Source organism: Spinacia oleracea, chromosome 6 (assembly GCF_020520425.1).
Source record: "Spinacia oleracea cultivar Varoflay chromosome 6, BTI_SOV_V1, whole genome shotgun sequence".
Lineage (NCBI taxonomy): Eukaryota > Viridiplantae > Streptophyta > Magnoliopsida > Caryophyllales > Amaranthaceae > Spinacia > Spinacia oleracea.
Genome location: NC_079492.1, coordinates 70,528,379 through 70,600,467, shown reverse-complemented (window position 1 = coordinate 70,600,467; position 72,089 = coordinate 70,528,379). Strand labels below are relative to the sequence as shown.

The 72,089-nt window shown below is 40.4% G+C and overlaps 1 protein-coding gene across 5 annotated transcripts; it reads left to right on the top strand.

Annotated features, from left to right (window-relative positions):
* The first annotated feature begins 54,072 nt into the window (after positions 1 to 54,072).
* On the top strand, positions 54,073 to 59,687 carry LOC110774870 (transcription termination factor MTERF5, chloroplastic). Of its 5 annotated transcripts, none has more exons than XR_008922984.1 (5): positions 54,075 to 54,366; positions 54,636 to 54,845; positions 56,316 to 56,531; positions 56,640 to 58,305; positions 59,291 to 59,687. XR_008922984.1 is itself a non-coding variant. In XM_021979464.2 (4 exons), the coding sequence occupies exons 2-4, from the start codon at positions 54,641 to 54,643 to the stop codon at positions 57,761 to 57,763; spliced, it is 1,545 nt and encodes a 514-aa protein (XP_021835156.1). In that variant the 5' UTR covers positions 54,073 to 54,366; positions 54,625 to 54,640; the 3' UTR covers positions 57,764 to 58,776. The 5 variants fall into 5 exon arrangements, 3 of the variants coding, with proteins under 3 accessions (XP_021835156.1, XP_021835155.1, XP_021835154.1); XR_008922983.1 differs by having other exon boundaries at positions 56,640 to 58,657; XM_021979464.2 differs by lacking the exon at positions 59,291 to 59,687 and having other exon boundaries at positions 54,073 to 54,366; positions 54,625 to 54,845; positions 56,640 to 58,776.
* Positions 59,688 to 72,089: the final 12,402 nt, after the last annotated feature.

The window sequence follows — 72,089 nt, the reverse complement described above, 5'->3', positions numbered from 1 at the left end:
GAGGCGCCATTTTCTTCAAATAGGATATGCTATAATTAAAACTAATTACAACTATTTGATGGTGTGCATACCATATTTAAAATAAAAACTTTGGTGCAGTAGACCAAATTTACATTCAAATTAATGGTACGCAGACCATATTTACTATCCTATTTGGGCCATACTAGTCACTTTCCATAACATGAAAAACAGTACATTTACAATATATCATTCACCCATTCATTTATCAATGAATGGCCCACATAGCAAGTTAGTAGAAAAAAATCATGCATCAAATAAACATTTGCAGCAACTAATCAAAGGTTCCAACAATCTACAAATTATTCAACCTTATTAGTTCTAATCGAGTTGTTTTAACCTTAAAGGAATGTAGACCTAATCAAGAGTTCAATGACTAAAGCTCCCACTAAAACCAAGAATTTACATGCTTTACAAATTTTAAACATAAAACTGTATTTCCTTGTCCAACTGGAAACTTACAAATTTAATTAAAATTTAAAGCTCATATAAAAATAATATTTAAATCCCTTAATTTTATTTTGAGTTGATTAAAAATAATTAATTTAAATTTTATCAAGGTTTTAATTTTAGTAAAATAATTAGTATAAATAATTTATAATAATTAAATTAATCAAAATTAAATTCCGAGAAAAAATTAAATTACGAAATTAAATTTAATTAAAATCGTTTTCAGCCGAAACATAAACAAAACAGCCCAAGCGTGCCAAGGCAAGGCCATAGGCCGAAGCCCATGCCTCGCTCAAGCACAAGGCAGCGCCCAGGGCCTACATTGCGCTGGCCGAGTGATGCACCACAGCAGGGCAACAGCCTCGTGCTGTGCCTGCTGCCTGAGCGCTGGGCAGGGGCTTGCGCAGCGGCACGCGAGCTCCCTTGCTCGTTGTGCTGCTGCCTTGCCTCGTGCCTTGCACTACGATGCATCGACGCCTTTTTGTCGATCATCCGCACAATACATGCCGCACAGGCCCATGTATTGTCGCGCATGATCGTGCTTGCTCATTGCTTCGTACCGCATGGGCGACGAGCTCCCTTGCTCGTCGTCGCATGCACGCACTATGCAACACCCCTTAAGGGTAACACTTAGCTTCCATTGCTTCGTGCGTACAAGATTGGTAATCATTTTTTAAAATATTATTAACTTTTATATTTAACGACAAATTAATAATTCATATTAATTACACTAAATTTAGGTGAAAAATCGAAAATTTATTATTCAAATTAATTTCCGATTATATTTATTTTTAGGGATTAAAATCTAAGTCATAAAATTTTAAAATTCTTCAATTTTAACAAATTTTATGGTGGGTTTTAATCATAGGATCCGAATTAAATCATCAATTAATTATGAAATTCAAAACAAATTCTAAATTATTTGAAATTCAACAAATTAATTACAATTACAAATTAGGTTGTATAATTAACAAGATTAAGCCTTAAAATTGTTAAACATATACAGTAGGTCAATCGTAGATTCAAGATTTACATACAAGATTCGCAAATATTTAATTTAACATCATAAAATTACAAATTTTGCATTCGAAAAACTAAAACCTCCAAAAAGTCATAGTTAGGTTTCGAATTTGGAAATTGGGTTCGGCGTCAAATCTGTGACTTTTGTCAAAATTTTAAAACGTCGTTTGCATGCGAAATTCAGTACAAAAACATAAGATTCCGACCATTATTGACAAAACTGCCGAAAAATCCTGCGAACATATAATCAAATAATCGCACAAATTTGCAATTAATTACATACACGAAATTATTCACCCCTTTAATTCATTGCAAATTTATAAAATTTAATCCATGTTAACTATAATTGATACCACTGGAGGGTTATGAATAAAAGGGAGAAGGCTCATCCATAAGCCCTAAGACTTACCGGATGAAGGATTCTTTTGATAAGTATGTGACAGATCAAAACAAAAATGTATTCATGTACTTCTAACCTAACCATAATATTAGAAAAGATAGAAATACAGATAAAAAGGATAACAAAAGGGAAGAAAAAAAGAACCTGAATTATCTTGATTCTTGCTTAGCAGTGAGATAAGAAACAAAGCTAAGCGGGAAATGTTTAATATCCTGGTGCATTGGCAGTGCCAAATAATCCCCCACGTCTCTAGCGGCTAGCCTCTACACATAGGAAATGCTGCAAATACAAAGCCAAATAGTGGATATAAGAAAATGCAAAATATAACTACTCTATAGAAGTTAATGAATTTTTTTTATTCTTTATAAACTGAATTTTGACAAGAGAAAATAACTAAGAATATTAAGAAGTTCAGATTTTAAAAATCCAACTACTTACATACCATTGAAGACATGCATATATTAACCAATTAATTTCTCTTGTATTAACTAGTTTTTAGTCACTCATAATATTTTATTTAAAAATAAATTCAGCATAACCAAGCCAAAAGGAAGAAAGTCTATTCATCTCTTGACAACAACATATTCGATCAGGATACATCCGGTACTCACCTTTCCCTCCTTGGATAAAATGTCAGCAGTCAAGCAAAAAGTGAACAACAAATGTGCCTTTTAAGCTTTAAGCTAACCTGCCACGGCTCACAAACCTTGACCTGGGATGAGAATGGGACCGGTATCTAGGAGGACACATAGATATGGACCTCGAGTGAGACCTAGATCTTTCTTTCATAGGTGATGGGCACCTAGAATACCTACAGTGTCTAACAAGTAGAATAAGTTTTAAGTGAAATGAACAAAAAAACCATACAGCATTGGACTACAGTCAAGAAACATAATACAGAATTAAATATCATATGCAATAGTCTCTTATAAAAAAGTAAGAAAATCCTCTACAAACTTAAGAGAACACAGGTTCACAATGAACAAGAATCTCAATTAGCCAGATTCACATGATAACTAAGCAGCTCAGCTATAGCTACAAAACCTCGAAAATGACAACAGTATAAAACGGTGCCAAATAACATACTTGCATGCACAAACATATACTGCGAGGCTCTAGTACCCTCCCTCACAATCTTTCAGCACCGGAACCACTTACATTTCGCAACAACAAACAAGGTTCAACATTAGTATGAAGAGGGAATGAGCAGCCATATCATCTAAAACCAGAAAACAAAAGTGTCTATTAACATGTTGTCTCTGCTTGCAATGTTTTTGTGCTCTTTATCAGAACTAAGATCTAACCGACGAGATAAAGTTGTAGATGGTTTGGCAGAGTGAACTCTGAATCCAATAATACTCCTTTGCATAAAAAAATACTCTGGATAAAAGAGATTCATGACAGTTTCACATAACAACTACAAGTTTTTGGACTATTTCCTGACAAGGAAAAAGAAGAATAATGCTTGCTAGTCTACATAGAAACAAATGCTAACTAAATCAATTTGGAAACAAGTGCTTATGATAGTACCAAGGAGAAAATTATTATGCACTATCATATCTAATTTGTATCGGTAACTACCATGTAAACATACCATCAAGCTTATAGATCAAGTTCTTTCTCTAATTTGTATCAGTAATTCACGTCACGGAAATTTCAGAGAGCATACAAGAGTGAGAAAGTAGCATAATCCAAAACAAGCAGTATAAAATAATAGCAAATGAAGAAAGCTTGAAACTCCTTGTTCTACATATGCATGGAAAAAAAATAAAATAAGAGACCACATAGCATATCAAGGTTAAGGTATCTTTGATGAAATTGTAGAAGTCCTCATCTTGGAGATGTTTGAACAACGGATGCAGTGAAAGGAATAAATCCCCCTCTGTATCATCTCTATAAAACAACCCAATCATCTTTATTGGGAAGACAATATTCCAAAAACTAACCTCCGTACAGCCTCACCTATTGATTTCATCAAGAAATTTAAGCATTAGCTACAAGATTCCAGAAAATAACAACGAAAATTCCAATACCAAGTGATTAACAAAGAGTAATTCGGAAAAGCGGTATTACATGTGATCCAAAAAGGATACAAACTAAATCACTATTCTGGAACCCCAATATAAAACTAAACATCAATAAAATAGAAATCGGTGATAAATTCTATCAAAATTGGCAAAAGATAAGTACAACACAAAATGCATTGATGTGCATCGAGTGTAATAACGAAAAGAACAAACTCCAGAACCAGAAATTGAAAAAACACACAATCCATAATATGGGTTTCGATTGCAATTAGGAAAATGCTCGAACTTCATAAAAACCCACCTCAATAATATACATTTGATGTAGAATCGAATCAGAGAAACCCAAATCGGGTATCATAATTTATTTTATTAACTAGAACCCTAGAAATTGCAATTCTACAAAAAAAAAAAAAAAAAACAAACAAACCTTGTTCTAGAAATTGCAATTCTAACACCTTCTGATGTTGATCTCAAATCTTGTAAAGATTCGCTAGAGATCGAGATCGAGAAATAGAATGAAGGCGTATTGCAGAGGGGGCTTTCAATCTCTCCTTTAATATGGAGATTAGGGTGAAACCGAGGAAATTTCTGAAATCATTTTTCTTCTCTCAGCTTTAACGACGAACCAAATATTGAAAACTCCGCTTATTTTCTTTTCAGTAAGTTAATTATAAGCTAACCGCGCTTGTTTTTCACTTTTTGCAATTTAACTCTTTTTGACGACGATATTTTTGATTGGTCGTTATAAAATTGTCTTTAAAAGTCTCATTTCTAGTGTATGTTAATATAGAATTAAATAGGTAGATAAGATTGAGAATTATGATCATCTCGAATTAAACCTGATGAATATCACCCATGAAATGTGATAGAAATAGCAATGCCTCTGTCAAATTATCTGCATTTTTAATAAAAAGGCTTTAGGATATATCTGAGATCAGTATAAAATTACTATCGGAGTAAAAGTAAACAGATCTTACAGCGCCGATCAGCTAATCCTTCGCGACGCCTAGATGATTCGCCAATCTATTCAAGTATCCGACCATCGCGGCCACCTGAAACCTCGCAAAATCCTTCGCGAAAGTGATGTCTGGGCCGAATTCTTTGTCAGATTCGGATTCCTGAAATCCGTAGAGTTTGAGATGAATTCGAGTCTTTTAGCGCGTATCAATTTCATGACGGAATGCGTCTTGGCCCGTTATGAACTCTAGGTTCGTTAGGATTTTAATTAATACGTAACTCTTATTTCCGAATCCTATTAGGAATAGGATTCTCGCAGATTTCTATCTCATTTAGGATTTATGTTGGAATGCAACACCTAATTCTGACAGGTTTCTATCTTTTATGATTTGCCACTTTTAGAAACTACCTTTTACGGCAGTTACTATTTTTAGCAGGTTTCCATAAATAGCAGGTTTCAGGTGAAATGAAAAGGGGAATTGAGATTCGTTTATTTTATAGGAGATGCGTTGTCAAGTGGAGATTTATGCTTTCATCATCGAACCTTTCCCTTGCGGGAATGGGGACAAAAGTAGGTGTCTACAGTTAGCCCCCACTTTGACTGGGTCTTGGAGTAAGACGATGGTCAAAGTATTAGACGGAGTGCGTCACACAAGCCATGGTGTATGTGACCTGTTTTGCGAGGGTCTCACGAGCCCCCGAGTGATAACATTTGACTTAAGGGTCATCACTTGAAGTGTCGACATATCCCTCACGTGTCATTGAGATTTGTCAACGGATAGTATAGAAACTTCCTCACTTTGTCATTGGAAGGATCTAAAGGTGCGCAGAAACTCCCTCACTTTGTCATTCGGAGTAGCTACAGATGTTTTCGAAATCAATGCTATAAAGTGTAATTGGGCCTGGCCAAGCCCAATCACGAGGTAAAAATGTTTTTAAAGATTCTCATTTTCAGGGCTAGCTAAACGAGAAAACCCCCTTGTTTTTATGGGACGTAAAACGAAGGAAAATCCAGCACATCGCTCTTTTTTGGAAAAAACGGAAAACCAATCCTTTTAATTTTTGGAAAAGGGAAAACCAGAAAAAGTTATCGCTGCAGCGACTAAGGACCTGCGCGGTTAGTGACGCAGACCCCGCCGGCTAAAGATGGCGAGCCTGTCCGCTAAGGGTGGACACCCCGTCCAATAGAAGTGGACGAATCTGTTTTTGAAATTTGAAAATAAGGACCTACGCGGTTTGTGACGTAGACCCCGCCGGCTAAAGATGGCGAGCCTGTCTGCTAAGGGTGATCACCCCGTCCGATAGAAGTGGACGAATCTATTTTGAAATTTGCTTTGTGTTTATTTTTTTGAAAATAAGGACCTACGTGGTTTGTGACGTAGACCCCTCCGGATGAAGATGGCGAGCCTGTTTCATTTTGTTTTTGAAGATTCTATTTTTCGAAAATTGAGGACCTGCCCGGCTAGTGACGCAGGCCCCGCCCGCTGAGGGTGGGCGAGCCCTGTCCGCTGAGGGTGGACGTCCCTGAATTCGTTTTTTCGATTTGGGATTCGCGTGCCGCGATCTTGCCCGATTGAGGTGGGCAAGTCCTTATTTCATTTTTTTCTTGTGATTTCTTTTGAGAATTTCTTTTTATTTATTCTTGTAGGAGCGAATTCTTTCGAGGGATGCTCGGATTCAGTTGCAACCTGAATGTGGGTTGACAACGTGCTTAGACGGACCATTGTCTTGTGGTCATCTTCTTTCATGGTTTGAGCTAGTCTTTACGGCTCAATTTTGCCACTACCTAGGTCCTTGATTAGGGGACCATGTGCAAGTATCAACGGCGACCTTTATTTTGAGGTCGTAATCCGGTTTTATTTTTTGAGATTATCCAAACACGGGACTTCGTACAGCGTAGTCTGGGAATATTATTTTAACTTTGCATACTTTCTTTTAAGATATATTTTTTCTTTCGAGCTCCCAAGCACTCGTGCTTGACGGTCAGTTCTTGTCAAGGAGATTCCTTAGGGATACGCATTTTGTGATGTCCTTGATTATGTTTGGGATTATGCTCGTAAGTGCGAGCGACCTTTGTAGTGGTGTGCTACTCTTAACAAAGCCGTGAGGTGCGACTTTCAGAAATCGGTAATTTTCGAGTCGAACAGATACGGCAGGGCCCTATAGAAGTCAGGGGCCTTTTTGGGTCTGGGATCATTTTCGGCGCCCATGCCCGGGCGTTAAAGATTTCGGCGCCCAGCGCTGGGCGCTGACAATAATTTCTGGCGAGGTTTTTTTTTGATGACACAGTTGGCCTCTTGTTCGTTCGTTTTCTTTTTTTCTTTGGAACGCGTTCGTAAATGTTCGGTACTTAGAAAAGATGATATTTGTGTGCGAACGAGCGTTCATAGAATGGCCGTTGTGTGCGGTCCATCAATCAGTTTGTTTGAATCAATTTTTTTAAAGCAATGACTGATTTTGAATAGTTTGCTTAGAAGCTTGATAGGGCTCAGGCCCTTTCACGAGGTGGGTTCAAACATCGTGCCCTTTTGATTGTTCAAACATTTGAATTTGAGCGATAAGTAGTCTTTGCCTCTTTTACACGTACTCTTAGTCGTGCCCGTGTTAGTGCAATATGCCTTACTCTCTCTCTTTAGACTTGTACCGTGGGATGGTTGAACTAATGGTGCGACGTAGGCTTGTGTGGCCTAACAACATGTATTAGAACATTTCTCCAGGTGTTGGGATATCATTATTTTTTGCATTGGAGTACTTTCATCACGCCTCGTTCAGGTGCTCGAACAAGTGTAGCACCTTCCGCGTGGGTTTGCACGGCTTATCACTTCGTTTGATGCGAGGATTCATATGTGTTTTTTTTTCTTATTTTTATATCTGGGCAAAACTTGGCTAGCAGAAAGATTCAGCGCCCAGGCTGGGGCGTTAAAGATATAGGCGCCCAGCTCTGGGCGTTGAAAATGATTTCTGGGTATATTTTGACAGTTCTTATCCTTGATTTTTTTTCTTTCGCTTTTGCTTTGGAACGAGGTAGACTGTGTAACGGGCGCTTGTAGGGCGAGCGTTATGTGCAGTAGTTTGATCGGAGTTTTGGTGACTCGCGATTTTCAGTTACCCTTGTTAGTGGGGTGACTTTATATATTCTAAGTAGCGCTTAGAATTTGGGAGGGGTTGTAGCCATTCTAAGGTTTGTTTTACACGATCAAACCTTAGGATTGTGCCCCTATGACGTATGTATAGCATTAGCGTCGAGAATTTGTGGTAAAATCGTCATTTCGAGCATTTTTAGAGTGTTTTTCTCAAGCCCCCAATTATAGCTACGGGATTGGCTTGGTGCTATAATACTTGGCATACGTTTTTATGCATTCATGGTGACATGGATCATGAATAGTTTGAACCAGACTCGTTTAGTGCGAGGTATGTTCGAGTAGTGATTTGCTACTTCTCTTGTAAATGTCGTATTGTGCGACATTGCCATGGTCAAGGTAGTCACATGTTGGAGTGTGCCTTGACCAAAAGCTAGGTGCCTTTCTTTACCCATAATTAGAAATATCTTTGACTCACTTGCAAAACGGGATAAACGCATACTTAGATTAAACCAACGACTCTTTATTATGTTCGAAGAAGTCTTTGAAAATTATTTGGAAATTATTTAAAATCCGAATCCTACTGTGTACAATCCAAGGTGTCCTAAGTAGGTTGACTTATAGAAGGGTTCGTACAGGATTACATGAGTGAATCAAAATACTGTTACGATTTTAGAATGCTGTCTAAGGATTTGCTGGAAGCCAGGGTGCAGGTATCAAGATATTACTTGTGCCCGTTTGGCATATGCTTTTAGGCTTTTAGGGCCATCTTTCCCAGAATTGCGGGAATATAAACCGTTTTCAAATTGACTTAGATTTACTTGGTGTATGTCCCTAGCTCTTTCACTTTAATTGTTTAGCCCCCAGTTGCTATTATGTCTTCCCATTAATGATGCTTTTAGATTTCGATTTTAGATGCCCGTGTCATATGTCTGAGTAGGGTGAGCCTTGGTTAAGTGCCAAGTCCTATTGACAATGTCTATTTTTTTTTTCAAAGGGGATTCACAAGCATTTGAATTACCATGGACGGGTGCCCTGAGTTCGAAGGAATGATGGGGCGACGCCGTAGAACAATCCTCTTTATTGCAAGCTTACTGCCTTTATTACTTGTTGGCGATTATGACTGTGTCTATTGGTGAAAGAAGGTCTTTAAGCGAACGACTATGTCTAGTGGTGAAAGAAAGTCTTTAAGTGAGTTAGATCGCTTTAGGGAGGGTCAAGTCGAATACTTTAGAGGTCATGGACGCTTGCGCTAGCCCCCACTTAATTGAGGCAAAGCGATCTTTTGAGTCTTGGCTAGGTGCCTAGGAGTGTGAGTGCTCTTTCTGGCAAGGGTACGTGCCCTTATTATTTTTCGATGTGTGCTTATTTTGGCATCTTGATGACTTGGATTCTTCCTTTGATTTAAATTTTTCTTTCGACTTGGATTGCAAGTAATTAAATTTCAATAAGGGACTCTATTTCTTATTCTTGTTATTCTATAGGCTCTAACATTTTGCAAATTGGTTGGACCGAATCATGGATTGCCTACGTATCCGCCTTAAATAGATTTAATTTGGAATCGGGTCTTGCGTAGTTCTTAGCCTAGAAAATGGTTTCTTAGAATGCCGAATTCGATAAGTATGTTCTGAGATGGAAACATATTTTTTGAAACGGTAGAATAAGTGAAGTTTATTATTATTTTAATCTGCTACCTTGCCGTAAGCCAAAAATTTGTTTTATATTTTTTTTTGAGTACATGTATTTTTTGGTGGTACGTATATCTGAATACGTGCTGTACCCCTCCAAGTGTTCGTTATTTTTCCGTGCATGTGCGGATAAAATGACGATCACTTCTGGACAAAATTTTAGCAAACAGAGAGATTCGGCGCCCAGGCAAAGGCGCTAAAGATTTCGGCGCCCAGCCCTGGGCGCTGAAAATGACTTCTGGGCGGATCTTTTTTGGTGCGCTAGATGTTTCTTTTTCTTTTTAGACCAACTTTAGAGGCGCTTTGCAAAGTTTCTTTTTCACATTTTTTTTTATATTTTTTTTATTTTTACGTTGAACGTAGAATGTACTTTTCATTTGTCTTCTTTTTTATCCGTGACTCAAGACGGTTTGAAGGATGGGTTGAATGAGATAGGGTAATTTGTATAGGTATTGGTCAAGCATGAGGATTATATCTGCTAGGACTCACAATTTGCAGCCTCAAGCTAGTGTCATGAGTTTAAATCAACCAAGGTCAATGAGTAGCATGGGGACGGCTCAAGGGTATATCAACAGGATGTATCCATACAAGTTATATGGTCATTATGCTAATGGTTGTGCAAGAGCAGGTTTGTGCTTTGGAAATAACGGGTATGACGCACGTGTCGATGGCCGTGCGTGGTTTGCGGTTGACAACAAGTTCAGGAACAAGAGTCGAGGTAATGGTTTCTTGGTTTATGGCAATGAGAACATGGATGGGTTAAATAAGCTGAACAGGGACCCCAGAGCGAAGGCGTCTAAGAACATAAGGATTGGAAAGGGTAGACATCGTAGAATCTTATGTTTTGGATTGGTTGACTCAATTATTTTCCTTCGTTTACTTGGGTAAATTTCGCACTTTGGGAGGTACAGGCTAAGCATTTCATGGCTCGCTCTTTTCGCTTCCCTTTTCTCTTTCTATTTTTCTTCTTTTTGCGTGGGATTTCTCCTTAACATAAATACTTCAATTTTTTTTTATTTGGGCTAAAAGGTAGGTGGTTGTGGTTTTTGAGTCACGAGGCGAGACTGAGTGAGCCTCGTTTGGTAGGCCTATAGTGGACCTTTAACTTTAGTAGGTCTAGGGTGGACCTTTTAATTGTCTTACTTTGCAAGCGTATTTAGTCGTTTCTTAAAATGTGCAAATAGCGTAGATTCAAAATGTTGTTTTTACCTTATTGAAATTTAACGAAAGAATTGCATCGAAAATAACTTTTTTTTGCTTCTTTTCAAATTCCAGTTTCTGGGATTTAATTGGAAGTTGTGATTTAGACTCGAACTTTCATTAATCTTTCTGATTATAACCCGTGTATGGATACAAGGAGGTGGCCTAGACTCAAAATAATGACGTGGCGTAAGCCTATAACACTTGACCAAGCGACTCTCAGACTTAGGCTAATTGGACCATAACTTTCGTTGGTTGACACTTCAGATTTTAACCCTTGGGTGTTCATTTGTCATGCGCCATTTTGCTTAATGTTGGGAAGGTAGTTAATTGGGGAGATCGAATTTTTATTTTTGCAAGGCTAGAATCATTAGTGCGGCTTCTCTCTTAGTGTGTATTGCTTTACCCCAATGGTAGCCTTATGGCATGCCGATTTGGGTATTTTCATGGTTTGTCATGTTGCATTCATGGAAAATCTTTTAGTCCGTACTTAGGAATACTTTAAGGAGCGAGTGACTCGAGAGGACTATGATAGTCGTGACCCAATGTGATTATAAGCCTTGGGGGTTGTGCGACTACGGGGGGATGATTTTCAGAATGTGACTGTTTCCATTTTGCAAATACTATAATATATTATTTTTATTGGTGAGAGAGAGTATTGAGGCCGTGGATTCTTAGCAAGGGATGACAATCACATATGGGTGCTTATTGATTTAAATGTTAGGAGGGGAGACTCAATATGGTTTAACCTTTTAACTTGCAGAACGACACCAAGCATTAGGACCGATTCTATGGATAAGACAACTAAGACTTAGGATTTGGATTGTACTTTTGGCATAGCCTAGTCTAGACTCGGATTTATTTGAACATTTATTTTTTCTTGAAGACTTTATTCGAACATTTATTTTTTGAATACTTTGCCCATGTGACATTCAAGGTTGTTTAATTAGCATGCTCGGTTTTGGTGCCGAGCATTGTCGTCGTAGGAGGCCTAACAACGACACAGAGTTATTTATTTTTATTTTTTAGTCGCTTTTAGAGTCGAGTGCCTTTTCATACGCCCTTGCAGCATTTTTTACGAAAAGTTTTTTTTTGCTACGTGTTTTTTGCGCGGGCACCGAGGCTGCTGTGCTTGACCAAAAAAGGCCAGGCAGCAACTTCAGCGCCCAGTGATGGGCGTGAGAAATTTTAGCGCCCAGCCAGGGGCGTTGAAAATGCGTCCCTGGCTGGTTCTCGTTTTCTGTTTACGTCTACTTTTTGTTTATGCGACTTTGATTTTGCGTGCTTGCCTAATAACGTCCTTTACGCGTTGTGCAGCGTTTGTGGGATTCGTTACAGGCCATCCCGAGTGTCGCTTATTTTTGTGGCGATCGTTCGGGTTTGCGGAACACGTATTTCGGTATAACTCTTACGCAAATTGGTTTATGAATGTTTGGGCAATTTTTAAGGTCGTTGGTTTCTCTAGGATAGTTTGTCACACACAATCATGTATTTCGCTACACATAACTAACATTCCATCATGAGGCAATAATAATATGTCATGTAGTTTATGATAGGCTTCTATGGGTAGTTATTTGCGCCTGGCTTGGTACCGCTTCTATCGTAGATCCAACACATGCCCCGGTCGAGGTAGTGTCTTCAACAGACGAATTTCGCTCAAGAGGCCAACCCGCAAGTGCAAGCCAAGGGGGCATCCAGGTGAGAGGGACCTAATGAGCGAGCGATTGGGTTTGGGATAGGTGTACTACCTACACAAGTACCGAGTGGGAAACATGCGCGGCGTATGCACCCCCTATTGGCGAAAAAAGGTATCCTTAGTCCCAACTCCCGAGGGAGCCGAGATTCGTTATGCGGTTCTGCCCGTTCACATTAATATGCTGATTTTCAGGTCGTCCCAACTTGATGGGGAAATAAATGCGGGGTAGGATCGTTTCACCCTTCGGCTATTTTGATTACCTACAAGCACGAGTATTTCCTTCACTATCCCCAGCGGAGTCGCCACTGTTAGGGGGTCGAAAAAGCGCGAGGCTAATGCGTGACCTCGTCCCTCGTGGGTGTGACGATTCTTTTATTCAATCAAGTGTAATTGGATTTCCTGTGAGTATACACCCAATTGACTAGTAATGTAGGAGTCGCCATTCAGTTTTTAACAACAATGAGAAAAACTGACAAAACCCGGTTATCGTGACATAAAGGGAGTGCAATTATGTTTGACCACGACGGCCGTAGGTTCCCTTGTGATCCCTGGTGTGGGGATCTCTCAACATACACCCGCAAGGTAGAGATTGAGGGTTCGGGGGACTGTAACTACCGAGAGGAGTACTCGCTCGTCGATAACTCCAGAGGCAGGATATCCTTACTAGCTCAGCATAAATAATTGAAGGGACATGCGTTAACTATTAAACTAATCTGAGTTGATTTTAGCAATATGCAACATATAATACTAGATCGATCGCAATTATCTGATTTAAATAGCATTAAGGGACCTAGCATGATAATCCAATTTCCCAAAAATATTATATTTGTTAGGCGTGATAGAACAATCAGATTTAGTTAGTTTAACAGTTCATGAAAAGGGCGAGGAAAGCAATTAAATCATCGAAGAGGGACACATTACGACGCACCCTTGAGAGGTGCGTCACGGTTCTCAGAAAACTGACCACTTTGACTTTGCTATTTCTCCTTTTTATTTAACGAATCTCAAATTATGGGACAGGATATGTTCTGTTCGATTTATGGATCGATTGCGACAGAACGCGTGAACAGTTTCGCAGCGTGAGGCTTAGGCTAAGGGTTGGAGTCAATACTCAGAATATAATTATGTTGTTGTGTGTCCTTTTCACGTCGAATTTGGGGCTGTATTTATAGGGAAGAGTTCGTGGAAAGAAAGAATTTCAGAGTTCTAATCCACAAAGAATTAGGAAAAAAACACGTACCCAGGTATTTTCAGCGCCCAGGGCTGGGCGTCAAAGATTTCGGCGCCCAGCTCTGGGCGTTGAAACTATGATCCAGGCAATTTCAGCACCCAGGGCTGGGCGTTGAAATTGCTGTTTAGGCCGTTTTCTTAGTCAGATTCGGATTCCTGAAATCCGTAGTGTTTGAGACTTAATCGAGTCTTTTAGTGTGTATCAATTTCATGACGGAATGCGTCTGGGCCCGTTACGAACTCTAGGCTCGTTAGGATTTTAATTAATACGTAACTCTTATTTCCGAATCATATTAGGAATAGGATTCTTGCAGTTTTCTATCTCATTTAGGATTTATGTTGGAATGCAACACCTAATTCTGACAGGTTTCTATCCTTTATGATTTGCCACTTTTAGAAACTACCTTTTACGGCAGTTACTATTTTTAGCAGGTTTCCATAAATAGCAGGTTTCGGGTGAAATGAAAAGGGGAATTGAGGTTCGTTTATTTTATAGGAGATGCGTTGTCAAGTGTAGATTTATGCTTTCATCATAGAACCTTTCCCTTGCGGGAATGGGGACAAAAGTAGGTGTCTACAAACGGAAAGTTTCAAAGCCTTGGACAATTTTCCTATCTAAGGTAATCTCCCCTGTCTCTCTATCTTGGACTCCACTAAACTTACACTCCATATATTCCGTCTTGTTTCTACTTAGCCTAAAACCCCGAGATTCCAATGTTTGTCTCCATAACTCCAACTTACTTTCCACTCCTTCTTTTGTTTCATCAATCAACACAATATCATCTGCAAACATCATGCACCAGGGAATACCATCTTGGATTGACCTCGTCAATTCGTCCATGACTATAGCAAAAAGAAACGGGCTAAGTGCGGAACCTTGATGCACTCCAATCGTAATGGGGAATTCTTCGGTCTTACCAACACTAGTTCTCACACTCGTGCTAACTCCCTCATACATGTCCTTGATGATATCAATATACTTCCTCGGAATTCCTTTCTTACTTAATGCCCACCAAAGGATTTCCCTTGGTACCTTGTCATACGCCTTCTTCAAATCTATGAAAACCATATGTAAGTCCTTCTTCTTATCCCGATAATTCTCCATTAGTTGCCTTATAAGATGAATGGCCTCCACAGTCGATCTCCCAGGCATAAATCCAAACTGGTTCTCCGAAAATTTCACAGTTTTCCTCAGTCTTTGCTCAATAACACGCTCCCAAAGTTTCATAGTATGACTCATTAGTTTGATTCCTCGATAGTTGGCACAATCCTGGACATCACCCTTATTCTTGTACACGGGGATGATAGTACTCTTCCTCTACTCTAATGGCATCCTATTACTTCCCCAAATCTTGTTGAAAAGAGTTGTTAACCATACAACCCCTCTCTCTCCCAAGCATCTCCAGACTTCGATAGGTATACCATCGGGCCCCACTGCCTTCTTCCGTCCCATCTTTTTCAGTGTCATTTCGACTTCTCTCTTTTGAATTCTTCGCATAAAGTCTAGGTTAACCATATCCCTAGGGATATTTGTATCCCCAATATCGCGCCCTTGATCCCCGATGAACAAGCTATCAAAGTAGAACCTCCATCTATCCTTAATTTCCTTATCTCCCACCAAAACTTTTTGATCAACATCTTTCACACATTTAATCCTCCCGATGTCTCGCGTCTTTCTATCTCTCATTCGAGCAAGTCTATAGATGTCTTTTTCACCTTCCTTTGTATCCAATCTTGCGTAAAGATCCTGATTCACCTTTTCTCTAGCCTCTCTTACGGCCTTCTTTGTTTCCCTTTTAGCCTCCTTGTACTTCTCGTAGTTCTCATCACTTCTACATTTTCCCAACTCTTTATAGCATTATCGTTTGCTCTTTATAGCTTGTTGCACAACTTCGTTCCACCAAGATGTGTCCTTACTTGGTGGCATGATTCCTTTAGATTCCCCTAGGACCTCTTTCGCCACTCCCTTTATGGTGTGCTCCATTCTTGTCCATAATGAGTCTATATCCAAATCCATATCCCCGACCCAAATACCTTCACTTGCCACCTTTTCCACGAATTTTAGTTGTTGCTCCCCTTGAAGTTTCCACCAATTGATCCTAGGCTCCACTAGTGGTCTTCTCTATCTTATATAACTTCTACCTCGAAAATCAAGTACCACAAGTCTATGTTGGGTTGCTGTACTCTCACCCGGAATCACCTTACAATTGGTGTAGCACTGTCTCAAAGCATCCTAACTAAACAGAAGTCAATTTGACTCGCATTATCTCCACTCCTATAGGTTACTAGGTGAGATTCTCTTTTCTTAAACCAAGTGTTCATTATACCCAAGTCATATGCCAATGCAAAATCCAAAATAGCATTTCCCGCTTCATTCCGCTCCCCATACCCAAAACCACCATAAATGCTTTCAAATCCATCGCGACTCGAGCCTACATGACCGTTGAGATCACCACCAATGATCAGTTTCTCGCTTCTAGGGACACGTTGCACCACTTCCTATAAATCCTCCCAAAATTCTTGTCTAGTTGACGCATCTAGTCCTGCTTGTGGTGCATAGGCACTCACAATAGTTACAACCTCATCCCCTATCACAAGCTTAATACTCATAATTCGATCACTCTTTCAGGACACGTCCACTACATCATCATATAATCTCTGTTAATAAGGATACCTACCCCATTCCTACCCCTAGTTTTTCCCGAATACCAAAGCTTATAACCCCATGGAGCTATTTCTCTTGCCTTGTTTCCAACCCACTGTGAGGGGGTCGAAAAAGTGCGAGGCTAATGCGTGACCTGTCCCTCGTGGGTGTGACGATTCTTTTTATTCAATCAAGTGTAATTGGATTTCCTGTGAGTATACACTCAATTGACTAGTAATATAGGAGTCGCCATTCAGTTTTTAACGACAATGAGAAAAACTGACAAAACCCGGTTATCGTGACATAAAGGGAGTGCAATTATGTTTGACCACGACGGCCGTAGGTTCCCTTGTGATCCCTGGTGTGGGGATCTCTCAATATACATCCGCAAGGTAGAGATTGAGGGTTCGGGGGACTGTAACTACCGAGAGGAGTAATTTGCTCGTCGATAACTCCAGAGGCAGGATATCCTTACTAGCTCAGCATAAATAATTGAAGGGACATGCGTTAACTATTAAACTAATCTGAGTTGATTTTAGCAATATGCATCATATAATACTAATTCGATCATGATTATCTGATTTAAATAGCATTAAGGGACCTAGCATGATAATCCGATTTCCCAAAAATATTATATTTGTTAGGCGTGATAGAACAATCATATTAGGTTAGTTTAACAGTTCATAAAAAGGGCGAGGAAAGCGGTTAAATCATCGAAAAGGGACACATTACGACGCACCCTTGAGAGGTGCGTCACGGTTCTCAGAAAACTAACCACTTTGACTTTGCTATTTCTCCTTTTTATTTAACGAATCTCGATTATAGGACAGGATACGTTCTGTTCGATTTATGGATCGATTGCGACAGAACGCGTGAACAGTTTCGCAGCGATAGGCTTAGGCTAAGGGGTTTAGAGTCAATACTCAGAATATATTATGTGTTGTTGTGTGTTGTTTCACGTCGAAACTAGGGGCCTATTTATAGGGAAGAGTTCGTGGAAAGATAGAATTGCAGAGTTCTAATCCGCGAAGAGTTAGGAAAAGAGACGTACCCAGGTGCTTTCAGCGCCCAGGCCTGGGCGCCGAAGATTTCGGCGCCAAGAGCCAGGCGTTGAAAATAGGGTCTGGGCAGCTTTGTTTAGTCAGATTCGAATTCCTGAAATCCATAGAGTTTGAGATTAATTCGAGTCTTTTAGCGCGTATCAATTTAATGACGGAATGCGTCTGGGCCCGTTACGAACTCTAGGCTCGTTAGGTTTTTGATTAATACGTAACTCTTATTTCTGAATCCTATCAGGAATAGGATTCTCGCGGTTTTCTATCTCATTTAGGATTTATGTTGGAGTGCAACACCTAATTCTGACAGGTTTCTATCTTTTATGATTTGCCACTTTTAGACACTACCTTTTACGGCAGTTACTATTTTTAGCAGGTTTCCATAAATAGCAGGTTTCGGGTGAAATGAAATAGGGAATCGAGATTCATTTATTTTATAGGAGATGCGTTGTCAAGTGGAGTATTTATGCTTTCATCATCGAACCTTTCCCTTGCGGGAATAGGGACAAAAGTAGGTGTCTACAGTTAGCCCCCACTTTGACTGAGTCTTGGAGTAAGACTATGGTCAAAGTATTAGACGGAGTGCGTCACACAAGCCATGGTGTATGTGACCTGTTTTGCGAGGGTCTCACGAGCCCCCGAGTGATAACATTTGTCTTAAGGGTCATCACTTGAAGTGTCGACATATCCCTCACGTGTCATTGGGATTTGTCAACTGATAGTATAGAAACTTCCTCACTTTATCATTGGAAGGATCTAAAGACGCGTAGAAACTTCCTCACTTTGTCATTGGGAGTAACTACAGATGTTTTCGAAATTAAAGCTGTAAAGTGTAATTGGGCCTGGCCAAGCCCAATCACAAGGTAAAACGTTTTTAAAGATTCTCATTTTCAGGGCTAGCTAAACGAGAAAACCCTCTTGTTTTTATAGGATGTAAAACGAAGGAAAATCCAACAAACCAATCCTTTAATTTTTGGAAAAAGGGAAAACCAATAAAAGTTATCGCTACAGCGACTAAGGACCTGCGCTGTTAGTGGCGCAGACCCCTCCCGCTGAAGGTGGGCGAGCCTGTCCTCTGAGGGTGGACCCCCCGTCCGATAGAAGTGGACGAATCTGTTTGATGTTTTTGAAAATAAGGACCTACGCGGTTTGTGATGTAGACCCCGCCGGCTGAAGATGGCGAGCCTGTCCGCTGAGGGTGGACCCCCCGTCCGATAGAAATGGACGAATCTGTTTTTTGAAAATAAGGACCTACGCGGTTTGTGACGTAGACCCCGCCGGCTGAAGATGGCGAGCCTGTCCGCTGAGGGTGGACCCCCCGTCCGATAGAAGTGGACGAATCTGTTTTGAAATTTTTTTTTGTTTTTTTTTGAAAATAAGGACCTACGTGGTTTGCGCCGTAGACCCCGCCGACTGAAGATGGCAAGCCTATTTTAAATTTTTAGACTTTATTCTTTGAAAAACTGAGGACCTGCGCGGCTAGTGACGCAGACCCCGCCCGCTGAGGGTGGGCGAGTCCATTTTGAATTTCTTATTTTGCCTATGTAGAAGGGCTTTTGTGATTACATACTGTTGGTGGGTCGTAATATTTCCTGATTAGATGTGTCCTATAAGTGGGTCCACATTGTGTATATTTTTGTTTAACGATATTTTATTTTATTATTTTTTATTTATTATTATTATTTTTTTTCAAAATACAGTTTTTTCTTTTTTGGGATAGAAATAAGATAACGGATATCTTTACACAAAATAGGGGAGTACGCGTGCCCGACAGCGAATATTCGCTGTCTGGGAAGCATTTTTAGCGCCCAGGCCTGGGGGCGAGAATTTCTAACGCCCAGAGTTCGGCGTTGAAAATGCGAAAGGGGGACTGGTCTTTAAATTCGCGGACCGTCTCCTTCCTTTCCGATTTCCACCATTTTCGCTCAAACTTCTTCACTTCTCTCTACTGATTTTTGCTCGTTTTCTTCACTTTCCTTCACGAATTCTACTCCAAATTACTTCCCAATCTTCCCAATGTAAGTAATTTTCAATAATTTTGAGCTTTTCTGTCGATTTCAGTATTTTCGTCAAGTATTTTCGTGCATGAAATTGATTTGGGGGTTTTTGATTTTGTGCCCCTTTTCTCCAATTAGATAGTTGGAAATGTTCCACATAACATGTTAATTAGTTTGTGCATGTTAATTTTTGCAAGTATGTTGATTTTTGTTGAATTTGGGCATTTTCATGCTAGCCCCCAAGTATACCTACGAATCTAGTATTTTCTTATAATGTAGGTGTTCTTGGTATATTGCTTGCGTTCCTCATAATTCATGAATGACAAATTATGGGAGAATTTTGATTTTGCTGGAGTTAATTTTTACTTAGGGAATTTTGCTAAGTATGAACTTAGTATCATGTTTTTTTAGGGAACAAAAATTGTATGACTCCATTTCATGAGTGAAATGCACTCTTTTTAGGGATCGGTATGAGTGCCGATTTTGTCAATGGTATAATGCCTTGTTGTATTGTTGATCAGCATGTCTGACGAGTCGTTACCCCCTCCTGGTGGCCACGAGGTGCGTGGCATGACGCGTCAGTCGACTGGCCCGGGTCCCCTATGGGTGGGCCCTGAGCTTTACGATGGTCGTGATCTGCACTACGACCTAGAGCACCATGTGACTTCCCGCCTTCACGCGAGGAGAGAGACTACGGTTCGCGGCTATGGCGCCGCGACGAGTGAGACCGTTTTTAGCTATCTGAGCTCGGACGCCCAGGCCTTGGTGAGGGCGAGCTCACTGTTTCCGGTGGTTGAGACCTTCTGGGAGATACTACGGCTCAACATCTCCCTGTCCTTTCTGCGGTCGTTCATGAGGTGGTGGTGGGATACCACCAACACCTTCCATTTTCCTTGGGGCGAGATGACGATCACTCCTGAGGACTACACAGCTTTGACGGGTTTGACCTTTACAGGGAACCCCGTTCGTCTGAGGTCGGACGGCCCATTGCCGACTGTTGCTGAGGGTACCAGGCTCCTGGGCTCGTGGATGGGTAGTAGGTTACCTTCGTACCAGCCCCGTGGGATACCTTTCGCTGACCTGATGTGGGCTTTGGAGCACGGGGTAGAGGAGTCGCCTTCGAGACAGGCTCGGCTGTTCTACCTCCATTTTATTACTTCCACTTTTCTATCGGGTCCGACTGACACCTTTGACCCGAGGTGGATAGGCATGGTGGAGGACGTGTCTACACTGGGTGACTATCGCTGGGGCGATTTGGGCTATGCGAAGCTTGTCGGCCAGATGAGTTTGTCGGTGCGCGTCTCGGACCCGAGTATACGTCACTTTGTGATTACATTAGCGGGAGTGCCGCGTTTGATCGAGGTATGTGCCTAGACTTTCTTTTGTTTTTCTCGCTTTTACCCGGCCTCTTTTTTTTTTAACGCTTTATTATCCTTTTCTTTTGCAGCTGTGGGCCTTTGAGCACTTACCCTGGCTGGCTCCCCGAAAGGGGCAGAGGCCTTTGGAGTTCCCTGCCGGTCGCCGTTGGGGTTGGAAGAAGAAGCTGACAGTGCGTCCGCCGCCCGATACCGTGTGGGATCTTATCCGGGACGGGAACCCTGAGCATGTACAGAATCTTATCCTCTATCTCGTATTTTGTCATTCTTTTCATATGCGAGATCTGACTGCGTTTTGTACGAAAACAGGTGGTTTGGACCCCATGACTCTCTTTTAGGAGAACCCATGCTTCGGTCAGGGAGAGTTATGCCCTGAGCCAGATGCGGGTCTTGTTCGTTGGCCGCCGGGACCCTGTCTGGTACCTGGGAGAGCGGGTACGTATGCAGACGGTCGGGGTTTTTTCGGTGCCCAGGCCTCCGCCTGCGACCATGCTGTCTACTCGCTCGATAGACGAGTCGTGGAGGGTCCACTCGAGGACTGGTGTGCCGGCGACAAAGTTGATGATAGAGGGAGCTAGCTATTACTAGTTTATCCAGGATTCTCTTCGTCTCCCGGAGCCTGGCGCTATAAGTTGTCTCCTCTCTTTGTATTGATTTTAGTGTTTTCATGTTCGTGCCCATGTGTTTATGCCTACTGTGTTTTGTGCAGGAGGGTCCTGACCCTTTGTTGGGGGGATGGGTGCTTCCCGATGCTCGGATCTCGTATACCGGAGAGAGTGGATCCGAGATTGTGGAGACTTTCCCGGAAGACCGGGTTTTCCATGCTCCGCTCCCTGAGGGAGTAGAGGCGGTATGCACCTTTCATTTGTGTACTCTTCTTTATATTTTTTCTTTCTTCTTTTACTGACATTCTTGTTTTAGGTTCCGGCCCGTACGGCCAATGCGATGGTGGGGGTGATCAACCGGTTGAAGTCCGCGTTGGTTCGAGCTCGGTCTGCACTTTCTTGCAGGAGCCCCCACTCTACTCGGGTAATGTGCCCTCTCTTTTTTCTTTTGATCTGTACCTTTGGTTTGGCTTTCGGTTATTCACTCTCTTTTTTTTGTCCCTTTTTGCAGACGGCTACTGGGCGTGCTGGGGCCGACGACGCGGGTCCCTCGGCGCGGGGGACACGGTCGTCGCGAGAGAGAGAGAGCACAGCACTCGCCCCTACGGCATCGTCGTTCTGACGCGGGGGTGAGTTCTTCCGGGGAGAGGTCCGAGCCGGAGCGTAGGCGGCGTTCCGTGTCGGTGGCCCGAGAGCCTAGCCCCGAGTTGCAGTCGCAACCCCATTTTTGGGGTGACTCTGGTTGGGGTCCCTCATACCACGGGGAGTGGAGTGGATGGACCGGCGAGGCTTGGAGACATGGAGCCGATGACGAGTCTTAGGCTTACCTCCTGTTTTATACATATTCATTCTTGTGTTCCGCATGTATATATATATTTTTTGCGATTTTTGGTGCAAGAATGTTTTGAGCCTTCCGTGGGCTTTGTTTTAACATATTATAGCAATATTAGCTTCCTAAACCAACGACGAATTTTTTAAAAGGAAAAGACTTTCGTAAAAATAATGAGTTCATATAAGAGTGCACATATATTTTTAGACTAACCGACTACTTGGGGTATTACATATGCATGTTCACTATTTTTGTTTTTGTTTTTTGCCGACTCGTGTCATACTCCTTTGTTGGGCTTTTTCCTGGAAACTCTTGTGGCTTTTTCATTTTATTTGGTCTTGCCCGTGCATGGGTTAGGGTAGAGTGCCCTTTGCAATATCTTTTCTTCTTGATGCGTTGCATGACTTTATTATATTTTAATTTTTTATTAGACCGAATCCTTGAGAAGGATTGCCTACGTATCTTGTCAGAATCAGGTCGCGCGTAGTTCTAGCTTTTTTGAAAAAAACTTTTTTTTGAAAGGGTGTTCGTTACTCGTCTGCTTCCCCCCCAAGTGTTCGTGGTTCTTTTGAGGGTTAGAAAAAGGAGTACGAACACTTTGTAGAAGCGGGAGGGTAGGTGGCAAGAGAGAACGACGCCCGATTTAGGGCGAGGGAAATATCGGCGCCCAGTCCTGGGCGCGAGAAATAACAGCGCCCAGTCCTGGGCGTTGAATTTTTGTCCTTCGCTTTTTCTACTTTATCGAGTTTTATGCCGTTTGTTTAGAGTAATGCGCAGAATGTTGGCTTATGAGTCTTAATATGTTTTATTAGATGCCTTAACTTCGGATTGAATTTTATTAAATATAGTACTTTTTCAATTGGTCTAAGTTCGTGAGGTTAGCGAATTCCGCTCCATCTATGTCGGCTAGTTGGACTGCTCCGCCAGGTAGGATGGTCTTTACAAAATATGGTCCTGTCCAGTTAGGCCGGAATTTTCCTCAAGGGTCCGTAGTAGGTGCGCGGACTTCTTTTAAAACAAAATCGCCTTCTTTGATGTTTCGAGGTTTGACTCTTTTGTTGAATTGCCTTGCGATGCGCTTTTGATACACTTGCACGTGATGTAGAGCCCTCAACCTCCGTTCGTCTAAAAGGACGAGTTCGTCGTACCTAGCTTGAACCCAATCAGCTTCGGGTAGCTTGCTTTCTAGGACGATCCGGAGGGAGGGAATTTCCAACTCGACCGGTTGGACTGCTTCCATTCCGTATACCAAAGTGTAGGGTGTTACTCCAATGGAGGTGCGGGTTGAGGTTCGATAGCCCCATAATGCGAAGTGTAATTTATTGGGCCAATCCTTATAATTTTCGGCCATTTTTTCGATTATGACTTTAATATTTTTGTTGGCCGCCTCTACCGCGTCGTTCATTTGCGGCCTGTAGGGAGAGGATTTATGGTGTTTGACATGATATTTTTTGAGCAGGTCTTGGACTTCGGCCCTGAAGTGGGAACCTTGGTCACTTATGATTTCATGTGGAACCCCGTATCGACAGAATATGTTCTTTTCTAGGAATCGAGCGACATGTTTGGCTGTTAACTTTGCATAGGAGACTGCCTCTACCCATTTAGTGAAGTAATCAATTGCAACTAAAACGTACTCGTGTCCCCCTACGCCTGTTGGTGTTACCTTGCCGATTATATCTATAGCCCAGGTGGAAAAGGGCCATGGAGAAGTGAAGGTGTATAGTTCTGAGGGAGGTAAATGGTTAAGGTTACTGAAGATTTGGCATTTTGGGCAAGTTTTTACAAAGTGGTGGCAATCGGTTTCCATAGTGGTCCAATAGTACCCTGAGCGGGATATTTTTCGGGATAGCATTTTTCCGTTCATATGGGGTCCGCACACGCCGTTATGGTATTCTTCCATTAGTCTTTGGTCTTGGTTTTGATGGACACAAAGTAACTTGATTTTATTCGGCGTGTATTTGTACAGTTCTCCCAGAATTATGCTATATTGTGAAGCGAGGAGGCGCAGGGCCTTTTGTGCTCGCGGGGAAGTGTTTGGGGGGAATTCCCCACTTGTTTTGTAACGAAGGATGTCCGTGTACCATGGTTCTTCCTCGGTGTTTTCAGTTTCGGAGTCTATGGCACAACAATAAGCCGGCTCTTTCCTTCGCTCGACCCGAAGGGTCATTCCGTCCCATTCATTCGGGATGTTGAGCATTGAAGCTAGCTTCGCTAGTGCATCCGCGAATTGGTTGTCGTCTCTTGGCAAGTACGTATACTCGATTTTTTCAAATTGCTCGACTATTTGGTCCAAGTGAGCTTGATATTTTGAGAGACTAGTGCTTCGGACCTTCCATCTTTTGGATATATGGTTGATTATTAGGGAAGAATCCCCGAAGACTTGTAGGTATTTGACTCCGAGGCTAACTGCGGCCTCTAGCCCAACTATGCAGGCCTCGTATTCGGCGGCATTGTTTGTGGCCTCGAAGTCAAGTTTGACGGAAATTGGTATATGGGCTCCTTCGGGACTGACTAGGAGAACTCCGACGCCGCATCCTTTTTGGTTGGACGCGCCATCGAAGTATAGTGTCCAATAGTCGTCTTGTATCATCAGAAGTTCCTCGTCGGGGAGGAGGTAAGCTTCCGGGGTTTCCTCATTTGTGGCATGTTCGGCCAGGAATTCGGCTACCGCTCTTCCTTTGATTGTTTTTTCCGGCATGAATTTTAGGTCGAATTCTGAGAGCATGACTAGCCACCTGGACAGGCGACCACTCAGGGCGGGCTTTTCGAACACGTATTTTAAGGGATCTAGTTGTGACACTATATGAATAGTGTGGGCCAATAGGTAATGCCTGAGTTTTTTGGATGCCCAGACGAGGGCGAGACAGGTTTTCTCAAGTTCTGTGTATCTCGTCTCGTACTGTATGAACTTCTTGCTCAAGTAGTAAATGACTCGCTCGGATCCATGTACACATTGTGAGAGCATAGCTCCTGCTGCAGTATCCGTGACGGTTAGGTATAGGCGTAAAGGGATTCCAGGCAAAGGTGGGGAGAGGACGGGTGGCTTGCTTAGGTATTCGTTGATTTTATCGAAGGCAGTTTGGCATTGTTCATCCCATTCGGCCTTTTCTTCTTTTCTTAATTTTTTGAATATTGGCTCACAAGTCATAGTAAGCTTGGAAATGAACCTACTAATGTATTGCAGCTTTCCTAGGAAGCCCCTTATCTGTTTTTGAGTTTTTGGCGGGGGCATTTCGGTAATGGCTTTGATCTTAGATGGGTCAATCTCGATTCCTCGCGTACGAACAACATATCCTAGCCATTTTCCTGAGGTTACCCCGAACACACAGTTTTGTGGGTTTAGTCTCATGTTATATTTCAAGATTCGGGTGAAGAACTTTTTAAGTGCCGGGAGGTGACCGCGCCGGTCTTTAGATTTGACGATCATATCGTCCACGTAGACCTCGATTTCTTTATGTATCATGTCATGGAGTAACGTGATGGTTGTTCTTTGATAGGTGGCCCCCGCGTTTTTCAAACGAAAGGGCATTACAGTGTAACAATATGTTCCCCAAGGGGTAATGAAAGTTGTTTTTTCCATGTCTTCTTCTGCCATGAGTATTTGGTTATATCCGGCGTACCCGTCCATAAAGGAGAGGAGCGCGTGTTCTGCGGTGTTGTCTACTAGTATGTCAATGTGAGGTAGAGGGAAGTCATCTTTAGGACTGGCTTTATTGAGGTCTCGAAAGTCTACGCACATTCGCACTCGTCCATCTTTTTTAGCTACGGGGACAATATTGGCCACCCATTCTGGTTAGTTGGAGACTTTTATAAAGCCGGCGTCTAATTGTTTAGTGACTTCTTCTTTTATTTTCAAGGCTATCTCTGGTTTGAGCCGCCGTAGCTTTTGTTTTACTGGCGTCATTTTGGGATCTAGCGGAATTTTATGCTCAGCGATTTCTCGATCTATTCCCGGCATGTCTTTGTAGGACCAAGCAAAGACACCCTCGAATTCCCGCAAAGTGGAGATTAGATCGGCCTTTTCAGTGGGAGTTAAGGTGAGGCCAATTTTAATAATTTTAGGATTTTCTTCTGTTCCAATATTTACCGATTTTGTGTCTTCAATTATAGGAGTTTTGAGTTCTTGTTCATTTACAGCTTTTATTAGTTCGGTATATTCCTCTTCTGGCTCTTTTTCGTGCTCATTAATGGCGAGACATTCTGCATTATTACTCTGATTTTTAAGCGGCACATACTCAAAAGTTTTGTTTATCTTATTAAAGTCATGAACCATTACATCAAAAAGATCTCCCGGAGTAGAGATTTCCGGGTCTAAACTATTTTTGGGAGGGGTTACAATTTTGCTAGGTTCGGACTCGGAGTCAGACTCGGATTCAGACTCTAATTCTTCGTACATCGGACCCTCTCCCGCAGATATCTTGAACTTTATCCCACGAGCATTAGTCCATTTGAAAGTCTTGCGCCACCCTCGTTGGATTTGGTCATCTTTTGAGGGTGATGGAGCGATCAACTTAGTAGGATCAAACACTTCATCTTGGAGAGCTAGTGCCATAATTTCTGTTTCTTTCTTCGCTCTTTTCTTTTCTAACCCAAACAATAACCCGAAAGCATGTGAGTTGGGGAGCGTTTTTGGCATAGCATGGTTCTTTGGGGCGAGTGGCCTTTGAGAACGTAAAGGGTCGTGTCCCAGAGCATGCATCTCTTGGGTTTGTGCGACCTCTAGGTACAGATGTTCGGGATATGCTTCTTCCATCGCATTTCTTGATGGCTATCACGGGCAAGTACTCAGGGGGCCTGCATTATTGTTGTGGAGTAGGAGACACATTAGTTTGTTTCGTGGGTCGGTTTTTTAGGCATTCTATGACTACCCTTAAGTCGGACTAGTATATTTGGACTGTTATGTGTGCACTTTGAACTCTTTATGTTTTTGAAAATCTCTGCCCGTGTGACATTCATGATTATATGCATGGTCGACTTTTAGTGTCGAGCATTGTCGTCGTAGGAGGCCTAACAACGACGCAAAGAGTTATTAATTTTTCGCGAGTCGCTTTTGAAATCGAGTGCTTTTCTTACGCCCTCGTAGCAATTCCTTTTTTATGTATATTTTTTGCTACGTATTTTCTTTTTGCTTGGGCACCGAGGCTGCTGCGCCTGACCAGAAAGTCAAGCAGCAACTTCAGCGCCCAGCAGTGGGCGTGAGAAATTTTGGCGCCCAGCCAGGGGCGTTGAAAATGTGTCCCTGGCTGGTTCTCGTTTTTCTGTTTTCTGTTTATGCGACTTCGATTTGCGTGCTTGCCTAATAACGTCCTTTACGCGTAACAGCGTTTGTGGGATTCGTTACAGGCCATCCCGAGCGTCGCTTATTTTGTGGCGATCATTCGAGTTTGCGGAACACGTGTTTCGGTATAACTCTTTGGCAAATTAGTCTATGAATGTTTGGGCAATTTTTAAGGTCATTGGCTTTCTAGGATAGTTTGTCACACACAATCACATATTTCGCTACACATAACTACATTACAAACATGGATTTGAAAATTAAATATGTCATGTAGTTTATGATAGGCTTCTATGGGTAGTTTATTTGCGCCTGGCTTGGTACCGCTTCTATCGTAGATCCAACACATGCCCCGGTCGAGGTAGTGTCTTCAACAGACGAATTTCGCTCAAGAGGCCAACCCGCAAGTGCAAGCCAAGGGGGCATGCAGGCGAGAGGGACCTAATGAGCGAGCGATTGGGTTCGGGATAGGTGTACTACCTGCACAAGTACCGAGTGGGAAACATGCGCGGCGTATGCACCCCCTGTTGGCGAAAAAAGGTATCCTTAGTCCCAACTCCCGAGGAAGCCGAGATTCGTTATGATGTTCTGCCCGTTCACATTAATATGCTGATTTTGAGGTCGTCCCAACTTGATGGGGAAATAAACGCGGGGTAGGATCGTTTCACCCTTCGGCTATTTTGATTACCTACAAGCACGAGTATTTCCTTCACTATCCCCAGTGGAGTCGCCACTGTGAGGGGGTCGAAAAAGCGCGAGGCTAATGCGTGACCTGTCCCTCGTGGGTGTGACGATTCTTTTTATTCAATCAAGTGTAATTGGATTTCCTGTGAGTATACACTCAATTGACTAGTAATATAGGAGTCGTCATTCAGTTTTTAACGACAATGAGAAAAACTGACAAAACCCGGTTATCGTGACATAAAGGGAGTGCAATTATGTTTGACCACGACGGCCGTAGGTTATCTCAATATACACCCGCAAGTTAGAGATTGAGGGTTCGGGGGACTGTAACTACCGAGAGGAGTAATTCGCTCGTCGATAACTCAGAGGCAGGATATCCTTACTAGCTCAGCATAAATAATTGAAGGGACATGCGTTAACTATTAAACTAATCTGAGTTGATTTTAGCAATATGCAACATATAATACTAATTCGATCATGATTTTCTGATTTAAATAGCATTAAGGGACCTAGCATGATAATCCGATTTCCCAAAAATATTATATTTGTTAGGCGTGATAGAACAATCATATTAGGTTAGTTTAACAGTTCATAAAAAGGGCGAGGAAAGCGGTTAAATCATCGAAAAGGGACACATTACGACGCACCCTTGAGAGGTGCGTCACGGTTCTCAGAAAACTAACCACTTTGACTTTGCTATTTCTCCTTTTTATTTAACGAATCTCGATTATGGGACAGGATACGTTCTGTTCGATTTATGGATCGATTGCGACAGAACGCGTGAACAGTTTCGCAGCGAGAGGCTTAGGCTAAGTGGTTTAGAGTCAATAATCAGAATATATTATGTGTTGTTGTGTGTTGTTTCACGTCGAAACTAGGGGCCTATTTATAGGGAAGAGTTCGTGGAAAGATAGAATTGCAGAGTTCTAATCCGCAAAGAGTTAGGAAAAGAGACGTACCCAGGTACTTTCAGCGCCCAGGCCTGGGCGCCGAAGATTTCGGCGCCCAGAGCCAGGCGTTCAAAATAGGGTATGGGCAGCTTTGTTTAGTCAGATTCGGATTCCTGAAATCCGTAGAGTTTGAGATTAATTCGAGTCTTTTAGCGCGTATCAATTTCATGACGGAATGCGTCTGGGCCCGTTACGAACTCTAGGCTCGTTAGGTTTTTGATTAATACGTAACTCTTATTTCCGAATCCTGTCAGGAATAGGATTCTCGCGGTTTTCTATCTCATTTAGGATTTATGTTGGAGTGCAACACCTAATTCTGACAGGTTTCTATCTTTTATGATTTGCCACTTTTAGACACTACCTTTTACGGCAGTTACTATTTTTAGCAGGTTTTCATAAATAGCAGGTTTCGGGTGAAATGAAATAGGGAATCGAGATTCGTTTATTTTATAAGATGCGTTGTCAAGTGGAGTTTTTATGCTTTCATCATCGAACCTTTCCCTTGCGGGAATGGGGACAAAAGTAGGTGTCTACACCTACTTAGTTTCCTGCAAACATAATATGTTAATTCTCCTCCTTCTCATAACCTCTACTACTTCGACTAATCTCCCTGTCAAAGAGACGATGTTCCAAGTCCCGAATCGCATCCTACTACCCTTACCCTTACCCCTGCCCTTACCATGAAACCTTGGATAGTTAACACCACCATCGGGTGGCGCGCCGCTTCCGGGCGACGGCCTAGCAACCCTTGCATATTTTCCTCTACACCTGAGCCAAGGAAGTGTAGCGCACCCTTGCATATTTGACACCACCCCCAGGTGTAGGGGTGGTGCGCCGCTTCTGGGCGACGACCTAGCAACCCTCACATATTTTTCACTACACCCGGGCTTAGGAGGTGTAGCGCGTCGCTGAGAAGGGGACGCCCCCACGATATTCCATTGTCGATTCATGTCATGATATGTGGCTTAGTTTTAATGTTGGCCGCCACCAACCTACCGCTCCCTCCTCCTTTATCCGGGCTTGGGACCGGCAGTGAATGCCGCATAAGCGACACTCACAGGCGGAGTTATATATATATATATATATATATATATATATATATATATATCTAAAGAGTTGCTAAACTTAGTGGGAGCTTAGTGTTTGTTATTCGACAAACTAAGGCCCAAATATAGATATATGTTTCATTGTTATTTATTCAAATGAGACACAAAGTTATTGTTTCTACCACGAATTTTTGAGAACATAATGTTTGTTTGCTCGAAATAATGTCCTTTTGGAGATTCGTTTCCAAAATGACAAGTGGGAGAAAATAGACCTCGAAAGTCTTCGAGGCGAACAACAAACATAAACGGACATTCCGGAGGATTTTCGAAGTTCTTCAGAAAATCCGAACACGTATTATTTAAGGACTTTAGAAGTGGCTTTAAAGAATAAACATCTCTTAGAAGACTTTACAAGTGCTTCAAGGAGAACAGAATATTCAAAGGACTCTCAAAGTGCCTGTTGATATTCTATTGTTTGATGTTCTATACCCAAGTAGGCATAGAGTTTAAGTCACTGAAACTATGAGATTCTTCTATTAGATAGTGAAGAAACATAGAGTTCAGGTCAATGAAACTATGATATTCTCCTATTAGATAGTGAAGAAACCTACAACTTGCAGTCAAAATATTATCACGTAGATTTATGAGTTTGTGACTTGTAAGAAAGCTATGACGAAACCCAGATTCCCTAAAATGGTTAGAGGCCATATATAGACTCAAATGTTTTAGATGGTCAAAGGCCATAAAACATAACCAATGTTTTGATGACAAAATTGAAATTTTTTGATTTGCAAGAATGATTTACTTCTATTGGTTGCAAATTGGTTTTAAGGATAAAAACCATCAAAACATGGAATTGTGTTCACACACAAAGCTACATTAGTTTCTAAAAGGTTACAAGCAAATTCATGGCATGGATTTTGTTGAAACCTCATCCATAATCGTAATGCTCAAGTCTATAAATCAAACAATAATTGCATATTGGTACATATGGAAATTGGAGACAAAACATATTCCTCAATCAAATGTTGGAATAAACTATGTACATGGTATGTCATAGGATTTGTGGATCCAAATAAATGCTTGAAAAGGAAAGCTAGCTTATGAAATCTAAGTACAGATTTAAGCAAGCAATTGGGAATTGGAACTGTATTTTAGTGAAACTAATAAGTATTTTAGTTTCATAAAATATACATGATTCTTATGGATATATAAGAAGTTTAGTAGGAGTACGTAAAAACTTAATTAGTCCTATGTGTATCACACACGTGTCTCTCTATTGTGAAATAACATTCAAATGCTAATGACTTAGATTTGAAATTATTCATCAATAATGGACCAAGGCGAAATTTAGTACATACTGGGTACTAAGATCTATTTACAAAGATCTTAGAATATTGTTTTAGATTAAGTAATGGCATTTACTAAATCAAACACGAAAGACTACATAGGAGATATTCGACCCATATGAATAAGTCTAAGTAATGAATGTTTGAACTATGTATAAGCATTTACTAAAGTTAAACATCAAAGAATCTAATGAGATTCTTCACCTTTATTATATGTCAAAGAATTTAGCTGGATTTAGTATCTACTGAAACTAGATGAGCTAAAACTTACATGAATAGAATTCAATTGGGAATTATTATGCGAAAGAATTTATCATGTATGATATAATATGAGGATCGCCAAAAATGTATCGTATGGCTTTAGGCATAACGAACATACACCAATCTCTATTGGTCTAAGTAAAGATCAAGTAGATTGAGATCAAGAAAAACTTATGGCACTTGAAAAGGTACATAGGAGTAGTTCTTGGTTCAAGGAAATAAAGATATGCTAAATATTGATGCTACACGCATAAACACTGGCAAAGGATCAAGGAAGATCCCTTTGGAGTTAACCATTGGCAAGGACGAGCTGTATAGCATCGTGTTTTGAAATGGCAACATGGATTGAAGACCATGAGTTGTTGCGTGGGAAATTAAATATTAATTTCTATGGTCTAAGATTCAGCTGGGAAGTCTTCCACATATCCGTGAACTACTTGGATAGGTAAATACAAACAAAGCATCACTAGCAACCTATACAGTTGAAGTAAAAGTACTTATTGCCCAAGAAGCAATAAAACAGGGTTGTTTACGTTAAAGTGTTCTTCTCTGAACTTGGATGGATCACATGTCTGCTGGCTTAATGGGTTTTCATTGCAAAATGTGTAAAACCACTATTGTAGCAAGAAAGACTATATCACAAAATAAACATACTCAAAAGATCTTATCATCTATCTCGAAGAACATTCGATGAAAAGGATATTAAGATTGGCAAAGCATGATAACTAAACCTATGCAACAAGTGAGAAACAACACTCACATTGTGGCACTAGAAATCAAGCATGGCTTTGAATTCCATGAACTGTTTTAAAGATGGGTTTGAGGCCCATGGTTGTAAAACATTGGGGTTGAACATTTATCATATATGAAATGTATTTTCATATTCCATTTAATTTTGGTTTAGTATTAAATGATGAGTCCCTTCAATTTGACGAAATATTCAAGATAGACTGTCAGGACCAGTCATGTGACTAAGAAACGTCTATCAAGTGAACTTGAATGTCAAAAGTTGAAAATGGTCCCTGGTCGAAGTTTTCTATAAAGATGGACGCATAGAAAACGTTAGATGACTAGAATGCAAGATGACTAGTAGTTCTGTTTCTAAAACTATGTGGACATGGCAATGTCGCAATCATTTGAATAGATACTTACTTTGGGAAGACTAGTATCGGACAGACCTATGAAACTTTACTGTAAGAGATGAAAAATCTGTCATAAGTAAATTTCATTAAAATTATTAGACACTAATCCTCAATACCTGAGTGATTTGAGATTACTTGTTTGAGAACTGGTTACTTTGACGTTGTCAACCGTCGCACCGTAAAAGAAGGCTATAAAGGCAACTCTTGGGTAATCACCTATCAAACGAAGTCTAATCTCAAGATCGCAAGATTGGGATTGCCCTCCCATAAATCGGGATGAGATGCTGAAAGTTGTACAAGGCTACTCGGAGAGCTAGCAACTGTAAAATGCATGGGCGTGTTCAGATGAATCATAGGCTATGATTATCTGTTTATTTGATTAGTTGAACTCTGAAACCGAGAAACACCTCTGGACATAATAAGGATGACAACTCTTACCTTATGTTCAAGAGCAAGCATCGAGCGACAAAGGAATTAGGAAATGCACACTTGTCCCTAAGGACAAGTGGGAAACTGAAGGAAATAATGCCCTTGGTCCAAGTATGCATTTAATGCTAAGTCTAATAAATGCGGTTCAGTATTAATTATACAAGTTAATAATTCAGTGAGATCAAGTGAACTGTATGCCTATCTAGAGGCCGCTTCAGTTCAAGTGGAATTAATAATATTAATCCACAGCTTACTCTTGACTGAACCCGTAGGGTCACACAAATAGTACGTGAACAGATCAAGAATTTAATGGAATTTTTTTTTGGCAAATAATAATGAGCTTTATTTACCAAGTAATCAGAGTGTTAACGAACTCTGAAAACACCAACTGTCCAACAGACACAACCAAACACCTAGCTAACCAACACAAGCTAGCTAATGAGCACAGAGGCTACTACTGACATCTACACTCAACATTAAACATTATGTTGCTAACAACAGTCTTAACTGGATCAACATGATCCCTAAAGACCTTAGCATTTCTTAGCAACCAAATACAATAAACAGACTCAATGAAAGCTATACTATACTTGCAAGCTTGCTTCTGTGTGCTTCTGTGTGCTTCTGCTTTTCTTCACTGCAATATGAACTTCCTCATGCCAAGGCAACACAGTTCTATTCACACCTAAAGAAAGCAGAACCTGCTTCCAAATCTCCTGAGAATAGGAGCAAGAGAAGAAAAGGTGCTCCAAGTTTTCATTTTCCACCTGACACAGACCACAAATACCATCAATATTCAGCTGCCATCTTATCAATCTGTCTTTTGTAGCAAGTCTGTTCTGCACTGCTAGCCACACAATGAAGGTGCTCTTTGGACTAGCATGGCTATTACAAATCAATCTCTTCCATCCCACCTGAGCTCCAACTGGATGAAGAAACTTGTACATTTTCTGAATTCTGAATTTACCAGCTTGCACAAACTGATCCACTCCATTTGCCTGCAGAAATACTTCTCTATTATGCCAAATTTTCCTTAATGACCAAGTTAAACCATTAGGAATTGGCATAGTCCAGAAGTCTCTATGCTGAATGTAATAAGCATGAATCCACCTCACCCAAAGCCTATCCTGCTTCAAAGCTAAAGCCCAACAGTGTTTCAAAACTTTTGCTTTATTCCACACAGTTAGATCTTTAAGATTCCACCCTCCACAACTCTTAGGGAAACACAATTGCTCCCAAGAGATAGAAGCTTTCCTAGAATCTGCATCAGCACCAGTCCACAAGAAACATCTACAAATTCTCTGAATCTCCTTCATCACCTTTTTAGGCATAACAAAAATCTGACACAAGTAGAGCTGTATACCAAAAAGTACAGATTTCACCAGTTGCAGCCTACCTGCATAGGAAAGGAACTTAGAAGTCCAGCTCTTGATTCTAGCAACAGTTCTATCAATGAGAGGCTTGCAGTCTGTGAAGGAGAGCTTCCTAGTTGTAAGAGGGACACCCAAGTATCTGAAAGGGAAAGAACCCTTAGGAACCCCAATTGAGCTAACAATACTGGAAGCAACATGATCAGAAACACCTGCCAAATAAACTTCACTTTTGTGCAAATTAGCTTCCAAACCAGAAGCCAAAGAAAACTTGGTAAAAGCATCAAAAAGAGCTTTCACAGCACCCTCATCAGCTCTGGAGAACATCAACAAATCATCAGCAAACATCATATGGGTGAGATCCAACTTTTTGCATCTAGGATGATAAGAGAAGTTAGTATCTTCAGCAAGAGCAGCAAGACACCTTGACAGATATTCCATACCCAAAGCAAACAAATAAGGTGAAATGGGATCACCTTGTCTCAACCCTTTCTTTGCAGGAATTGGTTTAGTGGGACAACCATTTATCAGAATGGAATAAGAAACAGAATAGAGGCACTGCATCATCCAATTCACAAACTTCAAAGGGAATCCTAGCTCTGACAGCATGGTTTTCAAGAAAGGCCACTCTAAGGAATCATAGGCTTTTTTCAGATCCACCTTGATCATACACCTAGGAGAAACATGTTTTCTAGAATAGCACTTCACCAACTCACAAGCCAGCAAAATATTATCAGAAATGGATCTACCAGGGATGAAACCAGATTGAGAACAATTTACCACTGTACCAATAACACCTTGCATTCTAGCAGTAAGAATTTTGGAGATAATTTTGTAAACAACTGAGCAGCAAGCAATTGGCCTAAAATCCTTCACACAAGAGGCATTCTGAATCTTAGGAACCAAAGTAACTGAAGTGTTGTTCACTTGCTTTAACATCACCCCAGTTCTGAAAAACTCTCTTACTGCTTCATAAACATCAGCTTTCACAATCTCCCAAGCTTTGAGAAAGAACAAACTATTGAAACCATCAAGCCCAGGGGCTTTATTGATATCAATACCTTTGATAGCTGCATCAATTTCTGCATCTGAAACAGGAACCACCAACATTTTTGCATCAGCAGTAGACAGCTGCTTCCCTTTCCTAACCACTCCAACATCCACACCCATCAATGAGCTAGCTGCAGTACCAATCAACTTCTTATAGAAAGAGCTAACTTCTTCCTGAATTTCCTGAGTAGTGCTAAGCTTCTTCCCAGAATCATCATACAAAATATCAATACTATTCCTAGCTATCCTCTCCTTCATTGCACTAAAAAAGAATTTAGAGTTAGAATCTCCTACTTGCAACCACTGAATTCTAGCTTTCTGTCTATATGCACTCTCCTGAATTTGCAAAAACTTCTTAAGAGTCTCACTACAATCCCTCTCACTTTGTTGCACATCACTATCAGTAGGGCAAGAAGTTAACTGGATCTGAATTTGACCCAAATCAGCCCTTAACTCCTCAATTCTCTCATCAAGCTTAGAAAAATCTTTATGATGTAACTCCTTCAATCCTTGCTTTACTGCTTTCAGCTTAGTCCACACCTTGAACATGGCTCCACCCCTTGGACAGGACACATCCCATCCCTTTTTAACTACATCAAGGAACAGAACATGATCAGCCATATAGTTAAAAAATTTAAATGTTCTACTCCCCCCTCCCATATGAATATTGCAAGACATAACCAGAGGTGAGTGATCAGATATGCCTGGAGGCAAATAATCCACCACAGCATCAACAAACTTAGAATGCCACAAAGCATTAGCAATGGCCCTATCTATTCTGGAACAGATTCTCAAGTTACCTTGCCCCTTATTGCTCCAAGAATAGTAACTCCCACAACTCTTAAGCTCAGCCAACCCTGCAGCATCCATACAGCTATCAAAATCCTTAGTTTCCCCTTCTGTAACTGCATTGCCATTTACTCTATCAGCAGCTAATAAAACTGCATTGAAATCCCCCATGACAAGCCAAGGACAATTAACAGTACTACTGAAAGTAGTGATCTCTCTCCACATTGGTCTTCTAGTATCAACAGAGTGCAAACCATACACAGCTGAAAAGAAAGCATCAAACAAGCCATTCTTAGTAGCAACATGACAGTGAACACAAAATTCAGTTTTTTGGATAAGCTGAACTGACACCAATGCATGCTTCCAACCAATCCATATCCTTCCCCTAGGAGAGTGCTCATAATTCATAATCCACTGCCACCCAACCCCTATTTTCTTCTGTATTTTACAACTATTCTTCTCCTGGACTTTAGTTTCTAACAAAGCTACAACACTAATGTTATTACTAGCTAAAAACTTCTTTATTTCAACTACTTTAACGGGATCATTCAATCCCCTCACATTCCAGGTACTAATATTCATGGTGGATCAATTGGGAATTCCACTCCATCACTATCAGCAACCAATTCCTCCCCATTCAAATGGACTTCAGCAAGCCCCACAGTCTGAGCTGGAGTTCTAATATCTCTTCTTCTCCTTGAAACAACTCTCCACCCTTCATCAAGCACTGGAGCAATTGGAGTAAAAGGCTTATCATAAACAGATAACTCTCCATTCTCCCCATCATCCTCTTGTACAGCATCATTAGCAGTCAACTCATCAGTAGTTTGTGGTTCAACATTTGGTTGCACTGCTTTAGGTTTCCACACCTTCACAACCTTCTTTCTCTGAACATCAGCTGGCCTAAATCTTGTGGTATTGACTCTTGTCTGAGTACAGTCATGCCCCACAATCTTACACTTCTGGCAATAATGTGGTAGCCATTCAAACTCAACCACCTGTTTAACAATGTTACCCATAGGGTCCTGAATCTGCACAGATTTAGGCAAGTCACCAGTTACATCCACCTCAATAAGAATTCGAGCAAATGAAATTCTTTGCTGTTTAGAAGTACATTCATCAGCATATAGAGGATCTCCAAGCAAACTCCCTATTCTGCTCAATGAATCACCCCCCCAACAGCTCAATGGTAAGTTAGGCAACCGAATCCACACTGGTACTACCCTCAATATTTCCTCCTGGAAATTAAAACTTGATGTCCAAGGTTTAACAATCATAGGTTTGCCAAAGAACATATGAGGACCAGCCACCAGAACTGATTCCTTATCCTTCTTTGACTGGAATCTGATTACAAAATAGCCCTCATCATGGAGGAAAATCTGAGGTTTACCCACTTGGTGCCATTCTTTTGCAATGAATCTCAAAATAGACCCAATCGAAGGTTTTTCCCCAACTACATACATGACAACTGCATTTCCCCATAGATCATTCATTTTTTGTATCTCATGCTTATCAAGTACAGCTATGGGTTTACCATCACAGACTGTGGGAGCAATAAAATTGAACGCAAAACCTTTAGAAAGGAGTGAACTACCTTTGAATAGACTCACCCATGGTTTTGGGTCCATATCCAATCGCCTTTGAGCTGGCTGCGCACCATTCATCTCACACTCTGTTTCTGTACGGACATCCTCTGTTTTCTGGGCTGGATCTACACCTGGGTTCTCCTTCATCACACTCTGGTGGTGCATTTCCTTGAGTGCAGCATTAACACTTCTCACCAGGAGGTCCACCCTATCCTTTCCCACCACCATTTGATGGCTATCTTCGTAAAACTCTTCCAGAGCTTCAACCAGCGATGGCGGTCGATTTACATCAGTACGCACTGACCGCAACCAACCAGCCGAGTCCTGGTAATCTTGAGAGTTGTCTAGACGTTCCATCGACGGCAGCACATGGTCAGAATGAGGCAGCGTAACTGGTGTCACCAGACCCGCACTAACCCGAGGTTCATCAGGAATGGGTATTTGTTTTCTGAGTTGGTTCTGGTTCTTAGGCCTCGAAACTTCTTGATGAAGAAGAGAGGAGGCTTCCTCATTCACTTGAGCAATCTCAAGCTTCTGCGTTTTCTTCTTCCTCGCCATTTTCAAGATTGGCGCACGTTAGTAAGTGAACCTTAACGTACACCACACCATGAGAGAGAAGAGAGAAGAAGTTTTAACAATCTAGGGGTTTTGATTTCTTTAATGGAATTAAATACTCCATCTATGGATATTCGGAATCGACGGATCTCGGTTCCAGTGGGAGCTGAAATCGTCAAAGGAAAATTATGGATACTCCGGAAACGATGATATTGCCGGAAACGGAAATATGGATCGTATCGGAAACATAAATATTATCCAAGTCGTAGATGTTGCCGAAAACGGAAACATGGTACGTATCGGAAAAATATTATCGGAAATGGAAATATTGCCGGAAACGGAAATATTGTCAGAATCAGAAATATTATCGGAAAATAATTCCGGAATCGGAAATATTAAATATTTGTTAGAAACGGAAATTAATTCTGGAATCGGAAATGTTAAATATTGTTCGAATCGGAAATGAATTCCGGAATCAGAAAATTAATCGGAAGCGCGTCGTACGAAATAAGCATCGGACGAGCTTGCTAGACGAAGCCCCAACACACAAGCCAGGCCCACGTCCAGCAAGCCCAGCGCGCAACACAGCAAGCCAAAGGCACGCCAGGCCCAGCGCAAGGCCAGGCCCAACGCGCCAAGGCTGCGAGCAACGTGGGTTGCGAAGTAGCGCTTGGGCTGCGACACAGCACGCGGGCTGCGAGCAAGGCAGCGAGCTCGTGTGGGCTGCGAAGCCTGCAATGGGCTTCTTGCGCGCGCGCGGGCATGGCCTGCTCGCTTGTGGGCCGTGCTCGTGTGCGTGTTAGAGTTTGTGCATGCATCGAATCCTAAAGCGATTAGGATTAGATTAATTTTCTGAATTACTAGTTTTATGGAAACTCTAATTTTAATAGAGTTAGAATTCTTGAATCCTAGTGGACTTCCAATTCCATATTCCTACTCTAAAAATATGTAATGGCATTCACAAATTTATGTACACATAATTTTCAATCATACACCTAGTTTTAAGGATTAAAACTAAGTATGATATTTTCCAAAATATTCGAACATATTCATAGAACCTTAGGTGTAATTCTAGTTAATTAAATCTAAGGCGGATCCGAACGTGTTGTGAACTATCTATGGAGGGACTACACTTGGAGTCCTAAACTTTTTCTTGTTCGGTTCGGGCGCAGCTAGGAAGGGCACGCTACAAAGTGTATATATCCTAAATTATGCTAATTGTTATGTGGCAATTAATTTGGATTCCTGGCTTTATGGTTTTTCCGCATGATTCGATTATATGTATCATAACCTAACACCTCGATAGCGTAGGTCATAGGAATACAGATTCGGGCCCGTATTCTATCTTCCTAAAGGAAGGCTATTTCAATTAGACAACTTAGTCCATTGACTAATCCATTTAAATGAATCGTTATTCAAAGTTAGTCTAGTGAAAGTTCTATGTGAGTCTTTATGTTGTTACATAATATTGTTTACTATTTATTAGTATCATGTTAGGATTGTTCATTTATTATTATCATGTTAGGATTGTTTATTATTTAGTATGTAGTACTCAGTTTTGTTGATTACGTGTTTTTGTTTGTGTGTGTTGATCATGGCTATGCCTTATTGATCATGTGATGACCCATTTTGGTGAGCAGTCTCTAGGGATCAATAAGCATTATCCATTTACAGGTTTGAAGATGATGCATCATTGAGTTCAGGATCGGAGAGCTTGTATAGTTTAATTTTAATTTTCTAAGTTGACTTTGATTTGTCTTGAGTGGACTTTGTACTTGTTGAATTGGTTATGTTGACTTTGTTTTTCATTGGTTGATTTTGGAGTTAATTCCGTAGTTGACTATTTCCAAACTTAAAGTTACTTATTATTTTTTCCGCTGCAAATTCTGAATAAGCCGATACGTTTTCACACGAGCGATAATGCCTTGATAAGTCTCTATGTTTTATATAAAAATGGTATTTTAGAAAAGAGAGAATTGTCGGGGTGTGTAGACACCTACTTTTATCCCCATTCCCGAAAGGGAAGGTTCGATGATGAAAGCGTAAATCTCCACTTGACAACGCATCTCCTATAAAATAACGAATCTCAATCACCCTTTTTATTTCACCCGAAACCTACTATTTATAGAAACCTGCTATTTATGGAAACCTGCTAAAAATAGTAACTGCCGTAATAGGTAGTTGTTAAAAGTGACAAGTCATAAAAGATAGAAACTTGTCAGAATTAGGTGTTGCACTCCAACATAAATCCTAAATGAGATAGAAATTGCGAGAGAATCCTATTCCTAATACGATTCAAAAATAAGTTATGTATTAATTAAAATCCTAACGAGCCTAGAGTTCGTAACGGGCCCAGACGCATCCCGTCACAAGGTTAATACGCACTAAAAGACTCAGTTAAATCTCAAATACTCCGGATTCTAGGAATCCGAATCTGACTAAGGAAAACAGCCCAGATCCTATTTTCAACGCCTGGCTCTGGGCGCCGAAATCTTCGGCGCCCAGGCCTGGGCGCTGAAAATACCTAGTACGTGTTTTTTCCTAATTCCTCGTGGATTAGAGTTCTACAATTCTATCTTTCCACGAACTCTTTTCTATAAATAGGGCCTTAAGTTCGACGTGAAAAGGACAACAACACACAATTATTATTCTGAGTATCGAATCTAAACCCCTAAGCCTAAGCCTCACGCTGCAAAACTGATCACGCGTTCTGTCGCAATCGATCCATAAATCGAACAGAACGTATCCCGTCCCATAATTTGAGATTCGTTAAATAATAGGAGAAATAGCAAAGTCAAAGTGGTTAGTTTTCTGAGAACCGTGACGCACCTCTCAAGGGTGCGTCGTAATGTGTCCCTTTTCCATGGTTTAATTGCTTTACTCGCCCTTTTATGAACTGTTAAACTAACTAAATCTGATTGTTCGATCACGCCTAACAAATTTGATATTTTTGGGAAATTGGATTATCATGCTAGGTCCCTTAAAACAATCTAAATCAGATAATCACGCTCAATCTAGTACTATATGTTGCATATTGTTAAAATCAACTCAGATTAGTTTAATAGTTAACGCATGTCCCTTCAATTATTTATGCTGAGCTAGTAAGGATATCCTGCCTCTGGAGTTATCGAAGAGCGAGTACTCCTCTCGGTAGTTACAGTCCCCCGAACCCTCAATCTCTACCCTGCGGGTGTACGTGGGCCGATCAACACCACCAGGGATCACAAGGGAACCTACGGCCGTCGTGGTCAAACATAATTGCACTCCCTTTATGTCACGATAACCGGGTTTTGTCAGTTTTTCTCATTGTCGTTAAAAACTGAATGGCGACTCCTATATTACTAGTCAATTGGGTGTAAACTCACAGGAAATCCAATTACACTTGATTTGACAAAAAGAAGCGTCACACCCACGAGGGACGAGGTCACGCATTAGCCTCGTGCTTTTTCGACCCCCTCACAGTGGCGACTCCGCTGGGGATAGTGAAGGAAATACTCGTGCTTGTAGGTAATCAAAATAGCCGAAGGGTGAAACGATCCTACCCCGCGTTTATTTCCCCATCAAGTTGGGACGACCTGAAAATCAGCATATTAATGTGAACGGGCAGAACCGCATAACGAATCTTAGCTCCCTTGATGTTTCATCTCGGGAGTTGGGACTAAGGATACCCATCGCCAACTGGGGGGTGCATACGCTTTGAATGTTGTCCACTCGGCACTTTTGCTAGTAGTACACCCGTCCCAAACCCAATCGCTCGCCCACTAGGTCCCTCTCGCCTGCATGCCCCCTTGGCTTGCACTTGCGGGTTGGCCTTCTGGGACGAAATTCGTCTGTTGAAAGCACTACCCCGACCGGGGCATGCGGTGGATCTGCGATAGAAGCGGTACCAAGCCAGGCGCAAATAACTACCCATAGAAGCCTATCATAAACTACGTGACATATTATTATTGCTTCATGATGTGATGGTAGTAATGTGTAGGGAAATATGTGATTGTGTGACAAACAATGTTAGCAAACCAACGACCTAAAAAAATTTCCCAAACATTCATAAACCAATTTGCCAAAGAGTTATACCGAAATACGTGTTCCGCAAACCCGCACGATCGCCACAAAAATAAGCGACGCTCGGGACGACCTGCAACGAATCCCACAAACGCTGCACGACGCGTAAAGGACGTTATTAGGCAAGCACGCAAAATCGAAGTCGCATAAACAAAAGTAGATGCAAAAAGAAAACGAGAACTAGCGAGGGACGCATTTTCAACGCCCCTGGCTGGGCGCCAGAATTTCTCACGCCCTACGCTGGGAGCTGAAGTTGTTGCTTGGCCTTCTGATCAGGCGCAGCAGTCTCGGTGCCCGCGCAAAAGGAAAATACGTAGCATAAAAAAAACCGTTCGTAAAAAGAATTGCTACGAGGGCGTAAGAAAAGCACTCGATTCTAAAAGCGACTCATAAAAAAGAATAACTCTTTGCGTCGTTGTTAGGCCTCCTACGACGACAATTCTCGGCACCAAAACCGAACATGCTAATAATTATGAATGTCACACGGGCAAGTGTTTCGAAAATCCAAAGAATGACCAAAAGAAAGAACTAAAAAGTGTACCAACAAAAGAAAGAGTGAAAAACCAATAGAGAGAGTCGAAGTCTAGACTAAGTAATACTTGAAACTTAGGGACCTAAACTTTAGCTTATCTTATGCATAGGACTGGGCCTGCCACTTGATGCCGATCAGGAAATCAACGGTTAGTGCGCCTCGAAGATACATCGCCAACACCAGGTTAGTGACTCCAAGCTCCGTCCGTCATCCCTCATTTCAAGGATCTCCGCTTCCCCAACCTCGATTCGCACCCTCAAACATGTCCATCGAAGAATTGCGAGACCAGATGGCTCAAATGACCCAACTCATGGGCCAACTGAAAATGGAAAACGAAGCCTTAGCGGCTGCACAAGCCAAAAATGACCTCGATAACGAGAAGAGGATTGAAAAAATGGTCCTACAGCAAACCATTGGGAGCAAGTACTTCTCCCTCGATCCTGAACCTTTTCCTGGCAAACTACCAGAAAAGTTTAGTTCATCTGACTTACCAAAGTTTAAAGCCATGGACAATCCCCGTGATCATCTATTGAGCTTTGTGAATGCCATGAACTTGAAAGGCGTGGACAAGTCCATGTATTTACCTGCCTTTCCTTTGTCCTTGGAACCTGTGCCGCTCAAATGGTACTATGACCAGGACCCTAAGCTCTTCCCCACTTGGGAAGACTTTGTCAATGTCTTCATCAAGCAATACTCGTCGAACATGGATTTTCAAGTCACCATGCGCGAGCTGGAAGTTCTCTTCCAAAAGAAAAATGAGGGTTTCACAACCTACTTTGCTAGATGGAGGGATCAGGCGGCCCAGCTAATCAATAGGCCTCCCGAAACAGAATTGGTCCAAAAATTCATTGACAACATGGACCCGGCCTACAGTTAGCACCTTAGGTACCTGGGACTTGACACTTTCAAAAGAGTTTATGATGTGGGAATAAAGATCGAGGATGATCTCGCAAAAACAATACAAAGTAAACCCGCATACAAAAGCAATACCTACAACAGGGGCAACACATCCCAAGCCCAAGAAGTCCATGCCGTAGAGGAGACTCCCGCCCGAAGAAGCCCTGGAAGATGGGTCCGAGACCGAAAGTTTGCCCCACTCGGGTCGACTTTGGTACAAGCCTTTGAAAGACTAACCAATCAAGGAAAGTTGAGACCTATAGGCCCCACCCGTGACCCTCCTGTCAAGGGAAAATATTGGGTCGAAGGTACTTATTGCAAATTCCATCAAGGAAATGGGCATGACATTGAAAACTGCTGGAATCTAAAACATACGATCCAGGACATGATAGAGGATGAAGTAATACCTCTCCCTAACGTTGGCAAACCCAACAACAACAAGAGCCCACTCGGCTCTTGTCACATCTCTCTCGACCAACCAGAAAATGAGAACTTCGACCCCACGGTGTACATTACGCCTCAAGGTGCACCACTCGCTGTGGTCCCTATGGATCGAATCGAGAGAGAAGTGTGCGGTGTGTGGGATGATGATGCTGAAGATATTTACCTATCTCAAGTGTCGGGCCAGGACCTCTTTACTGAAACTTGGCCCGGGTATGCTCACATCGACACCACCCCTCAGGAGCCCGAGGTCGACAACCTCACCCGATCCGGAAGGATATACCTACCAGATATTCGCCCACCTCCTATGGACGATATCCCAGTTAGGCAAACTCTTGAGAATGGACGACACGCCACCGTCGCAGAAGTCATTGAAAATCCTCTCTCGAAACAACTAAAAAGAACCAAAGCCGAAATTACCATCTGGGATCTCATGTGTACTTCAAAGGAACATCGCGAAAAGCTTATTCGCTCACTCGACCTCATCTCAGTACCTACAGATATCACACCTGACTCATTGGTTAACCACGTCACGAGAGATGCCGGAGAAAAGGCCATAGTTTTCACTGACAAAGACTTGCCCAAAGAGGGGGGTGCTTACAATAAAGCCCTCTATCTAGTAGTTGGATACAAAGGACAAAACATCCCCCTAGCGCTCGTAGATAACGGTTCGGCGGTTAACGTTTGCCCATTGCGAACCGCCCATTGCTTGGGGCTAGGAAACGATGACTTCCAAAGCTCCACGCAAGGGGTACGAGCCTATGATAACTCTCGAAGGCCTGTGTTGGGAAAATCAACCTTACCATACAAACCGGACCTGTGGCACGCACCACGGAGTTTCAAATAATCGACATCAAGCCCACTTTCAACCTCCTCTTGGGGCGACCTTGGCTCCATGACTTAGGAGGTGTGGCTTCTACCCTTGCCCAAATGGTTAAACTTAACCATAACGGGGTAATACTAGAAATCCGCGCCCCTTCTCTCGACGTCAGTTGTACTATGGTTGGAACGGCCGAAACTGCAGACGACCTTTACGGGTTTCAAATGGAAGAAACAATCCAGTTCATCGAAGACTATGATCCAGCATTCCTAGACCCGCACGCATCCCGAGTCATCCCTAGGATGCTGTTAGCTCAAGGTTATTTCCCTGGAACCCCATTGGGCATAAGGAAGAAGGAATGCACATTCCATCCTTTACCCAACAAATCTACTCCCTTTGGCTTAGGCTATGAACCAACGGAGGAAGATATTGCTGACCGCCTGTCTGGGCTACGCCTTAACAAGGCCAAACAAACCACCCTCCTTCCCCCGTATCAAAGAACCCTTAACGGGATGTTCGTTCGGGAAGGAGAAGGACACCCATGCTGTGATTTCCCTGAACCCTTCGTTCAGGATGGCTTGCTAAAACCAGGATTTGAAATCTTTCATGACTGCCACACCTTGGATGAGGCACCCCACCTCACCAAGACTAAAACAGCTGAAATATTGGACAACCAAGATTTATGGACATTGTTTAACGAATCGAGGCCTATGGAGGACGAGACTGTGATGACTACCCTAGCTTTACAAGATGAAGGATTCGATCCAACCCGGTTAATCGCTCCTGCATCAACACTAGAAGAGATCGAGAACGGATGGGTGAAGACATATCAGTGGGTCAATGCAAAAGGAATAGAATTCGAGATGAGTACCGGTGAAGGACCAAAGTTTTACGAGACTAAACCCAAGGCTTGAGCCACATAGAGCACCTTGATAAAAAGCGCCTAGTAGTTCTTTAGATTGGTAGAAAAATAATAAAGACTTTAGATGGTCCTAAGACCCCTTAGAATATAGGTCAAGTTTATTTCAGTGTGTTTTCCTTACTTTCCAAATTAATAAAGGCGTAATATTTCTCCTAAAATTTTATTCTAAAGTAAGCACCAAATGTACTTGCAAAACACAAAAATAAAGAGGCGGCCCACTCTAGGCCCAATAAACGAGACCCACTCGGTCTTGAAATCGTGTCATAGGAACCAATTCCCGAAATCCACAAAATAAACCGTACCATCCCCTTCATACCCCCAAAACATAAAGGTCAACCAGTGTCATCATAAAAGTCAATCCCTGCAACCCAAAGAAATCAAAGGAAATCAAAATCCAAAACAAATGCAAATGTTGCTTAAAAAGGGAATTAATAAAATGTAACCCCATCATACCCTTCAAAAACGACACGCACCTCAAACCCACCCAAAAGCCTACACAAAGATCTTCATAACTCCCGCACCCTAACTCCATTTTCAAAGCCGTTTCGAGTCACGAATAGAAAAAAATTAATCCGGACAAAAATGCGTCTCACGCTAACAGTCAAAAAAGCCTCCGAAATAGCCTCAAAATTAATTTTTATACAAGTAAAAAGGCATAGCACTAAAACGAAAAAAAAGAAATAAATGCAAGAACACGTGAAGCAAAGCGTCAAAAACGACCGCCAGAAATCATTTTCAGCGCCCAGGGCTGGGCGCCGAAATCTTTGACGCCCCAGCCTGGGCGTTGAAACTCTCTGCCTGCCTAAATTTTTTAGAAGTGCTCGTCATTTTATCCGCACATAACAGAAAAATAACAAACACTTGGGGGGTACAACACGTATCCAAATAGGCTCACCAAAAAATATAGCCATACAAAAAAGTACTCGAATTTCATTTTTTACGCGACTTACGGCAAACAAAAAACAGCAGACGAAAATAATGATAATACTTCACTCATTTGACCGATTAAGTAATATGCTACCACCTCAGGGCATATCTATTAAAATCCGGCATCCTAGAACTTATTCTAGCTAGAACTACGCGCGACCTGATTCTGACAAGATACGTAGGCAATCCTTACCAAGGATTCGGTCCAATAAAAAAAAACATATATAAATTGTGAAAAAAGTGTTAGACATATAAAAATATAAAAAAGATGAGAAACAAAAAAATGAAAAATAAAATACGCCTTTATTGAAAAATAATAAGAAGGAAAACAAAGTGCTAAGAAATGAAAAAACAAACACAACTGAAATAAATAAAGGGCACCTACACCCTAGCAAGAACTACACTACTCTAGTTCTTCCGGATCATCAAATAAAGTCTTGTAGAGGGAAATGTTCGCAGGATCCACCCCCACAGTCTTCTGCGCTGCCCCTATGTCAATCTCCATAAGAACCGGCTCCTGGACACTAACTTCCAAAGATGCCAAGGCTTCAGAAACATTCTCAGTTACAGCCCGCTCAGCCTCAAGGGCACAGACAATGGTGGGAGAAGGATTATTATCATCAACTAGACTAGTCACTGTTTCTACAGGCGGCTGAGCCTTCCTAACCCATACATTGTTCCGACGACGATCTCTGCGAGAGCTTGCATTTCTTTTAACAACAGCAAGCCCCTTCATGTTAGGCATCTTTTTAGGCCTGGAACTGGAACGGGGAGGAACTTCCTTTCGCTTTCGATCAGGACGAGCTTTCACAATCTTAATACCATGGGTTCGAGGTTTGGCAGAATCAGGACCCTCATACTTAACACGAATACGAGGTATCAAAAGCTCAGCCGGCTCCCCATTTCGAGCCTCGGTCCTCACAGCTTTATCATCGGAGCTCATCCAGAACTTGTAGTTTTCAGAAAGACCCACAAAGCCATTTGTAGCTACGGCCCAACGCGGGAGACCATCATAATACTTAGCCCACGCTTGAACCCGTGCTTGTGAAAAGGCCGCTACTTTAGGTGGTACCGTATCGGAAAAGGGGATAGTCTGCCTTAAACCGTATTGACGCATGACTCGGTAAGGGAAAATATAAGTGGGCCGAGATAGCCCCAACAAAGAAACATAAACCGATACATCAGAACCCCCCGTCATAGTAGTCAAACCCCACCACGGTACCACCCACTTAATAGAACCGATACCATGAGTAAAAAAGGAGGCCCACTCGGCCTCGTCCTGGCCTCGGTGCAAATATTTTCGGTTACCCAAAGCTATAGGGCGATAATGTTTAGGATCGGCAGGAGTTTCCAAGAGCCTAAGCCGTTCCACGAGCCAAATCTGCAAAAAACGGGTACGATCTAAAAAAAATAATAATAAAAAGAAAACGGTTCCTGGGGCGCAGTTTCAACGCCCAGGACCAGGCGCCGAAAATGCAGCCCAAGGCCCAGATTTCACAAAACGCGGAACAGGAAAAGACTTAAAACCGTGTTGCTAGACACGAGGCCCTATGTACAATTAAGATCAAGCCCAAAAGCACCTTTAAGCTCCCAAACAGCAAAAATAAATAGTAAAACTTGGTCGAAACTTAGACTTGTCTCCAGGAACATATATGTACACTTTTCAAAACAAATGTGAAATATCAAGGTCATTCTTCGAAACACCAAAAAATGTTGTTAAGTCGTTGGTTTCTCAAATAAAAAATGTTTGCCTGTCAAAAGATTAATCCGGGCCAAGATAAACCGGATGATATTAAACCTTGTCGCCCAAAGACTGAAGTCGCACCCCACGACTTCGCCAAAATAGCACACCACTATGAAAGGTCGCTCGCACATACGAGCACGACCCCAAACATGATTAAAAGACGTTATGAAGTATGAGAAAAATGACTAATAAAGCCCAAGTGCTTGGGGGCTCGCGAAAAGTATACTCCAACAAAAGTGCGCAATCGAAATCACATTCCCGGACTACGCTATACGCTGTCCCATGTTTGGATGATCTCAAAAGAACAGGTTCGACCTCAGAAAAGGGTCGTCATTGACACTTGTACGTGGTCCTCTGATCAAAGACCAAGTAGTGGCAAAAATCGAGCCGTAAAGACTAGCTCGAAACCACGAAAGCAGATGGTCGCAAGACAGAGGTCCGTCTAAACCCGTTGTCAACCCACGTTCAGGTTACAACTAAATCCGAGCATCCCTTGGAAGAATTCGTTCCTACGAAGAATGGATAAAGAGGAAATCTCAAAAGAAATCACAATGAACAAAAAATAGAGACTTGCCCACCTCGATCAGGCAAGATCGCGCCACGAACCACGCGAGTTCCAAATCAAGAAAAAACGAATTCAGGGATGTCCACCCTTAGCGGACAGGGCTCGCCCACCTTCAGGGGGCGGGGTCTGCGTCACTAGCCGCGCAGATCCTCGGTTTTCGAAAAATAGAATCTTCAAAAAACAAAATGAAACAGGCTCGCCATCTTCAGCCGGCGGGGTCTACGGCGCAAACCACGTAGGTCCTTATTTTCAAAAAAAATGAACACAAAACAAATTTCAAAAATAGATTCGTCCACTTCTATCGGACGGGGTGTCCACCCTTAGCGGACAGGTTCGCCATCTTTAGCCGGCGGGTGTTAGGTTATGATACATATGACAATTCATAAATCATGCGGAAAAACCATAAAGCCAGGAAAACATATTATTTACACATAATCATTTAGCATAGTTTAGATGCATACTCTTTGTTGCGTGCCTTCCCTAGCTGCGCCCGAACCGAACAAGAACAAGTCTTTAGGACTCCAAGTGTCATCCCTCCGTAGATAGTCCACAGCACGTCCGGATCCGCCTTAAGATTGACCAACTAGAATCGCCCTTAAGGTGCTACTTATTTTCGGCTAAATGGGCAAGAGTTATGGCTGATTTTACTGCTTAAAAATCCTAGTTTTGAATACTTGAAAACTTGTATATAAATTTATGACCCTAGGCATATATTTATAGAACCTTGGAAAGGATTTCGAATCCTGTTAGAATACTAATTAACTAATTAGAATCCTATTAGAACTCTAAATAATTAATTTAATCTTTTAGGATTAGGAATTAATCTATGCACGAATTCCGATAGCTTTAGGATTCGTATAGCACGTACACACGCACCGCACGAGCATCGCACGCCCATGCGCAAGCCTTGCGGCCCACGCTGTGCGCACGGCGCACAGGCCCACTGCCCGCAGCCCATTTGTGCGCGCGCGCCAGCCTTGGCGGGGACTGGCCTTGCGCTGGGCCTGGTCGAGGCATTGGCGTGTTGTTGGATGCGTGTGGCTTGCTGGGCGATGGCCTGGCTTCGTGCTGGGCCCTCGTCCGGCAGGCCTCGTCCGATGCTTATTCGTACGATACGCTTCCGATTAAATTCCCGGTTCCGGAATTCATTTCCGATACGAACAATATTTAACATTTCCGATTCCGGAATCAATTTCCGTTTCGAACAAATATTTAATATTTCCGTTTCCGGAATTATTTTCCGATTCCGATAATATTTCCGATTCTGACAATATTTCCGTTTCCGGCAATATTTCCGATTCCGGCAATATTTCCATTTCCGATAATATTTTCCGATACGTACCATGTTTCCGTTTCCGGCAACATCTACGACTTGGATAATATTTATATTTCCGATACGATCCATATTTCCGTTTCCGGCAATATCATCGTTTCCGGAGTATTCATTTCTTGCCTGTGACGATCTCAGCTCCCACTGAAACCAAGATCCGTCGATTCCGAATATCCATAGATGGAGTATTTAATGCCATTAAATACTTGATCCGTTTACGTACTATTTGTGTGACCCTACGGGTTCAGTCAAGAGTAAGCTGTGGATTAATATCATTAATTCCACTTGAACTGAAGCGGCCTCTAGCTAGGCATTCAGCTCACTTGATCTCACTGAATTATCAACTTGTTAATTAATACTGAACCGCATTTATTAGACTTAACATTGAATGCATACTTGGACCAAGGGCATTATTTCCTTCAGCGGGGTCTACGTCACAAGCCGCGTAGGTCCTTATTTTCAAATTTCAAAAATAGATTCGTCCACTTCTATCGGACGGGGTGTCCACCCTTAGCGGACAGGCTCGCCATCTTTAGCCGGCGGGGTCTGCGTCACTAACCGCGCAGGTCCTTAGTCGCTGCAGCGATAACTTTTTCTGGTTTTCCGTTTTTCCAAAAAAGAACGATGTGAGTAGCTTTCCCTTTTTCCAAAGATTGGTTTTCCGTTTTTTCCAAAAAAGAACGATGTGCTGGATTTTCCTTCGTTTTACGTCCCATAAAAACAAGGGTGTTTTCTCGTTTAGCTAGCCCTAAAAATGAGAATCTTTAAAAACATTTTTTACCTCGTGATTGGGCTTGGCCAGGCCCAATTACACTTTATAGCTTTGATTTCGAAAACATCTGTAGCTACTCCAAATGACAAAGTAAGGGAGTTTCTGCGCACCTTTAGATCCTTCCAATGACAAAGTGAGGAAGTTTCTATACTATCCGTTGACAAATCCCAATGACACGTGAGGGATATGTCGACACTTCAAGTGATGACCCTTAAGTCAAATGTTTTCACTCGGGGGCTCGTTAGACCCTCGCCAAAACAGGTCACCATGGCTTGTGCGACGCACTCCGTCTAATACTTTGACCATCGTCTTACTCCAAGACTCGGTCAAAGTGGGGACTAACTGTAGACACCTACTTTTGTCCCCATTCCTGAAAGGGAAGGTTCGATGATGAAAGCGTAAATCTCCACTTCACAACGCATATCCTATAAAATAACGAATCTCAATCACCCTTTTTATTTCACCCGAAACCTGCTATTTATAGAAACCTGCTATTTATGGAAACCTGCTAAAAATAGTAACTGCCGTAATAGGTAGTTGTTAAAAGTGGCAAGTCATAAAAGATAGAAACCTGTCATAATTAGGTGTTGCACTCCAACATAAATCCTAAATGAGATAGAAATTGCGAGAGAATCCTATTCCTAATACGATTCGAAAATAAGAGTTACGTATTAATTAAAATCCTAACGAGCCTAGAGTTCGTAACGGGCCCAGACGCATCCCGTCACAAGGTTAATACGCACTAAAAGACTCAATTAAATCTCAAATACTCCGGATTCTAGGAATCCGAATCTGACTAAGGAAAACAGCCCAGATCCTATTTTCAACGCCTAGCTCTGGGCGCCGAAATCTTCGGCGCCCAGGCCTGGGCGCTGAAAATACCTGGTACGTGTTTTTTCCTAATTCCTCGTGGATTAGAGTTCTACAATTCTATCTTTCCACGAACTCTTTTCTATAAATAGGGCCTTAAGTTCGACGTGAAAAGGACAACAACACGCAATTATTATTCTGAGTATCGACTCTAAACCCCTAAGCCTAAGCCTCACGCTGCAAAACTGATCACGCGTTCTGTCGCAATCGATCCATAAATCGAACAGAACGTATCCCGTCCCATAATTTGAGATTCGTTAAATAAAAGGAGAAATAGCAAAGTCAAAGTGGTTAGTTTTCTGAGAACCGTGACGCACCTGTAAAGGGTGCGTCGTAATGTGTCCCTTTTCCATGGTTTAATTGCTTTCCTCGCCCTTTTATGAACTGTTAAACTAAGTAAATCTGATTGTTCGATCACGCCTAACAAATATGATATTTTTGGGAAATTGGATTATCATGCTAGGTCCCTTAAAACAATCTAAATCAGATAATCGCGCTCGATCTAGTACTATATGTTGCATATTGTTAAAATCAACTCAGATTAGTTTAATAGTTAACACATGTCCCTTCAATTATTTATGCTGAGCTAGTAAGGATATCCTGCCTCTGGAGTTATCGAAGAGCGAGTACTCCTCTCGGTAGTTACAGTCCCCCGAACCCTCAATCTCTACCCTGCGGGTGTACGTTGAGCGATCCCCACCACCAGGGATCACAAGGAACCTACGGCCGTCGTGGTCAAACATAATTGCACTCCCTTTATGTCATGATAACCGGGTTTTGTCAGTTTTTCTCATTATCGTTAAAAACTGAATGGCGACTCCTATATTACTAGTCAATTGGGTGTAAACTCACAGGAAATCCAATTACACTTGATTTGACAAAAAGAAGCGTCACACCCACGAGGGACGAGGTCACGCATTAGGCTCGTGCTTTTTCGACCCCCTCACAGGGTGTTACATATGTGCTTAGTTATTGTTGTCTATTACTACCTTAGTCCATATTCTGTCCAATTAATCACTAATCATATTATAATCAACCGTTAATCATACTTTCATTATTTTAATTAAATTAATAAAATGATTTTTCTAACCTATGCATCGTCAATCATGGAACACGAGAACACTATCATACAAGTCCAAACTCTTATGTAAGTCAAAATTCACATGTCAATATTAAAAATACTTATTTTGTCTGAAATAAATTTAATTGTGCGTGAAAATATCTGAAAAAATTTACTTTTTTTGATTTTTTTAAACTGAACTTAACTGAATTTATCTGAATATATGCAAACTTATTTTGTGTGCAATAAATCAAAATAAATCTATCAGAACAAAAACTAACTTGAAAAAGGTGTATGAGTGTATGACGCATGCCGCGCGCACTACACAAGGCGGTCGAACTAGTGTACAAAAAAAAGAGAGGGTGATGTTATTGCTAATCTGAAAATCTAGACCTTGGTCCATAATTTCTCCAAACTCCCCCACCTGGACATCCCCATATCTAAACCCTCCCAAACAAATTCAAACAACTCCGCCTATCTCTCCCTATACCCAACCTCACACTGTCTCGGTGTCTCCGTCTTTCCTCCACCAGCACGGCCGCTAACTGTGCGCTCCTCCCTCTATCCGCCACCCTATCTTATCCGAGTTCTTCTATGTTTCTCCTCCGTCTTTGTTAAGGATATTGGGTTGTGCGCAATTTCAGCCACCCATTGTGGCGCTTTAAGGTAATAATCGTTCAAGTTATTTTTGTTTTTTGGCGGGGTTTTTGGGTATAGAATGCCAGTAATTTCTGGGTGAAAATGGATGGATACGGTGATTATTGTTTTTGCTTTCCTATGTTGTAGAAACAAGTTCATTGTCAATTGGTATTGTATTATGTTGGTGTGGAATTGAAAGTTGTGAATAAACCCATGTTGTTGTCTTGTATATTCCTATGTACTGTATAAGTGTATATTGGTTGATGGTGCACTTAATTGAATCAGTATAGTTGCAGAATCAATGGCAACGAGTCCTGGATCGATGGTAGTGGTGGCTTGCCGTGCTGTTTTGAGCAACAACCACATGACAGTGCTTGTCACGCGCCACGGAGTACAACTTCATGGGCCGCCTGCTGTGTGTGTCGCGAGCAACATATTTGCATTACGTATCTCTGCTGCCTTCAAGCCTTCTCGGCGGCATTACACCACTGCTCCTCTTGTTGAAGGTAACCACTTCAGATTCTGCGTAATGGTTGTTGAACAAATTTCGTGTTACGGTCGGCATCATATATCAGAATTTGTATTGATTAGGGAGTTCAAGAATATATTTCCAGTATTTTGTTGAATAAAATGTGATTCGAAAATTAGCGAGTGAACATGGATTTTAGTTGAGTTTTTTCGTCAAATGATAAACTTGTTTGCTAAACACCTTGAATTATATCTAGGTCATGAAAACTCCCGGAAATGGGATTTTCTGTGGAAGCTGGGAGTCATTGAAGATACCAGTGATGTAAAATCAAAACTTCTTTTAGCAAAGACATTGTATATACTTGTATAGTTGTACCGTAGAATCTTCATGTACTCTAGTATTTTGCCACAATTTTCCATCTCTTTATTTGATGAGCTGGTATAAAAATGATATATTTTGCAAACTTTGATATAATTAGTTCTCTTGTTGATTTTGATGTGAATTTATCATATTTGATGTTTCCAATATCAAACGGGGGACTGTCACATTGTTGGACTTTTTCTTGATGACTCTGGGACCTTCAATTGTACTCTGAAAGCAAAACCACTCATTCAGCTCTATCCTTTGCCCATACCAACTTTGCGTTCAATCTTTAATTGAGGTCCAGGGTAACCTTATTTTCTCAACTTTGTTGAGGCCTTCTGGTTCATTTAGGGCTTGATTGGTATGAAACTATGAATCAATTTAGAGAAGGTTGTTTTTCAAGGATCAGTTTAAGGGCTTAGGTTTTCAAATCTGCAAAATTCTTCGTTTAGGCGTGAGGTTCAATTTGAATTCATTTTATAATCTAACAGGGGGCTCTGACTTGGCTTAGTGTTCAGGTTGATTGGAAAGATGAGTTTGAAGATAAATTGTTGATTTGGTATTTTTATTGGTAATTTTGGGCTGTGGCTGTGTGGGGCAATGAGGTTCTAACGTGATTGCTAATGTGGGTGGGCATAGGTTTCAGGGTTCAGTTCAACAGCAACATTTTTCAGCTGTAAATGGCTGGCTCTATAGCAAACTGATACAGAACATACTCCACTAGTTCTCCTTAAAAAGGTTTTTTCGTTTTAAAAAAAAGCCGAAGATAAAAAAATGTTCTGTTAGGCCCTACTTAATTCCACAATTGTGCTTGGGAATCTAAAACTTACTGAACTAAATCCTTAAGAATAAGACTTAAAAGTAATCCGGACTTCTTGAAACATGTAGTGGTGTGGTACTACTATTTCGACATACAAAGTTAAGTAATTTGAAAGAATAACACTTAGGAATTCACTAATGTGTTTCTAATGATGTTGGATCTTGTAAAGTTTATCAATGGGTCTTCGGTTTTTTAAACTCTGAGTTTAACTAGTCTGTTGTTGAGCAGGTGTGATAATCTATTATTGTCATTTACATGTTTATTGTACATAATTTAGTCCTTCTTTATTCAAATGGTAACAATGTCTTGTGGACTGAGAAATAGGTGCGATGCGAACAGATGGTGCTGTGAGTTTAAGAGGAGTGTCTCTTACTTTAGTAGCTGCAGAGAAGGAAGAAGCTAAAGCTGTTTTGACGTTATTTCTGAAAAAACAGGGATTGGGCAGTGCTGCTGCATCAAGAACCATAAACAAGTCAGATCTTTTCATTGACCACCTCGTGTCTCAGCTTCACTCCATTCATAAATCTCGGTATCTCGTAGGTTTGCCCTCAGTAAAGCTATCACATTTACAGGTCAATCTACTTCTTTGACATATCATCGAGGCAGTTGCATGATCTAGAATATTTTCTTTATTTTTTTGCCTTGCAGGTAGGGAGTTGTCAACCCTTGAAATCAGAGATGCTCTTATTCCTTACCTTGAAAACCTGCAACAAGAGCATGGAAGTAATTTGGTTGATGTCGTGGAGAACTTTCCAAATACGCCTGTTAAAGAAAAAGTGACAGCAGAAGTTGTCTCCCCAAATGTAACTTTAGAATCAAAAAAGATGTCTGATGAGACTGTTAAGTCCAGGAAGCTTAAGGCTATGGCTCGGGTTAGTGGGTCGGTCCCAACAGAGAAGCTTCCCCAGCATGTTATTTATCTCATTGAACTCGGGATGGATCTTGAAGATATCCAGCAGGTTACTCGAAAGTTCCCAGCTTTTGCCTATTACAGTTTGGATGGAAAAGTCAGGCCTGTGGTTGAGTTTCTTCTTGAACTTGGTATTCCAAAATCTGAAATACCCATTATTCTCCGTAAGAGACCCCAATTATGTGGAATCAGTCTTTATGAAAACCTAATACCCACCATGAAGTTCTTGGAGAGCTTGGGTTTGGACAAGAAAAAATGGGCAAAAGTGATATACCGATTTCCACCCCTTCTTACCTATAGCAGGCAAAAGTTAATGTCAACAGTTGATTTCCTATATGAAATGGGTCTCACAGCACAGGATGTTGGCAAGATTCTGACACGTTGCCCAAACATAATAAGCTATAGTGTTGAGGAGAACTTACGGCCAACAGCAGAGTATTTTTCTTTGTTAGGTATAAATGTTGCTGTTGTTCTGCAAAGATCACCGCAGACTTTTGGACTAAGCATCGAAGGAAACTTAAAGCCTATAACAGCATTTTTCTTGGACAAGGGCTATAGTTTGGAGGATCTTAGGACCATGATCCAAAGATATGGAACCCTGTATACTTTTAGCTTGGTCGGGAACATGATACCGAAATGGAATTTCTTTTTAACCATGGACTATCCCCAATCAGAACTTGTCAAGTTTCCCCAATTTTTTGGTTATAGTTTGGAAGAAAGGATTAAGCCAAGGTATGCTCTCGTCAGGCAATATGGGGTGAAGTTGCTTCTGAACCAAGTGTTATCTTTATCAAGTGATGACCTTGAAAAGGTTTTGAAAAGGAAGTTGAAACGATATGGCGGACAGGTTCTAACGGAATAGCCTGAATTGGATGCTGTATTCTTTGACATGTTTGTCATGACGAAGTTGCTCATATAGACGACTTTATTAGGGGATTTTGTTAGCTGACTGGGAGAATGTTTGAGGTACTAGAATGACTGTTTGGAAAATGTACTCTGATTGATCTAGCACTCTTTAGAGTCGAATTGTGAGCAGAATAAATCTGACTGTCCCAAAGACCCAGACTGTGGGTTCTTGTTGCTCTCTGAATCTTTTTGCAACCTTAAATGTTACTCTGGCCATCCCATGTATTCATTCGCTAATGGCACAGGGATTGAGGAGAGAGAAAAATAGGTTAGTGGATGTTGGCCCAACTTTTATGCGAAGTAATGAAGTTTCTTACTAAATGGAGAACGTATACTTGAATACGGGACAGCCATTTTTGGTGTTCCATGCTTCTGAATTCCAGGCAGGAGGCTAGAGTTCAATCTTCGCCAGACTCACTCTTGGGGAATCCCCTTACGTCCCTCAGGGGTGGGTCTATTAATCTGATTTAAAAAAAAGATGCTTCAGTATGGGATGGAGTAAGTATTTCTTAACTTGCTTTTTCTTCTGCTTATACACACATGGTGCACAGCCGCACATTGTCTCTTTGATGATTCAAGTAATCAGTAAGCAGTGACACCTTCTTAAGTATTTAATATGCACATCTTGAACTCATTAGCAGTGGGGTCGAGTCCGTCCTTTTCACTATAGGCTACATTGTGATATTTGGTTCAGAAAAATTGAGAAAAATGATGTTTTAGTCCAATGGGGTGAGTTGTGTACTATATTTCCTTGGTTATCCTATATGATCTTTGGCCTGCAATTGGTGTACCTATGAAACATGCATGAGTTCGGCTAAGCAATGCCGAGCTGATTCGAACAATATTCCAGGTAACTAAGGACTGTGTTATCCTTGTACTCTTTCCTGCCTTTGTTGCTGATATTCTCTGTTTAGTGAAGTCTTTGCTTTTCCACCATTCTAATGTTCAAATATTACGTGATTCCCAAATTTTCATCTTTAACCGTCATTTGATGTTACGTTTCTCTTCATTGTGGTATTTGCATCGATATCATTGCTGTATAAAGTGCCTATCTTTTGATCTTTGTTTTTCTCCCGAAGGCATTAGTGCCGTAGGAAGGGCCTTCTACATAGTACATCAGTACTCTGTAGGAGTATTCCGAGGGCATTATGTCATGGAAATTTAAGTGACCAAAATGAAGAGAGAAGGGTGTTATTGTTGCTTAGGGTCCATCCCACCAAAATTTATGTGGGATGGATCTTTGAAATGAAACATGATCCTGAGTAACACAATCTATCACAATATCTATTCGAACAAAGCCATACAATTAAATTTTGGTGAATTAGTTTCTTATACTGAATGTAGATTGTGTTATTTGTTACTTTGAACTTGAGAGCCAAATGATGATGTAGATTTTAACCTTGAGCGAGCGCCTAAGAGTGAACCTAGATGTTTGTGTGTTTATAGTTTTTTAATCAACTAATTTCCTGGTGCTTGGATGCAGATTATAAAGATTACTGGTTTTGTGGTATCTGAAGTTCTGAATAACGGTTCTCAGAAAGTGTAAGTGGCTTTATGCTTAGAATGGTAGAAATGCATCAAATTCAAGTGTGCCCGTATGTGTGAATTAAGACACAGGAGACGAAAAGTCCTCTTAACGAGCTAATCATATTTCCACTCCCCTGTTGGTCTTTCACACGGTATTATTTACTGATAATAACCCAAGTTTAATTTAAGAAAGGGATGTACATGAATTTCCCAAGATTTGCATTCCTCATGTAGTCAATGTTACTCCTTAACTGATACATAAAAGTCTGAAGTACAAATACAGGGGTGTTCTGTTGCTGTAACCGACATGAAATCCTGAACCATGTCTTTGTCATCACGATTGACGAATAAAACCAAGGTGATACCATGGCTATCATGACACTCAAAGATGCATCCTTCTGCAGATTGTTGAGCATATTGTTTAGTTTATGAAGTTCTAGCTATTTTGGTAAGGCCATTCATTACCAAAAGATTCAATTAGTCAGGCTACGGCCTAAGTTTATATGTGATGCTAACTTCTACGAGTTCAGTTTGCTGGGTATGTACCTTGGACTTCATGATGGAGCCACAACCGGTTCGCAGCATGCGCTACGCTAAAGTCACTAAGACTTTGTTTGCTAGGGTGTAAATCGTTTTTTTCAATCATTTTACGTTGTTTGGTTTGGCGATTTCCACAACTCTTTCAAAGGTGGAAAAACATTTTCCATTTGAAAGAAAGAGAAACCACTTTTCCATCTTTCCTTCTTACCTCCATCATTTTTCTTTTCATCAATTTTCACTCATATTTTCCCATTTTTCTTTTTCTACTAATTTTCATGTAAGGAACCAAACAAAGAAAACTAGTTTTGAATTGTATTTTTCCTTGAAAAAAGATTTCCATAAAATTGAAAAATGTTTTACGTCAAACCAAATGGATGCTAATACTCGTAAGCACGGTCTCTTAATTCTTGAGACCTATGTACGGCCTTGTGCCTTTATCTATATGGTGGGAGTCCGGAAAATGTAAAAATAGAGTTGGGCGGAGAAGTCTGTTGATTTGGTTATACAAAAAAGTTTGTTAGCTGATCTTTGTGTTAAAAACTACAGATTGCCAAAGATAGCAATTAAGGTTTACAAGCTCATCGATATATTAAGATTTACACAAATAGACAAAGTCTTTGCGTAACAAGTTGAGACGACGCCAAAACTTGAGACAGCTGATCTGTTTTGAGGAAATATCCGTTCATACAGCGAATATTCGAATATTTAGAACACTCCAATTTCAGAGTTATGCGTAAAATATTTATAGAAAGAAGTTTAGAAGTTACCATTCTGCCCCTGAGTTGGATCTCCTTGTCTGTTTGGAGGATGTATGGGATCACAATGCGGATTTCACTTGTGCAAAGATGACGTACATCTTATGGTTTGAGTGTTTGTCATCTTTTGTGCCATGACTGTGGATCTCTTATCGAGGCTAGTCTTCTTTCTGGAAGTGTTTGATCACATAGTAGATCAATCGTGCTGCCGAGGTTGTCTAATACTTGCTTCATCCTGCAGGCTGGCTGGTCTTTTGTCATAATGTTTGTTGACATAGAGAAGATAGCATATCCATGAATATGCATTTTATAAGAAAACCGTATTAGGAAATAAACACATCTAAATCGAAAACACTGCACTTAGGTTATAAATGAAGGGCAGGAAAGGTGCAACAAGTTAGTGACATCAGAGTCTCAGACAGCAGGTTACATTGTATGAATTTAACAATGAAGTAATAAGCTTTCTATCATATACTAATTCCTTCCTGGAGAGTATCTTCCTGCAAGTCTGAAGTACTTCAGAGAATGAAAATACAGTAAAAGGAAAGATAAAAGTCACATTTGAAAGAGATGAATTTGAAGATTTGAATAGAACAATTTTCTGGAATGAAGGTTGATATCAGATGCTCCAGCAAGAATTGATTTAAGAAGGCCGTCCGATGGTCGAAGCCAAGGTCCGCACTAGTGAAGGAATGCCCACCGGCTTCGATCACTAGTGCAAACATTGGCTTGACCGCTGGACCAGGCTTTCTGTTCATAACTTTGTATGCATTTGGTGGTTTCTTAAGAAAAGAAATAAAAAAAGAACAAGTGAGAGGGTTGTTAAGGTTGATTGGCTGCATGCTTTAGGATTCATTTGAATTGGAGATACAAGATATGGTTCTGCTCATGTTGTGGCTTGTTTCCTTATATATTGCAAACAAAATGATTAATAGCTGATGTCACTTGAACAAGGTCGTGAAAACCACAATTGTTTTGACTTGGTTTCATACTTTATTACTCCCTCGTGTTCCGTAATTGTCATTCTACTTTCTAGCTAAAGTCAATTATATCTACATTACAGGGTTAATCTTGGGTTGTTTAGTGTTTATCGGTGCGAATGAGTCATAAGAGAATACAAAATACAAACAGGGATGAGGGCTTTCAAGTTTGAACATGTGACTTATCATACAAAAGTCCTTATGTTTTAATTACTAAGATAAGACATTATTGGTACCTTGGTTTGCTTGCTAGCCTAGCAGTATTTTGAGTTATGTGGCTTTGGTCCATGGTTCTCCGTTCTTTCTATATGGTTTACTCTTGATTGTAAATGGTCGTTTTGGATTGCAATAAAAAAAAAACTAGTGTTCTATGATCTACTTCCAGTAGTTAACAAGAGTAATTCGGTAATTTCACACAACATAATTTTAGGGGAACAAGTATTATAATTAGTAAATAAATATATACTTGAACAGATTTCATAATTAATTGGAGTACTAATTCTCTTCTTCTTAGGTTAAATAGGGTAGGAAACTGGAATTATATAAACTACTGGACAATCGTACTTGGATTAGTTAGATATACTTGTTTCAATTATCTTATATCGAGTTATTTATTCATCATCTCCAATATAATAGGTGTGAAATTTGGTCTTCACTTGGTTGAAACTTGAAAGATCAAAAGATAAAAATCAGTCATATTTTGGATTTATTGGAGCTGATCCAGCGAACGGGAGTGCTATGCGTTAAAAAAAAAAAAAAAAACTTACTCCGTAATATTTTTTTTCAATTTTTAGTCATAATTTGGCAAATGGGTTGAGAGGGCACCATTGTTCAGTGTGCATGGTAGATGCAAATGTAATGGTTTTGTTGATAATAAAAAGGGATTTTACTTCCCATTGTACATTTGTAGTTACTACGCATGCATATGATTAAAAGTTCCATTTCTTCTAAATAATTTTCTACAATCCATCGCCACTAAGAACTAAACTTATTTTGAAACGAAAGGAGTATTTAATTAGATCTTTTAATTATATTATTATACCGATTAATATATATTATCTTAAATTAAAATAATAATGTTGCAGCATCAAACTTGATAGCTTGTTTTGATTCCCTAAGAGAAAGTCAACTATCTCCTAACATGTATAGACGTGAAATTTGGTTGTGACATGGTTGGCAATTTGGAAAGAATCTAAAACAACTACTAATTAGCATATGTAGCCAAATGACATCTCATATATTATTGTACGGAGTACCAGTTCTCTCAAATTTTACTCGTCATGACGTTATTAATTAGATTGATTTGCGGACCTTGTAAAAAAACCAAAGCTGACTAGACCTTTCTCTAGTACACAAAAGGCTGAGGGCAAGGGTAATGAGGATTAATGAGTACACTTAATCGGAGGAGGAGGGCATGAAGGAATTATGTCCTTAGACATTTTCGGCAATTACTAAATTTAAAAAAGAATTAATTATGAAGATAATAAGTTAATTATTTTAGTAATCATATTTGTTTGCTAGAGGATAAATGTGATTCGTAGGATAATATTGATTGAGCCTACAACTAAATATATTAATCCTATGAGGTCACACATATAAGCAGTTCATTCATTATCTGACAAAAAGGAAAACACAAAACCCCTAACTTATTATCTGAAACGCCGTTCTTCCCAAACAAAGCAAGAGATTGATTGTGGGCTCTCAGATCTTCGAATCTTGCATACAAACGAGAGAACACGCTACAAAGGTGATTATTCTTTCTTCATAATCTGATTCATATTATTGTTATGCATGTGATTCTGGATATATGTTAGGAAATTGTTTCCTGAAATTCCGCTTTATGCATCTATATAATCCTACAGTGGTATCAGTTTTAGCCTCTTGCATAATATTTTATGATCATGATTGTATGCAACGTTATTTTTTTTTATTCAATTAGGGAAGATTTATTTATGGCTTGAATTTGCATAATTGATATTTGATATTAATTGATTGGAAATTATAAATCGTGATTTATTTAATTTATGCACAAAATATATTTATAAAATTTCGATTTTTTTAATATAGGGCCGAAATCAATAGTTAATTTCACATAATTTTTTTTGGAATTTTATAAAATTAATTTCGTTAGATTTTAAATTATTTGTTGGTTAATCAAGATAATAATTTGGTAACAATTAAAGATTTGATTTTTAATTTGTTAAATAAATATACTGATAATCCCCTAACTTTTATAGAGTTAAGCTAAATGTTGGGATCTAGTTTTTTCCTTTTCTCTCCTTTTAGGACCTATAACTTTTTTTTTCATCCTTTGGGACCTCAAACAAAAATTCCGTTGAGTTAACTGTAGTCCATCCCACCGTTAACCTAAGGAGAAATAATAAAAAATTAAAAAAGGCAATTAAATGTGATTAATGCAATTTAATTCAAATAGAAAAAAAAAATCTGAAATTTCAGCTCTCTCCATTAACATAACGCTACCTAGTACCTAATACTAATACCTATGCCAATTTTACAAAGAATTTATACCGAAATTGTAAGAGGAAAATATGGACAATACCAAAGTACCTGACAACACACCAAAAATCATACTCCCTAATTTTCATTTGAAGAACAAGAACTCGGCAAACCCATAAATGGTGTGACCGGAAATTCGAATCAAAATATGTTGGATAAATCCGATTAAAAGGGAATGGATGAATATAATTCATCAACCTATATTCATCAACCTATATTCATCAACCTGGGTAAAATCAAAATAAAAATAAATAATGGGTCTATTTTCCGAGCGAGGAACAACTAAATTGAATCAAGAATCGTCGTCGAAACAAGAAAGATCGGACCCGTAAATTGAGTGAAGTTAGACGAGTTGGAAGAGAGTCGGATTTTGTTGTGGTTTGTTGATTTGATGTCGCAGTGAATTTATAGTTGCTTTTAGAGGGAAAATTAATTTGGTTGTTAAGATTTTGGGAAATTGGGTCGAATTCCTTTCATTTAAATCAATGAACATAGGAAATATGACTTAGCTCCATTGTTGATGAATTTGACATATATTGTCTGGTTTTGAGCTTTTTTATTTTATTTTAATGGGGATAATATTGTCATGGTTGATGAAAATGGAGGATTATAATAATGAGTAATTAGTTACAACTAAGTACAAAGATATTACATCTAATTTCAAGTGAAAATGGTATGGAATTAAATCAATTTTTTTCCCTTACGTTCCTTTATAAAATACGGAGTAGTTTTAATTTCCTTTTCTAAAAAAATGATTTACGTTCTTTTTTTCATTGGCAATTGGGCTTACTTTCTATACTTGTGCCAAATGCTTAATTCTCATTGGTTGATGGAAAACATCGATTTACGCACAAACAAATCGGGAGCGGACACTTGGATCTTAACCAAGGGACTACACTTTTTAACCAAGGGGACTAACCTTTTGTTTGCTTGAGTTAGTTTTGATCGGAAAGTGAATAGTAGGTCCCAAACGGTGAAAATAGAAGGTTTGAGTCCCAAACAGTGAAAAAATTGAAAGGTGAGACCTCATTCTTGTACTTAACTCAACTTTTATACAATAGCCGAAATGTTTTGGTAACTTTTAACTACTTTTAGGAATTTGTGTATATTAATTATTGAATTTAGTTATTTTTTTTATGTTTAATTTGACTAATCATAAAATTTAAGGATAACAATTAAAATTTTGATTTTATTTATTAAGAAAATTCAATAGATCAGACTGGTGATTAAATTTGAATTTTTCGGAAAATAATTTTTATTTTTCTGCATTTTTTGAATAAAATAAGATAATTATGCCTTAAATTTTGAATGATTATTAGATTTAATTTTAATAAGATTATAAATTGAAATCTAATTATTAAACCCTAAAATTCAGTTTAAGGTTTGTTGATTTATTCAATATTTCTAGCATAATTTTCGAATTATTAAACCCTAATTAAATTTTTTAATCTTTAGACAAAGGTTGGATAAAGATTAATTTAAATTGGTAATTGTTGCACAATTTTAACGAAAATTGCCCACCATGGCTGGATGGCACCACCTGCGACGGTTGGGCCACGGTGGAGGGAGAATTAGGGTGGCCTTCCGGCAACAGAAGGGGCGGCGACGGGCTGCAGCATAGGCGACGTATTGGCGCTACTGTTGCGCTTGGCTCGCTGGTCGGCCGGGCTTCCGGCTTCTGCTGGTGGTCGGGTCGGTCGGCGTGGTTGGGTTATGCCGTGGAAATGACTGGCTATGGTGGCATCTGACCGGCGGCCATGGTGGTTGCTATTAATTTGGAATACTGCTAGTCCGCTGTTCGGTTCTCAAAAAAAAAAAAGTTGCTTTATTATATCACAAGTTTAATTTTCGCACAGGGGTATATAATTCTGGAAAATTTTGGAAATTTGTGTTAAAGGATTTCCTAAATTAGTTTAGGATGATTAGGAAAGATATATTTTTTTGAAAGTTTTTTGTTTTTTTTTTTTTTTGGAGAGTCATGTTCAAAAATTGGACAGGGATACTTTGAAAATATTTTTTATTGGAAATATTATTTCTATGTCGAGCATAAATCCACAAGTTTCAATAAATGTAAATTCTTGATTAATAATATTATTCTAGCCATATTTAAATAGTAATTGAATCAAAATAATAAAGTTTTCTAAATAATGTCAAACTTAAATTGTTTAAGTTTTTATAATTATTTTTGAAAGGTTGTTTGCTTAATAACCGCTAATAAGTAATTTATGTTTATTAGAGCAACTCCAATGATGAGCTACAAAGTGATGTAGCTAAGTTTGCCACATCATATTTCTAGGTATAAGTTATTTAAGCTACAAACTTTCACATTGGTGGGCTACAATACCTTGTAGCTCCCTATAATATTTAATTTTCACAATTTATTTATTTGATCAAAAATAAATTATTCAATATCAATATAATATTTTGATCATAATTATACCAAACGATAAAAAATACTCCGTATAACTATTAACAAAGAATAAGAAATTATATTATTTTTAAACTAAATGAAGACCAGTGTAATTTTTGCTCCCGGAATTATGTTGGACTTTTCACAAAAATATCAATTCAAGAATTCAGGACTACTGTAACTCTGCAAAAGTAAAAATACAGTACTATTAAACGGAAAGTAAAGGAATGCTGCTGTTTTATTAAACGCAAGCGGATAAAAACTATACATTGTTTTATAAAACGAACAAAGCATGCTTCTGTACTCGTCCTTTCTATGCAATTACTAGTACTATACTTTATTTTATTCCCCAAAAGTGGAGGGACCACATAAAAAAAAAACGAAAAATGGTGCATGTATTCCACGGACCAATAGCTTTTGTCGTTGTACTTCACGCGTGATTACGGTTAATTCATCTCTTTTTCTTTTTCTTTTTCTTTTTTGAGCTACCTGCCCAAAATAGCTACAATGTTTTAGTAGCTGCTCACATTATTGTTGTAACAATGGTGGACTACATGCTTATGTATTCCTTTTTTTTCATGAGCAGGTCTACTTTCCAACCATTGGAGTTGCTCTTATATTTTAATATTAGATGCGTGTATGGAATATATGATATTTTGTTACATGCAAGTGACTAGTATGGCCCAAAACAGGATAGAAAATACGATCTACGTATCATTTTGTATTCTTGTAAATTTTAAATATGATCTGCGCATCGTTATGTGTTATTGTAATTTAATTTTAAAAGTTCAAAATTACAAAGTTACTATTATGAGCTCCGTGGAGTAAGAAGGTTCGATCAGAAAATCAAGGATGGAGATCCAAGAAAGATGAACAGGAACCCAAGAATATTTGAGCTTAATTTTTAGGGGCCATACTAGGATCACATTTAACTTTATGCATTTTATATTGGTTTAAAATTCTTATTAAGTTTATGTATGTGGTTATTTAAGTTATGTGTTCACTTTTAATTAACCAACATAGTAAACTTAAGTCCCAAAATAATATTGAGTTTAAGTGCTTTTCCATACAACACATATAAAGCCTTAGATCATGAGTAATAGTAACTGCCAAAGCAGGGTGTTGCTCGTAATTCCGGGGATAGTAGGGTAGGTTTTTGAAACTTACATGTTAATGTTTGGTTTAACTCAAAAAAACCATCAAAAGACAATGTTTTGGGTTTTGAAGGTAAGAGATAGGAAAATACAAATAGATGTTAACCTGTCTACCAAGAGTTATAATTAGTTATAATTAGTAAAATGTTTACTTACCTCAACTACTATAAAATAAAGTAGCGGGGCCAAAGTCCGTTTGATTGTAGTGGGAGGGGATCTTGGTTATTTCTTTATTCAATGGAGACTTCTAATTTTGAATAAAGGGTAGTAGTATATTAAATTTGTTTAATTGCTATTTTTGATAAACATTATATTGAATCTTGCTTTACCATTTTGTTGTAGTTATCATGTCTAGTGCAAACAACAGCTCCACTTTTAACTTGTGCCCTTTAGTTGTAAACAAACTGAATGCACACAACTTCCTACAATGGGAAATGGCTATGAGAATTGTTCTCAGAGCGGAAGGAAAAAAAAGTGTTCTTGACAATCCACTCCCCCGTGAACCCCTGCCAGAAAATACTAGTGAAGCTCAATATCGAACTAGACAAACTCTCCAGGATAACTCCCTGCAAGTAACACGTTTGATGCTTGCTTGCATGGAACCAGATTATCAATAACGTTTTGATGGTCTGGATGCCTACACGATGATCCAACAACTAAAAAATTTGTTTCAAAAGAATGCTAGATTAGGGAGGTTGCATAGTATGATGGTTCAGGACAAGGGGAACTTACCTAGTGAACCTGAACATAAGGATGTTCTAATGGTCAAGAGAGGTAAGCAGTTCAAGAGTATCAATGTCATAGAAGTTAATTTAGCTACAACTACTTCTTGGGTATTTGATACCTCTTGTGAGTCTCACGTTATTGGTAATGTGCAAGGACTAAAAAGAAGTAGAAGCTTGAGCAAAGGCGAAGTAGATCTCCGAGTAGGCAATGGAGCAAGAGTTGCTGCTTTAGCTGTAGGAGATTATAGTTTACACTTGCCTTCTGGTATAATACTAGAACTATATAATTGTTATTACGTTTCAGTTATTACCAAGAACATAATTTCGATTCCAATTTTGGATTCGAAAGGACTTTCATTTCAAATTAAGAATAATTGTTGTTCAGCATATTTGAAAGGGATGTTCTATGTCTCTGCTAAAATAGTAAATGATTTATATGTGCTAGACTTGAAAAACCATATCTATCACATCGAAAACAAGATACACAAACCAAATGACTTGAACCCTACTTACCTATGGCATTGTTGATTAGGCCACATAAGCTCAAAGAGCATAGAGAAACTTCATAAGGATGGAATTCTCAAATCATTTGATTTCGAATCATTTGAAGTATGAGAGTTTTTCTTAATGGGAAAAATGACAAAGTCTCCTTTCACTGGCTCAAGTGAAAGGGACAATGATCTTTTAGCCCTAATACATACTGATGTGTGCGGAACTATGAGTACTTTGGCTAGGGGTGAAGGAAATATGTCCTTCACCCAAGGTGCATTAGTCTAATACCAAGGTTCAGATTAATTACGAACAATTAATTCAGTGAGATCAAGTGATCGGAACAACTGGCTGGGTCAATGCTTCCGATCAGTGAGCTCTAATCTATATTAGGCTCACAGCTTACTCTTGACTGGACCTATAAGGTCACCCCATTGGCATGTAACAGATTACCGGATTAAATGAATCAAAAATTCATTTAATAGCTTTTCGGGAATTATTTCGGAAAAACATAAATATACGATATCACGTTGGATCAGAATCGTATATCGTATTGCGTCTATTTGTAAGCTAGGCGAAACGAATAATCGTATACGCACGACATTGGATCGTCAAAGCACTATACGATAAATAACTTCCGGAAGGCATTAGAAGCAAATACGAGAAGGCACACTGCCGGCCCAACGAGCCAAGCGAGCAAGCACGCAAGGCCCGTCGAGGTGCAGCAGTGTGCCAGCGCCAAGCAAGGCCCATGCCTTCGGCTGGCGCGCGCGGGGACAAGCTGCAGGAACAACGCACACGACAAGGCCCACGGCCCAGCTCGCGTGGCTGTGTGCTCGTGGGCTTGTGCGGGCAATGTTGGCCGGCTCTTGCCCTTAGTGCCTTGGCCGGTTGGTGTTATAACCTTAGGGTTATAACATTAATCCATCCTTTATGTTTTTCATAAACTTTTGCCTAATCAGTTTTAACCTAAACAAAAAGAGGAAACCCTAAACTCTCTTTGTGCCTGTTAGGTTATGATACATATGACAATACATAAATCATGCGGAAAAACCACAAAGCCAGGAAAGCATATTATTTACACATAATCATTTAGCATAGTATAGATGCATACACTTTGTAGCGTGCCTTCCCTAGCTGCGCCCGAACCGAACAAGAACAAGTCTTTAGGACTCTAAATGTCGTCCCTCCGTAGATAGTCCACAGTACGTCCGGATTCGCCTCAAGTTAGACCAACTAGAATCGCCCTTAAGGTTACTAGGAATTTCGGCTAGTGTTTGCAAGTGTATGGTTAATTTTATTTCAAAAACTTACCCTTTGAATACTTCAATCGTTGCTGCAAATAATGACCCTAGGCCCTTATTTATAGAGGTATGGAAAAGGAACTGGAATCTTATTAGGATACTAATTAGTTAAACTAGAATCCTAGTAGGACTCTAATTAATTAATTTTATCCTTTTAGGATTAGGAATTTAATCATCAAACAAATCCTACACAATTTAGGTTTCGTATGTGAACACAAACTCTACACGAGCATGACCCACGAGCGTGCAGGCCATGCCCGCGCACAGCCCACACGGCAGCTCGGCCCACGCGAGCCGCAAGCCCACGCGAGCAGCAGCACAGCTCGCAGCCCATCGCTGCGCGTGTTGCGCGCGCTGCCATGGCCTGCTGGGCCCGGCCTTGCGCTGGGCCTGGCGTGGCCTTGGCTGTTCGTGTGGCGCGCTTGGCTTGCTGGGCGATGGCTTGGCTTCGTGCTGGGCCCTCGTCCGGCAGGCCTCGTCCGATGCTTATTCGTACGATACGCTTCCGATTAAATTCCCGGTTCCGGAATTCATTTCCGTACGAACAATATTTAATATTTCCGATTCCGGAATCAATTTCCGTTTCGAACAAATATTTAATATTTCCGTTTCCGATAATATTTCCGATTCTGACAATATTTCCGTTTCCGGCAATATTTCCGATTCCGGCAATATTCCATTTCCGATAATATTTTCCGATACGATCCATATTTCCGTTTCCGGCAATATCATCGTTTCCGGAGCATTCATTTCTTGCCTGTGACGATCTCAGCTCCCACTGAAACCAAGATCCGTCGATTCTGAATATCCATAGATGGAGTATTTAATGCCATTAAATACTTGATCCGTTTACGTACTATTTGTGTGACCCTACGGGTTCAGTCAAGAGTAAGCTGTGGATTAATATCATTAATTCCACTTGAACTGAAGCGGCCTCTAGCTAGGCATTCAGCTCACTTGATCTCACTGAATTTTTAACTTGTTAATTAATACTGAACCGCACTTATTAGACTTAACATAGAATGCATACTTGGACCAAGGGCATTATTTCCTTCAGTCTCCCACTTGTCCTTAGGGACAAGTGTGCATTTCCTAATTCCTTTGTCGCTCGATGCTTGCTCTTGAACATAAGGTAAGAGTTGTCATCCTTATTATGTCCAGAGGTGTTCCTCGGTTTCAGAGTTCAACTGATCAAATAGACAGATAATCGTAGCCTATGATTCATCCGAGCACGGCCATGCATTTCACAGTTTCTAGCTCTCCGAGTGGCCTTGTACAACTTTTAAGCATCTCATCCCGATTTATGGGAGGACAATCCCAATCTTGCGATCTTGAGATTAGACTTCGTTTGATAGGTGATTACCTGAGCGTTGCCTTTATAGCCTCCTTTTACGGTGCGACGGTTGGTCAACGTCAAAGCAACCAGTTCTCAAAACAAGTAATCTCAAATCACTCAGGTATTGAGGATTTAGTGTCTAATAATTTTAATGAAATTTACTTATGACAGATTTTCATCTCTTACAGTAAAGTTTCATAGGTCTTGTCCGATACTAGTCTTCCCAAAGTAAGTATCTATGCAAATGATTATGACATTGCCATGTCCACATAGTTCAAGAAACAGAACTACTAGTCATCTTGCATTCTAATCGTCTAACGTTTTCTATGCGTCCAATTTTATAGAAAACTCCGACTAGGGACCATTTTCAACCTTTGACATTCAAGTTCACTTGATAGACATTTCTTAGTCACAGGACTGGTCCTGACAGTCTATCTTGAATATATCGTCAAATGGAAGGGACTCATCAATTAATACTAAACCAAGATTAAATGGAATATGAAAATACATTTCATATATGATAAATGTTCAACCCCATTATTTTA

Coding starts and splice junctions, on each gene's coding strand:
- LOC110774870 (XM_021979464.2), top strand. CDS start 54,641: ATGGCAACGAGTCCTGGATCGATGGTAGTGGTGGCTTGCCGTGCTGTT. Junction 54,846..56,315: donor CACTGCTCCTCTTGTTGAAG/GTAACCACTTCA, acceptor ACTGAGAAATAG/GTGCGATGCGAACAGATGGT. Junction 56,532..56,639: donor TAAATCTCGGTATCTCGTAG/GTTTGCCCTCAG, acceptor TTTGCCTTGCAG/GTAGGGAGTTGTCAACCCTT.